The sequence below is a fragment of the Quercus suber genome, unplaced genomic scaffold (genome assembly GCF_002906115.3).
Source record: "Quercus suber isolate HL8 unplaced genomic scaffold, Cork oak 2.0 scaffold_71, whole genome shotgun sequence".
Lineage (NCBI taxonomy): Eukaryota > Viridiplantae > Streptophyta > Magnoliopsida > Fagales > Fagaceae > Quercus > Quercus suber.
In genome coordinates this window covers 1,541,161-1,613,249 of record NW_027069536.1, presented here as the reverse complement: position 1 = coordinate 1,613,249, position 72,089 = coordinate 1,541,161, and the positions used below count along the sequence as shown (strand labels likewise).

Genomic DNA, 72,089 nt, shown 5'->3' with positions numbered 1-72,089 from the left:
TTAACTTGGGTAATTGGCTAATTAACTGGAGTTAATCTATAACTCAACAAGTTTTTCTAATCCTAATAAAGAACCTATATAAAGGCCCATTAAAGATGACTTTCGATAAGATTGTAAAGGTAGAAACCCTAAGGTATTCATAGAGAAAACTCTAGTCTCTATATATTGAACCTATGAGTTTAGAAACACAAGAGAAATAGATTTTGTTGACTGTTGATGTTAAAGGTTTAGTACCAAACATCATCTCTAGCACCAAATTGAAAATCATGAGGTGTTCCAAGTGAGGCTACAACACAAAAGACCTACTTCTTTGAAGTTGTTGTAGTGTTAGACATAGATTGGGTATTTGTTATCAAAGAGTTCACAAGATAAAAGAGTACAACTACATTGGAGTTGTATGTGGCCATTTGAGTAAGTTTTTACTGTAGGTAGTTATACAAAGATCAAGTATATACTCTTGTATTGTAAAACTTCCATTTACTTTAGTGAATTCTTTGGTATGGTGGTATGTTACAAACCATTTTGTAAGGTTTTTCCCATCAAGGTTTTCCCTTCAAAACCATATTTCCTATATCAAAATTTATTTTCAGCTATATTTATTTTTTGTGATATGGTTGTGCTCATCACCAACTAAATTAAAATTTGTTACATAATTAATTAATCAAGTTGGTAATTTGGTTTAAAATTAATCAATTATTGGTGTCTAAATTTCCCAACAATTAACAAGTCACCTTAAATTAAATTTGCTAAGTTTAAAATTAATCAACTCGTTATTTATACAAAGTTTTGTAAACACTTACAAAAAAACCTTTCACCTTATAAAATTTTTAATTAAAAAAAATACTAGCATGGTAAACAATTCTATTTATACTAACTTTTGTAAAAGCTTTAAATAATAAAATTATATATCAACGTTTTGATCTTGGATATAAAAGGTATATAACTAAAACTTGGCCAAAAAATATGAAAAATAACATACGTAAATAGAATTATTTAATGTCATTTATTATTTGGAGAAATATATGCTAGAGATCAAATTGGCTACTACCATCAACAAATTAATTCTTTTTCATATAATATATGAATTATCAACACAATTCAAACTTGAACTTGGCACATATGAAGATATAATCAATACAAGAAAAAGTTATTTTGCAACAAAAAGACAATATTGTGGCAAACAACATAAATTTGTGTATATATTACTTTTTGTTGCAATATGGACTTAAAAATACTAATATAATCTATCAATATTTTATTTGTTGCAATAACTTGTAATAATTTTTTTTGCAATAGATTAATCCCTCCCTTATTAAAATTTCCCAAATTTTCATTACACGTACACTATTACAAAAATTCCCTATTTCCCTTCAAATTTTCATTGCACATACACACATACACTTCAGATGGTTCTCTAATGGTGGATTGGGTAAAGTACACTATGGGTTAAAGCGATCAAAAACTCATCGCCAATTTTGAGCTCTCCTCTCACAAGAAGAAGATTTTCAAGGGTAGACAACCACATTGGTGTCGCCATTGCCGCACTCACCGCCAACGGTTGTGTTCTCTCTTACGAGTCTCCTCTTCTTGTTGGTCATTCAACTCACTGATAAGGCTTAACAATAAATTGTAGCAACATACAAAGAGAGACGAAGAAGCCTCCTAGGATCTAAGAGACACCACAAACACACTTTGCAGATCACCATAGTTGTTGTCGCACGATCACTATGATATCCTTCTCTTTTTTTATTTTTTATTTGATTTTCATTTTTTTTAATGGAGAGAGAGAGAGAGAGAGAGAGAGAGCGAGCTTGGAATTATAAGTCCATGCACCTTTGTCCAAAAAAAAAATGTGAGTTTTAGGTAGGGGTGTCCACGGTTCGGGTTTGTGTCCAACCTAGAACTGACCCAATGACATCAGGTTTCTAGCAAGAAAACTCGCTATCGACCGTAAAAACCAACAAGTCAAGTCGGATCAGACTCGGTTGGTCAGTAGTTGGGTTGGTTGTAGCCGATGAAGTGCTGCTGGAGGTTCCTGAGCAAAAAAACACTAGCTCTTCACCAGATTTGTGCAAAACCCATTGGATCTAATAAAAAAACACTAGATCTTTGCTAGATTTAAGCAAAACCCATTAGAACTTTGCTGGATTTGAGCAAAACCCACAGGATTTTCACCAAATTTAAGTAAAACCTACTAGATTTTTGCTAGATTTGAGCCATATTTGAGCAAAACCCACTAAATTGTAGTCGAATCTAAGCAAAAACGATGAGATCTTTACCAAAAATCACAAGATCTTCAAAGGATCTGAGTGAAAACCATTATGTTTTTGTCGAATTTGGGTAGATCTACCCTGTTTCAAGGACTAAGGTGGTTGGATCGGGTGGCTTGGTTTTTGGAGAAGGAGACCTGCCACCTGACTCGCTGACTTTGGTTGTGGAACTTAGCAACCCGCCGCCGACTGCCTCTCTCCTTGGGTCGGTCCGGTTTCGGTTTAAGTGGCTCTAGGTCAAACGGGTTCATTGGGTCACAGTTGGGGATGGAAAACCCTAGTTTTGGGTGAGTAGTTAGAGAGTTATATATATTTGTTGGTAGACTTGCTTGTTACCTAGGAGCTTATGGAGCCGGATCAGTAGATCAACTTCTTCTTCTACAAAGTTTCCTCTTTATATTTGGCTTTAGGTAGTTTAACTACCTCAGTCTACAGCTGTTTCAACATCTATTTTACCCTATATGTGAAACAAACTTTTGTAAAAAAGAAAAGGGAAAGAAAGAAAGAAACATACAAACCATCTATTGTGGCACATATTAAGTTATACACAGTTGTACATATTCTAACTAAAATCGTGTTTTTAAAAGAACTATTTTAATTGTATGTCAGGTATACATAACGTGTAATTATCATAAGGGCATCCACAACAGTGGAGCTAAAAATTTAGTTATTTAGCTCCACTAAAAGTTATTTTATCTATTTTATCTACACACATGCTGTAGCAGTGAATCTATTTTAGCTTTCAACACAATAAAATAATATAAATATCACAATAAAATAATATATCCACTACAATAAAATAATATATCCCACTACCCAAAAAACATCCACAGCACCAACCATAACCACCTCTACCATCACCCACAACCACACCCACAACCACCAGTAGCAGTAGTCCACAGCAGGAAAAAAAAAAAAAAAACCACCAACCTAAATCTCCAATCTTTTTCCTCAACCCAAACCAAACAAAATCACTAATCATAAACAAAATAAAAAATCACCAATCATAGAGCTGGGCTTCGGTGAGGAGGACAGGGTCGATGTGGGTCTAATCGAAAAGAGAAGTGGGTCTGATCGGTGGAAGAGAAGTGGGTCTGAGGCGGATCGGCAGCGTGGGTTTGACATGTGCGATGGCGAAAGAGGCAGCGCTATCGAGGAAGGAGAGGAATCCGAAATTCGCTGGCTCTTGATTGTCAAGGAAGAGATCCTTTTGAACTCTAAACACACTATTTGCACACATGATCGCAAAGTCGAGCATCAACATTGAGATGAGGAACGATCTGACGGTGGTGAGGAAAATGACGACGACAGTTAAGAGCGGGAGACCAATCTCGTAATTGGAGAACCTGTGGCCGAGAATGACGAGAGGCTGATTGTAAAGTCTAGGTAGCGAGGAGAGAGAGAGATAGGCTGAGAGGGGAGAGAGAAAGTGAGATGATTTTGAGAGAGTTTGAGGGAATAATATTTTAATTGGGGCCGGGAGTAAAATAATATTTTTTTTTGTTTAGCTCTCATGAACAGTGCACATCTATCTATAGATATGCACTGTAGCAATGAAGCTAAAAATAAATAAATTTAGCTCCATTGGTAGAGAATGCTTTTTGATGTTTGACGAGCTAAAAAATACCAACATACCAATATAGCACCATTATTATGAGTACTCTAAGAGAATATCGCACTACATAAAACCTACTTTCTTTTGTTTCCCTTTAAATTATTGAAAACACAAAAAAAAAAAAAAAAGGATGAGAGAAGTAAAGGAAAGAACGTAATTATCCCAACAAAAAAGAAAACGGTAATCTCTTCTCCGTCTCTCTTACTCGCTACCTGCTCTGAGAGGAACTTGCGGTGCCACCTTCCTTCTCCGTACTTTTCAATGCATTGACTTAGAAGAATATCTTCCTCCTTAGTCCATGCACCTTTTCTCACACCAAAAGAGCCCATGTGGATTCAATGCTAAAAGTTCAAAAAAGCATATATGTGAGTATATACACTTACTACAAATAAAACGATCTATTGCGGTAGGCCAAAAAGCGATGTTGAAGCCCCAAAAACCGCCGCTAAAGGTACATTTGACCTTTAGCGGCGGGTGCTATTGCAGTGGTTCTTCCTGCCATCGTTGTGGTGCCGCTATAGATATACCTTTTAGCGGCGGTTTTGGTTTATTGCAGTGGGCATAAAACCGCCGTCATACAATGTTCAAATTTATGTCAATTGACTTTTAGTGGCGGCTTATGTACGCCGCTATAGGCAATTAATTAAAACGGACTAATTGCACTTTTAGCAGCGGGTGGAAGCGCCGCTATATGTACATACCTTTAGTAGCATGCTATAAGTGCCGCTATAGGGTTTTATTTAATTATAAAATGTGCACCTATTCGGTGCTTTTTGACTGCCGCTATAGGTTTATTTATTTATTTATTTATTTTTTTCAGTGGGCTTTAAAACCACTGTTTGCATCAAATATGTTGTTCAAACCTGTTACAAATATATTGTTCAGACCTGTTTAAAACCTGTAATAGTTTTAGCTCTACTAACACAATACCACAAATGTAATTAATTAACAACACTACAAATGTCTCCAAATTAACGTAATATTAACATAGAAATATATTATCAAATACATAACATTGTCTATAACCACTATCATAAGATTAACAAAAAAAGATGTGGTCTTTTGAATAAAACAACCGCTCAAATTAAGCTAATACTATAATCAAAGTTCCAAAGTGCTTAAAAATATCCTTCAACACTTGCAAAAAATGCAGTTGTTCTTCCGTAGTTCTTTGTACACAAAAAAGTCTTCGAACACCAAGATAAAACTTATAAGCTGCTTGGTTGATAGGATGCGGCTAACAATTTTTGGAGAGTTGGAGATTGTTGAGCCGAAGGAACATCCTACATACAAAGTATGATCACTCAATAAGTGCGCATAAATGGAATAGAATGACAAGAAAATATTACCAAGGCAAAAAATGGGAACAAGTTAAACGAAGACATTTATACGCACTCACAACAATAACAAAGTGCTTACATAGAGAAAAACATTGACTAAGTCTTTGTTAATATACTTGATTGCATTGGAAAAAAATTTGTTGCATTTGTTGGAGCATGCGAGCCATTCTTTGCTCCATTTCTTCGAATTGACTAAGTCTTTCCTTTATTTCGTCAAAACTTGCAAGTTTATCCTCCATAGTAGCCAAGGAAGCCTTCAGTTGTGCTACTTTGTTGTCCCTTGCTTGACTTGAGTGTATTTCAATGTCCGTGAGAGCACTCTTGCTACTTTGACCACTTGGGCTTGGACCAAATCCTACCCCACGAATACTACCTTTGCGCTCCTTACCCATCACTTTGGCAAACACATCATCTGTTGACATGCAATACTACCACTCATGTCAGATGACTACAATTGATTCGAAGGATCATCCAACAATTGCTTCATTTTGTCCTGATATTTGGGTTTGAATAAAATAAAAGAGGTTAGAAATCATATAGTTAAAATGACCCCACAACATATATATACACACACACGCACACACATATATATATATATATATATATAGGATGAGACAAGCAAGCACCAATATGTACCAGTAACCCTCAAGAGAAAATTGACAATCTACAGGCAACTCACCACATGAAATTTGATAAAGAAATAATTGCAAAGTCACATCTAGCAAGGGTTTTTTTTTTTCCTATAAATTACAAAAAGATCATGTTGAACCATGGGATTAGAATTTAGGATCCAGAACTCGAAGGAGTAATCTTGAACGCGTTACCAACATTATGAAAGTAACTCCTTGTGTAAGATCTAGAGAAATTAATAGATAGATAGACCTGACCTTTAGATAATTTTCTGTCACAGAGAATTCTGGCAACAACATACACCACTCTTCCACTCAAATGGCAAAATTAAAATAGAGCAACACCAAAAATACTACTAATAAAAAAAAAAATCCACGCATTTAAATGACTCGTAAATAGACTTATTTGTTAAATGACAATATAGAATATGATGACAAAGCCCTTACCCCTCCATTAATTAAAATTACTTTATTTCTTTTACATAAGTATTTATTAAAAATTACTTAATTAACAAAAAAAAAAAAAAAAAAAAACCATCCGCCTCCTGTGGTGGCGGTGCCGGTTTAAGATTGGGTAGCTCAAGCCCTGGGTTTTTGTCGGATGAAATAGCAGAAAGAGGTGGTTGTGGCTGTGGTTGTGGATTGGGTGGTGGTGGTGAGTCAGTGAGGAGATTTTCGAAGGGTCGAGAGAGAGAGAGTGTGTGTGTGTGTGTGAGAGAGACTGTGTGTGTGGGAGACTAGCTATAAATGAAAAGGGACAAAAAAAAAAACGGAGGAAAATTTAGGTCCACGTGGGGGAAATGTAAGGGTCTATTGTGGCGGGTCATTGACACGCCACTATATCTAAGTTTGGGGCCGCTAAAACAAGTCTATTACGGCGGGTCATTGGTCTGCTGCTAAAGTATACTGCAATATACTAGAGCTATTGCGGCGGGCCCAAAATGCGCCGCAATAGCTCTCATGTACGGCGGCAGGCCCAAAATACGCTGCAATAAGCGCCTTATAGCTGTAGTTATCGCACCTGCCGCAATAGGTCATTTTTTTTGTAGTGACTGCGTTTGGGAGAGATGCAACTCATTTATATTTTTACACATGAGCTTGCCCAGTTCCTAGCTAGTTCGTACTTTTGATATTAAAAGGGTGACGTGGATTTCCTACATTCACAGCTCTCATCAAGTGTTTCAGACTCGGCCACGAAATGGCTTATAGCTTAATTTATTAGTAGCGATGGTGTTCGTACAGGATTTCTTCCTCATTACTCATTAGTCCATGCACCGTTTCTCACACCAAAAGAGCCCATGTGGATAATGCATAACAAATGATGCTTACCGATAACAGAAACATGAATCTCGTACAATAATAATGCATGGTGTACGTTTACTGTTGAGATAATTACTGACTAGGCTTTATATATATAACCGACAAAGTTCCTTCTGGTAAAAGAAGCCAAAAAGTAGACATAAATAAATATTATATTACTTAAAGTCATCCTATCAACCAATTAAAATTCAAAAATTACAGAACGTTAAATCAAATCGATATTTCCTAGAGCTAAATTTGTTTGGAGAAAAAAACGATAGTCATCCCATTTTCCCCAAGAAATATGCCCCAATTAATACAGCTACAAGAATCTCGTACAATAATGTTCATTTGAATGAAAGTCATATTTTATTTATTTATTTATTTTTGATGAGAAAAAGAGAGAGGGGGGGGGGGGGGGGGGGGGGGGGGTCGGGCCCAAAATGCGCCGCAATAGCTCTCATGTACGGCGGCAGGCCCAAAATGCGCTGCAATAGGCGCCTTATAGCGGTAGTTATCGCACCTGCCGCAATAGGTCATTTTTTTTTGTAGTGACTGCGTTTGGGAGAGATGCAACTCATTTATATTTACACATGAGCTTGCCCAGTTCCTAGCTAGTTCGTACTTCTGATATTAAAAGGGTGACGTGGATTTCCTACATTCACAGCTCTCATCAAGTGTTTCAGACTCGGCCACGAAATGGCTTATAGCTTAATTTATTAGTAGCGATGGTGTTCGTACAGGATTTCTTCCCCATTAGTCCATGCACCGTTTCTCACACCAAAAGAGCCCATGTGGATAATGCATAACAAATGATGCTTACCGATAACAGAAACATGAATCTCGTACAATAATAATGCATGGTGTACGTTTACTGTTGAGATAATTCCTGACTAGGCTTTATATATATAACCGACAAAGTTCCTTCTGGTAAAAGAAGCCAAAAAGTAGACATAAATAAATATTATATTACTTAAAGTCATCCTATCAACCAATTAAAATTCAAAAATTACAGAACGTTAAATCAAATCGATATTTCCTAGAGCTAAATTTGTTTGGAGAAAGAAACGATAGTCGTCCCATTTTCCCCAAGAAATATGCCCCAATTAATACAGCTACAAGAATCTCGTACAATAATGTTCATTTGAATGAAAGTCATATTTTATTTATTTATTTATTTATTTTTGATGAGAAAAAGAGAGGGCGGGGGGAGGCGGGAGCGACCATTTGTAACTCACCCCTTTAGCCATGACTATAGGTGCACCCTCGTTAGAAAATTTTGGATTGAGTCATAATTATTGTGGCTGGGGTGTCACAAACTTTGCCCTAGCACTCCAAGAGAGCTAGCAATAAGGTGCAATGCATGGGTGCTCCCACCTCCCATCCCCGATACCCGCCAAGGTTCGAATGAGGGATCATTGCGCATGCGCACGAGACCCTTACCGCTAGGCCACCCCTCTTGGGGCATATTTTAATTTGTTGAATGGACCCATTCGGCCTTTTTCATGGGCATTCTACAATGCCTGTGAGATTGGGGTGGTGGTCTCTAGTTAGTGACGGCAGAGGAAATTGCTGTGGTGGGAATAACAAGGTTTTTTTTTTTTTTTTTTTTAATTTTATTTTGAGATGGGGGGGGGAGGCGGGAGCGACCATTTGTAACTCACCCCTTTAGACATGACTATAGGTGCACCCCCGTTAGGAAATGTTGGATTGAGTCATAATTATTGTGGCTGGGGTGTCACAAACTTTGCCCTAGCACTCCAAGAGAGCTAGCAATAAGATGCAATGCATGGGTGCTCCCACCTCCCATCCCCAGTACCCGCCAAGGTTCGAACGAGGGATCATTGCGCATGCGCACGGGACCCTTACCGCTAGGCCACCCCTCTTGGGGCATATTTTAATTTGTTGAATGGACCCATTCGGCCTTTTTCATGGGCATTCTACAATGCCTGTGAGATTGGGGTGGTGGTCTCTAGTTAGTAGGTGGTGGTCTCTAGTTAGTGACAGCAGAGGAAATTGCTGTGGTGGGAATAACAAGGTTTTTTTTTTTTTTTTTTTTATTTAATATTTTATTTTGAGAAAGTGAAACAAAAACTTAAATTTAGGAATTAATAGACACATGCTAGATTTTGATTTGTGGTACATAGAGTAGTATAAAGAAAGTGGTATAGAAGATTTTGATTCTTTTATTAAAACGAAGACTAAGAGATTAGGAAAAGGGAGAGAGCTTGTCACCATCTCTATCAATCGCTTGAGCCACCAAATTAGGGAGATTAGAGTTGAGAAAAAAAAACAATAATTGTCACATTTTCACCAAGAAATATGCCACAATGATGCTTACAGCTACAAGAATCTCATACAATAATGTATGGTGTTCGTTTATTGTTGTGATATATATTTTTTTTCTTCTAAATATCCTCTTTATTAAAACGGACACTAAAAGAATAGGAGAAGGGAGAGAGCTTGTTACCATCTCTATCATTATTTTCTTTACTTGATTAATTCCACCAAAAGTCCATTATTTTATATCCTTATAAAATTGCTTGTTAGTTAGCTGCTGGTTTGTTTAACAATTTTTTCTTGATTACCCGTGATTAAAAAAGAACACAAAAAAAAAAAAAAAAACCAAAAAACACAAAATAAAAAAGAACATAAAATGATCAAATTGCCATTACTTTTTCCTTGTTAGGTGCTGAGTCCTAGGGCTAGCCATTATTTTCTATTCAATTGTTTTCCCTAAATTCTTATTCTATCTCCCCCTTCCAATCCCCTTTTGAACCTGTCCTGCATCAGCATTCTAATTAATCTGAACCCATTATACCAATAACGCTCAACACAGCAAGATTTTGAACCTAAATTTTAAGGGTTCACTATGTAAACCCTGATTCACCATAGTATTATTAAGTGTCATATTGCAGGTAATATGGCTTGGTTATCAACTGATATTTGGAAGTTTTATATCAAACTAAGTCATATTTCTATACCATCTTTAAGTTCCAAAAATAAATTGTTATGCCTTTTTCCCCGGATTATAGAGTACAAGAGTACGGGCTTAAATGTGTGTGTGTGTATATATATTTGTATTCTTTTTTTTCTTTTTTTTTTCTTTTGTCACCTGTGCTAGAGGTTGACATGCCAAGGGAGTAAAAATTGAGTGTAGTTCTTGATAGAGTTGATTTTATAGGAGTTAAGTACCTATTAATAAATTTTAAGAGTACAGGTTCAATTTGAAACTAAAAAATCTATAAGTTTTAATTTGTAACAATCATAAAGATAAGGGTTTAATTTTAAACTTTTGAATCTATATATGGTTTAATTTGAAACTGATAGAATTTGGATTGGCAAATATCCGTGACATTGCAATTTGAATTCTTGGTCCGAAAATTGTCTTGAAGCTGCTCAATTTGAAACTAAAAAAATCCATAAGTTATAATTTGTAACAATCATAAACATCAGGGTTTAATTTTAAACTTTTGAATCTATATATGGTTTATTTGAAACAGATAGAATTTGGATTGGCAAATATCTGTGATATTGCAATTTGAATTCTTGGTCTGAAAATTGTCTTGAAGCTGCTCCATGGTCTTCCATTGGAAGAATCTCACTCAAGCAAAAAGTAATTCTGTTCAACCAAGCTACATATAATTTAAGCATACAAATCCCAAAACTCATTTAAGAAAAAAATAATATCAGGGTTTAATTTTAATTTTTAATGTATATTATATTTTTTTAATGTATCAATTTGTAAGATAAAAATTAAACCCTGATGTTTATGATTGTTACATTAAAAAATATAATATACATTAGGCACACATTAACCATCTATTTAAAAAATATATAAAAAATTAAACAAAACTGTCAAAATAGTAAATTATTTTTTTATTTTTTCATAAAAAAAACTTTCTAAAATGGATTACTAATGTATATTATATTTATTAATATATCAATTTAAAGATAACATGCGGCATTTGAAAATGACAGAGACAACAAGACAAGTAATAATCACCATATCCTTATGTTTATTTCTATACATTGTAGGCCATTTGAAAATGACAGAGACAGCAAGTAAGACAACTAGACGAGTAATAATCACTAGTCAAACTCAACATTATTGTTTTGGCATGTTGATGGTCGGGCTACCACCATGACCAAAGGCAAGACATTGCGTACAATACTCTTTTTTCCCCTTGGACGCATGTAAAACACAATACAACAATTTAAGCACTCATCCTTCTAATTGCAAGTTAGAATAAAAATTATAAGGAAAAAATTTAGTTACAAAATTAATTGTAACTTAAAATTACAATTTTACTTAATATTATTAATATTACTACATATTTTGAAAATCTAACTGTTGGATTGCATGTTCTTTACGTTCTAAATACACATGTCAAATTTTGTACAAATCGAATATTATTTACTACATAATCTATAAGATTATATTTTATAAATAATTTTAAATTACAAAAACTTATAATTTAAACAATCTATTGTTGATATAGCTATTGATTTTCAATTTTCTAGAAATTTTACAAACATGGAGGATATAAGAAGAAAATATAATCCAATGGTGAATTTGTCAAATTCACCTCCAATAAAAAGATATTGAGTAAGGTTGTAACCTTAGGCTATAACCAATTTTGTAACTAAATTTTGTCCAAATCCTAATCCTCGAAATTAACTGAATGGTACACGTGCCTTTGCACTGCTACTAGCCTTTCAGTGCACCGAATTTATCTAGTGACACAAAGGCAAGACAATCCAAGATGGCAAAGACAATTGAAACACGATTCAATAAGCTAATACCATGACCAAAGGCAAGACATTGCGTGCAATACTTTTTTTCCCCTTTGGACGCATGTAAAAAAGCTATACAACAATTCAAGCACTCATAACTAATTGCAAGAAAGAATAAAAATCCTAATCCCGGCATTTACTCAATGGTACCTGTGCCCCTGCACTACTACTAGCCTTTCAGTGCAGCGAATTTATCCAGAGACACACACTTTACCATGCACATACTTTGTTACAACATGCACATTTTATTTATTTCTTTATTGATAAGAAACTTGTAAATTTTATTAAAATGAAGATAACATCACTACATTATGAGCCACAGTAGACTCAACTATAGAGTGTGTTTTTTCTATCCAAGTTACATAATCAACAATATGCCTAGTATATTGCGCTAATAAATGTGCACAACGATTACTCTGTCAACGAACATGTGAAACCTGTGCCCGTGGAAAGTCTTGCAATTTGTGTCGAATACCATCACTTATGTTTCCTATCACTAAAGGTGGATCATTGCATCTAGTCACAACATCACAAATAACCTTGGAGTTGCATTCAAATAGGACATCTTGAACCCCAACATTCCAAGCAAATAGTAAGCTCTCCTCCAATGCCTTAGCTTTAGCCTCCAGTGGCCCCAATGGTAATGGAAGGGGGTATTTTGGTAATTTATACGTTTCAGGGGTATTTTGGTCATTTTCTTAGGTTTAGGGTATATTTCAACAATTTTAGAGGATTTTACGAGTACGTTGGTCATTTTCAAGTTTTATGGGCAATTTGGTAATTTTGATTATTGGATAATTAGGTAGGTTGGGGTTTACCCATAATAATTTGATTGAGCTGGGTTTGGATTAGATTTAATTAGTTATATGGGTAATAATGGATAGATGGGTAATATCCAAACCCTACCCAATTATCTCCAACCCATTAAGAATTGGGTATTACCCATAATATTTGGATTGAGTAGGGTTGGATACCTATTACCCAATGGGTATGGCCATCCCTACTCCTAGGTTGTGGCTTTATTACATTCACGTTCACTACATCTCGTGTCCTTTCTTATGAAGCCCAAGTTAGCATGCAAAAATTGTTGGGTCCATAGGACTAGGTTGGTAAACCATGATCAAATGTAATATTTTATAGGAGTTTAAGTGTGTCTTTAGTGTGTTTGAAATCAATTTTAAGTCTATTGGAAGTCATAGGTTCAAGTCCAAGAAGAATTAACTATTTGGAATCTCAACACCATCTTGATCTCATCTTGACCTATCAAGAATTACTAATCTTGACCCATCAAGATAGACTTTTGACCTGTCGAGAATTGTGACAAAATTTAATTTTCCAAGCCCAGCCCACTGTTTGAGCTTCTAGGATTTCGGGCACCTAAAGCATTTTTTTTTTGGGCTGAATGTGCAACTAAAGCTTAGTTATAAACGAAACCGTATAGGAATGATTAAATTGCATGCTTTGGAGAGATGTGCCTTTGCAAGACTATGGTTGTTTCTTGGAATTAGCTTATTGGAGAGATGTGTCTTTACAAGACAATTAGGGTCTGTTTGAAATCTGCTTATTTTGGTGAAACTGAAAACTTTTTACTGAAAGTATTGTAAATAAAGGTAAAAATTAGATAAAATAGAAGGATTCTAGCATTTTGCCATTATTTTTTAAAAAATTTAGTAATATGTCCATGTTTTGAAACTATTTAGGTCCATGCCCCTATTTTGAAACTCGATTTTCTCAAAATCGAGTTTCAATGAAAAACTCGATTTGTAGAAAATTGAGTATGGGAACATAAAAAATAAAAATAAAAATAAAAAAAATCTTGCATGGAACTTGAGTTCATGAAGCTCGACTTCCCATTTAAAACGCCACTATAGAACTCCTTGAACGCAGCTATAGGTATGGGGCAATCAAACTTTAAAAAAAAAAAAAAAAATTGCAGAGAACTCGAGTTCCATTTAAAACGCCACTATAGCACTTCCTGAACGCAGCTATAGGTTTGGGGTGATCAAACTTAATATATATATATATATTCCATGGAACTCAAGTTCATAGAGCTTGAGTTCCATTTAAAACGCTTCTATGGGTCTCCCTGAACGCAGCTATAGGTATGGAACTAGAGTTTCATGCAAATTTTTTATTTTTATTTTTTAAGTTTGATTAGACATAACTCGATTTTAAACCAATTGAAACTCAATTTTATTAAAATCGAGTTTTAAAACATGGGCATAAGCCTAAATAGTTTCAAAACAAAGACATATTGCTAAATTAAAAAAAAAAAAAAAAAAAGGGCAAAATGCTAGAATTCCCGCTAAATAAATAGTTTCAAAACAAAGACATATTGCTAAATTAAAAAAAAAAAAAAAAAAAAGGGCAAAATGCTAGAATTCCCGCTAAAATAGTATAGTGAGATCCATGAATGGTATCAAAAAGTGCAGTGTGACCCATTGATAGTAGTAAAAGTAAGCTGAATAGTAAAATAAGCTAGTTTTTTAAATAGTACTAAAAAGTGCAGTAAGACTCATGAATAGTACAAAAACTAAATTAAATAGTAAAATAAACTAGCAAAATTAAGTCATGCCAAACGCACACTTAATATACATTTGAAAGTAAGTTTTGAGCTCTAGCTGGATCTACACAATAGCGTTTTATTTTTTTTAATGAAAATCCTAGAGAGCTCATGATCTTGCAGTGTGACCCATTGATAGTAGTAAAAATAAGCTGAATAGTAAAATAAGCTAGTTAGTAAAATAAGCTAGTTTTTTAAATATTACCAAAAAGTGCAGTGAGACTTATGAATAGTACAAAAAATAAATTAAATAGTAAAATAAGCTAGCAAAATTAAGTCATGCCAAACGCACACTTAATATACATTTGAAAGTTTTGAGCTCTAGCTGGATCTACACAATAGCGTTTTACTTTTTTTAATGAAAATCCTAGAAAGCTCATGATCTTGTCACATCATTTTACTTTTTTGGTGAATTGAATATATATATATATATATATAGTGGTAAGAACTCAATTTGAGAAATTTAAATTAAAAAAAATTAAAATAGAGAAACAATAAATAGCAAAAAGTTTTTTTTTTTAATGTTTTATTTCATTTTTTTTTATGTTGAATATGTGGGAGGACTTTCGTCTCGGCCCCCAATTAGGTATTGTTCTCTTTGGAAATGGCATTGAGTCTTAATCCTCAAGGGTTTGCTTAATCCCACATCGGGGAGAGATGCTTCCCACTCATGCCTTATAAGCCTTTGGCCTAAGGATGAGTGGATAGATGAAATAATACAGTGGGACTAATGAATAGTATCAAAAAGTGCAATGAGACCTATGAATAGTAACAAAAATAAGCTAAATAGTAGCAAAAATAAGCTGAATAGTAAAATAAGTTGGCAAAAATAATCCATGCTAAATGGACACTCAGTATTAGGGACGAAATTATTATATGTTGATAACCTGTATCCAATACATGTTAAATCAAATATGTTTGTGTTGTTAGTCTTTTGTATTTTGGAAGTTGTAATTGAACATTAAGTTGAATACATAAAGACGTTTCAAGGATCTATTGCCTCGATTGCAAGCTCAACTGCATCTTGACAACTCGAGCCTCAAGTAAGTTTGACACTAGCCTTGATACCTCTGGAATAATTCAGAATTGCAGATTCAATTTTGCTGGAGAACTTTTTATTTTAAGTTGGCCGTAGAAATGAGTTTTTCTAACCCTAATAAAGAGCCTATATACAGGCTTATTAAGCATGACTTTCAAAAAAGTGGTAGAGGTTGAAACCCTTAGGTATTCATAGAGATACTCCTAGTCTCCACCTATTAAATTTGTGAGTTCAAAAACACAAGAGAAAGAGATTTTACCAAGAGATTCAGTGCCAAATATAATCTCTAGTAGACTAGCACCAAATTGAAAATCATAATTTTTTCAAGTAAGGCTATTGCACATATAACCTACTTTATTTAAGTTGTTTTTGTAGTGTTAAACACAAATTGGTTATAAGTGCATTAAAGAGATTCATAAGGTAAAAGAATCCAATTGTGTTGAAGTTATGTGTGGTCACTTAAGTAATTTTCTACTGTAAATAGCAATACTAGAATCATATCTATATTATTGTATTCTTGTAGACAATAATTATGGAGATCAATGTCCTGAATTGGCAAAAATCTTTCGTGATGTTCACTTCAATCCAAAAACAAATATGTGGATACACCCTGAGGATGAAGATACATATGTATGTATATCACTCCATCCCTATAATATTTGTAAACCTATAATATATGTATTACTATTGTGATTGTTTGTTTCTTTTCTTTGAAATGATAGGAAACTATTTTGAAAGTACAAGAGATGCATTGTCAAGATTCTGATGCAATTCCCCTGATCCAAGTGGAGATAGCTTTTTTAAGAAGAAATCTAGCATTGTAAAAGGACTTGGTATGAGACCTTCCTCATCTCTTACGACCACTACCTCATCTAGTTCCTTAGTCGAATATATCCAGCATCTAGAGAGTCAAATAATTGAGCCCAAGGAGGCAAAAGCAAAGCAAGAAGAGTTGCAAAATGATATCTTAAACTTTTTGAAGAGTAAGGATTATGATAACACTATTAACTATGGGGGTAGCTAGTCTTCGAGCTAAAAGACTTATTGGTTAATATTTTATTTTAACAATTGTGCATTACATGGTATGACTACTTTTAATGCATTGCTAGAAAATATTTGTATTACATTACACTTGAAAATGTATCTTTGCTTTCTACAAATTATTATTTAGGAGTTGTGACTTTAATTCATTGGTGTGACTAGTTTTAATGCATTGTTAGAAATATTTCTTATAACATAGTTAATGTTTTTGCTTTACAATTTTAATGTAGTTTTGTTTTTAAATTTGTGCAAATATCTTATTGGTGACTTTCAGGACATTTTCTTTTGGCACTGCTTGAAGATATATAAAGACATCTTCCTTTGGCCCTAATTATATTACATTAATGTCTTTGTATTGTTATAAGACATCTTGTGTTATTGTATGTATTGCAAACAAATGTTTGGATGGATTGAATCTAATACTTGTTTTATTTACTTTTGGATTGTATGGATTATTTGGTTATAAATTTGTTGTTCAAATGTGAGGTTCTAATAATTTAATGACAGGTTAATATCAAAGAAAATAAATGAAAATAGAGAATTAGACTAAAAATAATAAATATTTGATGACGAAATTTTTCGTCACTAATAGTTTGGATACAATGGAATAATAACTTTTGGTGATGAAATGATCCGTCGCTTAATATGGCAAGATTTTTATAAAGAAAAAAAATTGGTGTAGGCAACGAAATGGTATCGTCGCCAAAAGATTTTTATTTTTTTTAAATTAGTCAGACCTTTTGGCGATGAAATTCTTCATTGCCAGGACTTTTGGCTACATGTTATACGTGACAAAACCAGTTTCATCGCCAAATGTCATAGGCAACGAAAATAGGACATTTGGTGACGAAATTGGCCACCAAGTTACTTTAAAGGCGAAAACCACATTTTCGTCCCTACATTTTCACGCGATTGCCATTTTGGTCCCTAACTTTTATTTTTAGCGCTTTTAGTCCCTATTTTGAAAAACGTGTCTCGTTTTTATCCCTGCCATTACATCAGAGATGGAAAATGCACATGTGGCAAACAGAATGCACTGTTGAGACACTAAAAACTGACGTGGCCATTAAAATATTATTAAAAATAATTATTTGGTATTTTTAAATAACACATCAGCATTTTAATTAATAAAAAATTTTAAAAAAAATTAAAAAATCCCAAAAATAAAAAGCTAGGCCAGAAAATAAATAAAAATTTTAAAATAAACATTAATCTAATTAATTTTTTTCTTACTTTTCACTTTTTTTTTTTTTCCTGTAAGAACATACATCCTCAAGCCCAAAAATGAAGAACACACAGGTAAGAAGAGAAATAAAAAACACCCACATCACAATAACCAAAAACCCAAGCTTTAACATTCCAATCCTCAAAATTGTACCTCATTTTCTCTGCTACCAAACAAAAACACATGCAAAAAAAAAGTGTCATTTAAGCTATATAACCACATTAACCTCACAAATACTTAACCTTTTCCATTACCCACATCACAAATAACCAAGAACCCAAGCTCCAAATCCCTATCACCGAAAATTTTCCCCCATTTTCTCAGCCACCAAACAACCCCACCAATTATTTTTTTTTTAAAAAAAAAAGCTCAAAGGCAAGATTTGAGGGTCACCACGAGCTTCGAGTGTCACTCTGGCGCTCCTCGAGCTGCTCCACTGCGGTCTCCCGAACCACCATCGACGACTGCGCATCACACGGCGGCTGCTGGCTTGATAGAGGAACCGCGCGGCTTGGCGGAGGCTTTGGCGCTGCACGAATCGGTGTTGATGATTGGGTTTTCTCTGAGGATTGTTGAGGATTTGTGGTTTGGAATTTATGGATTTTGGTTTGATGATTGGGTTTTGTTTTGTTTTTGATGTTGGATGATTTAGATGTTTTGTTGTTGATTTGGTTGGGTTTTGATTTACTCATTTTGGAGATATATTTGGGATGAAATTCTATGTATTTAGTTGAATTTGTGTTATGAGAAATGTTGGAAAAGAAAATCTTTGAGTTCTATGTTCTTCGTTCTTGTGATCTGGGGTTGTGTTCTTGTAATCTGGGTTTAAGTTCTTATTTATTCAAGCTCAGGGGTGTAATCTGGGTTGTGTTCTTTGAAGTTCTTATAATCTGGGGTTGGGTTCAAGCTCAGGGGTTTGGTTTTTAATTTTTTTGAGATCCGAATCTCAAGGTTGGTTTATTTTATTTTATTTTAAATTTTTGGGTTTTTTTTTTTTTAGATCCGAATCTCAAGTTAATGTTTATTTTAAAATTTTTATTTATTTTCTGGCCTAGCTTTTTATTTTTTGGGTTTTTTTTTTAATTTTTTTAATTTTTTATTAATTAAAATGTTGATGTGTTATTTAAAAATACCAAATAATTATTTTTAATAATATTTTAATGGCCACGTCAGCTTTTAGTGTCTCAACAGTGCATTTCGTTTGCCATGTGTGCATATGTTTATTTTAAAATTTTTATTTATTTTCTGGCCTAGCTTTTTATTTTTTGGGTTTTTTTTTTAATTTTTTTAATTTTTTATTAATTAAAATGTTGATGTGTTATTTAAAAATACCAAATAATTATTTTTAATAATATTTTAATGGCCACGTCAGCTTTTAGTGTCTCAACAGTGCATTTCGTTTGCCATGTGTGCATTTTCCATCTCTGATATAACGGCAGGGACAAAAACGAGACACGTTTTTCAGAATAGGGACTAAAAGCGGTAAAAATAAAAGTTAGGGACCAAAATGGGAATTGCGTGAAAATGTAGGGACGAAAATGTGGTTTTCGCCTACTTTAAAATAAACGTGGACGGAGCATCAACTGAAGATGGCAAAGGCTCAAGCATTGGTATGATCATTAGGGACAGTCATGGCACTGCCATTGGAGCCTTTAGCAAACTCCTTCCTTCAACCTTCACAGTAGAGGTCACAGAGGCTCTTGCTCTACATTAGGAGGTGCTGTTTGCTTCTGAAATGAACATTCCTTGGGATATCTTCGAGTCAAATGCTCTGTCTATCATCTAGGCCTTGAACTCAAGAGACAAAGGAGGAGAAATAAGCCACATCCTTGAGGACATCAAGTTGGCAAAGCTCACCTTTTCCTGGTGCATGTTCTAGCATCTGAAAACGGATGGCGACAGAGTCACTCATAAATTGGCCAAAGAAGCTAGAATCTCTGGTTACTCTAGAGTTTGGAAGGGCATTAACCCTTCTTTTGTCTAGCAATCCTTTCTTTTGTTTAGCAATTCATGTCAAATGATTTAGTGTAATGTTCTATTATGTGCTGCTCTCACTCTGTTGTAATCCAATTTCAATTTGAACGAATATCTTTCAAGTTTCACTTAAAAAAAAGAAGAAGCTCATTTTGTTGTAGTGAGAATAAGATTGTTCTAATTTAAACCTTATGCCTTGTAAAAACAATAAAAAGAAAAAAGAAAAAGGACGTACCATGGTCATAAAACACAACCTTTGGTGCCTAACAAACACCCACTATGATAAAATAAAAAGGATGTAGATGTATTGGGTTTTTTGGTACATAACAAACACCCACTATGGCAAAATAAAAAGGAAAAGGAAAAGGATGTAGATGTAATGGGTTTTCTGAATTATAACGTCTCTTTTATTTAATTTTTTTTCCTTGAATTGTGAGTCTCTTTAATATTGCAATCTAATTAAAGAAATTACATTTTTTAATCCAAATTTTAATCTCAATGTAAGTCTCTCTAATATTGTAGGCTAATTAAAGAAATTAAAATAAATAAATAAATTATAATGAGATGTAAATTTGTGAGGCTTGCATAGAGACAGAACTAAGTGAGAGCCGGGGGGGGATCCCCCCCCCCCTTGATTTTTCAAAAGTTATGCTTAGTAGGTATGTATTCTCAAAGAATTAAAATGTACCCCAAAATATTACTTTTGGCCCCTCTCCAAAAATATTTTCAAATTGACCCAATAGACCCAAAAATAAAAACTATCTACTTTGCCTGATTGCCCCATGAATTAAAAAAAAAAAAAAAAAAAAAAAAAAAAAACCCTCTGATCAAAACAAACCCAATTGTCCCAAGAATAATAAGAATAACCTCTAGATAAACCAAAATTTAAAAAAAAAAAAAAAAAATAGAACATAAATCCAATCTAAACAAACCCAATAACACAAATAACCTTAAGATTAAACAAAATTCCTGTCTAAACCAAAAAGTATACACAATATAATCACAAATTTGATATAACAAAACATAAATCACAAATCCCCAATTTTATCCATTAAAACTTTTCCCCCTCTGTCAAACTCTGTAGCTCTCATTCTTAAATGCTTCCACACACCAATCCTAACCAGCTGCATGGTTTGGTTTGTCTGCTCCTTTGGCTTGCGCATCTCCACCTCTCTAATCTAGTCCACTTTTTACACTCACACACAAGTTGATTTGGCTAAGGTATGGACTCATGGATCTCTCTTCTCTTATCTCTCTCATGTTTTGGTATGGTGTGACTTTAGTTAAGACCTTGGGAATGTGATTGTGAATATTTATTTTACTGATTGTTTGGTTTATCTCTAGACACACGTGTTTTGGTTAAGTGCGAGTTGTGGGTTGTGATCATGTGATTTGGAACCGATATATTATTAACATTATTTTATTGTCTTGTGGGGGCATGGAAGCTTGATGTAGAATGTGCTAGAATACTGAATAGCACCATACATGTTAATAATGATTTGTGACCGTTGATTGGAGTCTAAAGGTTTAGAGAACTACCATTTGGAAATTATTAAAATTAATTTGTTTGATTTGTCAATTAATGATTAAAATGGAGTGAAAAATTAAGACCACTAATTTTACATTAAGGATAAATTATCATAAATTTACAATTCAAGAAATATCTAGTGTTGATGTCCTAAATTTTGAAAATCCTCAAACAAAATTTCAAAAAATCACCACCGATGAAATTGGTATTAGTTTATTGCAACATGATCTTTAATTGCGCCAAAAAATATTAGATTGTAATGTTAATTAAGGTGATAAAATTTGAAAAATTTCTCAAACTTTTTTGGTTTTTACTTCGGCCCCCCTAAGCTTGAATCTTGGTTCTGTCCCTAGGTTTGCAAAATTGATGTGTCAAAATTTTAGAAGGAATTAAAAAATAAAATAATTATAATAAGGTATAAATTTGTGAATCTTGCAAAGTTGATGCATTAACAAAAATTTAAATACTTTGATTATATATATATATATATATATACACGCTATTATTTAAAGGGCGTCTGCTGTTTGGACCAGATTTTTTCCCCAAAATACCCATATTTTCCTAGATTTAAGTAGAGACAGAATTAAAAGACAACAAAGTAAAAATATATCTTTAACTCCCACTAAAACATTGCTTACAAAATAGGATCACTCTCTCACTAACCCACTTATTTAGAAACTGATGATGCCGAAAATCATCAGTAAGTCACACAATGCTCACGTGCTCTAAATAACACCTGCAAAACAAAAACAAAGAAAAACCTAAGAGAGTATCGGTGTGGTACCAGCCGAAGACCCTCCGAATGTTAAGTTAGAGAACTTATCACAACTCTAAAGTGCCAGAGTTGGGAGAATTATGCATACCTTGGTTTGCGAGGGTCTTGAGGTATTTATAGTAGCATGGGGTTGACATTTGTTCCTTGGTTTAGAAGTTATTTCCTTGTGGAAGAGATCTTCTTTAATTCGCATATCTTACGGGATCTTTTCCTTATAGGACTCTCTTGATTAATGTTAAGTGTGGTGTACAAGATATTTTCTTATATGCTTATGCGTGAAGGCCAAGCCATGTCAACCTTGTCAAAGGCTTGCTTATCCCCTTCAGCTTCCCCTCATTAGCTTCATATCCTGTCAGTATATTATAGTCATCTTATTTAGATAGTTGTTGTCTTCAGGGTTAAGCCACCAGCTTTGAGGTGGAACCGTCAACTCTCGCTCTGGTGTTTAGGCTGCAAATCGTTCAAACGAGGCTATCGAGTTCATTAGGCCTATTGCTTCCACCCAACATGGATGACGTTATCAAAACCACAGAATTACCCTTATCATCTGCCCCTTACTCCATAGCCCTGTCGGCTTTAGCCAACAGGTTATGGAGTTCAATTTATAGCTCTCTCCTTTTTATTATTTATTATTTTGTTTATCGAAAAGAGAGGACACTTATGGGCGATTCCTCGAGCAGCCTTTATTAATTGCTTGGACACGTGGCTTAAGCGGATTGGTTTTGTTTCTAGATGAGGGTGTCGTTTCATCTTCTGTGTACTTTTTATCCTCTATATATATCTCAATTCCTTCCCCATTTTCTACCATTTCATCGTTGATCTTCAGAGAAAGAGAGCTTGCTATTCCGAGAGCTTTGCTCCCGTCATCTTACTAACTTCGCTGTCTTCATTCCTTTGCTGAGACCGTCATCTTTTAAAGAACCGTCTACTTGGTAAGTCACCTTTTCCTTTCATTCTATCTCTTATCTTTGTTTTTCTAGTTGATTGTTTACCACTTATAGAGAGGCCATCAACCTAGGTACTTAGAATACCTTCGTCGCTTGTAGGTAAATAGATGTCTAGAGAAGTGACTAGTGAGCAGTCGTTAGTCCGTGAGGGAGTGGGCTACGACGAGGTCTTTCAGATAGGTCATGAGCTGGATGAGGGCCTTTCCTGGTCATCAGAAAGGGAAACATCAGCCCATTCTCCTGATGAGGAAGGGGAAAGTTGTGTTGGAGAGGGGGATGGGAAAGAGGAGATAGATGAGGGAGAGGTTGAAGGTGATGAGGGAGAAGTTGAAGGTGATGAGGGAGAGGAGGATGACAAGGACGAGAGTGACGCTGACAAGAGAACCCTTGAAGTAGGAAGTTTAGGAAGCCCTGAGAGTGGGCATGCCCGTCCGTTTATCCTTCCTCAAATGTGGACCGTCAACGATTTCTTACCAAAGATGATGGTCAATATATTTAAGAATTTGAGGGATTGTTACCAAATCCCTGACCATATCCCGATCGGTCTCCCTAGGAAATTCAAGAAGTGCTACTCAAGGAAGACTGCGGACGTCGGTATGTACAACGCGATGTTCGCAGTGGGACTAAGGTTGCCATTGACGGCATTGCACCGTCAGTTGGCTAACTTTCCTGGATTATCTGTTAGCTAGATTGCTCCAAATGCCTAAAGGATCTTTATAGGGGCTAAGATTTTGTGGGGTCCTCTTAGTGATAGGAATCGTCAGCTTTAGCTAGATGAGTTCTTTTGGTGCTATAGACCCCAGCACATCGTCTCGTCCCAAGAAATATAACATTCTACTGCATGGAAAAAAGCGTCAAGGCTCGTGTCAACCATGCCCAACTCTAACAGGAATTGGAAGAGCAGATGCTTCTTTGTCCAGGGGACGGATTGGGTATACCGTCCAGAAGAGTGGGATACAATGCCCTATGGTTTAGACAATACTTGGGTTATTGTCAAAGATTTAGGTTTAGCACCATCAGCTTTTACTTTTACTTTTTCATTTATTCATCAAGTGTTTTAATGTAGTCGTTTTCTCTTTTTCAGCCAGTGTTTGTCCAATCATAATTGACAAGCAGGAGGCTTTCATTCGTCAGGTTTTTGAAATCCTGTTTGAGCATCGGAAGTGTAGGGATTTGATCGCCCTTGATATGTTGCACATGTATTGTGATAGTCTAATAATAATAAAAACTTATTTAAATCAATAATGTAAATACTAGGGCATCGGGGTGTTTCCCTATATCGATATGAAATTCTTTGTGATCTAAGAAAATATCTATTTCATAATTGATTGTTCTTATACAATTAAAAACTTATGATTCGGTTGAACTGAGACAATTCAAGAATGTATGATAACCTCGATTAATAATGTGGTTAGAAAAGTTTTCAGAAAAACCCATTCACTTTAAAACCTGATTTCTATTTGAAACTATTAGAAATTCATCTAAACAATAAGAAAATCATGATTGAACTTATTGAAAGCATGGAAGAACTAATACATCAAAAGAAATCTAATTAACAATCAAATATGTTGTTGATAAAAATCCTAGAAAGAATCACATTGAATATTCATACCGTATAGAAGAAACATAACCCCTAGCCCTAGCAAAGAGTTTAGGCAGCCATTAGAGAAAGAAAAATACAAGGTTTCCTCTGCCAAAATTCGTTCTCATAGCCTCCCTTCTAAAACCCTAATGTCTAAGTGTCCAAAGAAAATAAAACTTATACTATTTTAATTTCCGTCCAAGTTTACAGCAGTAACTTGTGAGTTAATTTCGGCCTTCAAAAATTGAGAATTTAGAAAAACTCAAAACTGGAAAGTTGTATATATTTAAGTCATGGTTCCAACCCATCTAGCCTTGTATCAATTGGATTTTTGAGGAGAGAGATACATCCAAAATACTGATCAGTGATCAAATCAGATTTTTCCTTTTCAGATTCTGCCTCTTTGATTTCTTTCCTTATTTGAAGCTTCCAATCATGGTAGACGATCCAAGCACTCCAGTTGCACCTCCTTAGACATTTAAGCATGGTCCTTTAGCTCCACTTTAATTCTAGTTTGTCCTCCATTTTCTCACAAATTCCTGTAAACTCATCTTTCTCACATGATTTCCTGAAAGTAGAAAATTTCACACAATGAATAGCATCTTATTCAAGAAATTATGTAAAGATAAATAATAGGGACTAATGCAAATCATGAATTAATTATACAAATTAAGCATAATAATAAGGAGATAACGCTCACAAAAATATATAACAAGTATACATTTTAAGGTATTATCAGGCTCGTAGATTAAACACTTATTCCCGTCGATGTAAGTAAATTATTTTCTTCCGTCATTTTTGTATTCGTTTTTGTCATTGCTTGGTCTAATACTCATCATTTGTCCTTTGCAAAAAATGGAGGCAGCTAGGTAGAAGGCGCAGGTGAGAGCAGCTACTGCGCAAAGGAAGGAAAAGGAGAAGAAATTGAAGGGGAAGGAGGGGGCATCCTCGTCAACCCCTAAGGCCGTCAGTAAGGGGGTGCCCTAAGAGGAAGGCTAACGGGAAGGACGATTGTCCTCCTAAGAAAGCGTCCATCACCCCTGAGGATAAGCTCCCTAAGAAACTGTCGCCTCCTAAGCCGAGCCACGGGACAGGCAAAGGCTTAATGACGACGTCTAGCCCTGTCACTTAGGAACCTGACTGTCATCTTCTCACTCACAAGGACTATGCCTTGGAGATGATTGAGTCAATCATCAGGGTTAAGGACATGGACCCTTGTGCTGAGGAAATGGCAGAGGATCTGGGGGCGTCAGGCCTCTTTTACCTGGCTCGAGTATGTTTCTTCCTCTTTTCTTTCTTTTGTCAGTTATTTATTACTCAATGGTTAATTGTTTTTTTGCTTTGTAGGGGGTGGTCCATATGAAGGTGCTGCAGGATAGGGACATCGCCCAAGAAAGGGTGATTGTGTAACGACCTAAGGAAAAGTACTAACCACATCTGCGCTATACCTCAAAAGGACTAGTCACAATTGAGGCTCCTTGCAGTTGTTAATAAAGCCTAATTCAACCTAGTAAATACCTGATGTAGGACTCATCACACACCCATACACATCACACAATCAATCAAATTAGGGCATCACAATCTCCCCCACTTAAATCCCTAACATCCTCGTTAGGGCTTACTTTGTGGGGTAGTGTCTCTGAGCCCACATAAGGTTACCGGGCTGGCTCTGATACCATATGTAACAACCTAAGGAATAGCGCTAGCCACATCTGCGCTATACCTCAAAAGGACTAGTCACAATTGAGGCTCCTTCAGTTGTTAATAAAGCCCAGTTCAACCTAGTAAATACCCGATGTAGAACTCATCACACACCCACACACATCACATAATCAATCAAATTGGGGCATCATAGATTGCCTGTCTTCGCAAGCATAACAGGATCTTGATCGACAAGCAAAAGCAGTACAAAAAGGCCCTCCACACTCTTAACAAAGAGGTGAAGGAATTGACAGAGAAGCTAAAGGAGGAGAGTACGAAGAGAGAAAAGAAGCAGGAGGAGAAGGTGACAATGGAGAAGGAGTTGGTGGCCCTTCTGGGGCAGGTGGAGATGATTAGGGCTGACGCCATGAGAATTTAAGGCTTAGCAGCCTTTCATTAATTCTTGCATCATCTACCCAGACTTGGATTTATCCAAGATCACCATGGACGACCCCTTGCAGTCAACTCTTGCCGGCGACATTATAATGGAGGAAACCATCGACTCCACTGAGTCGGAGCCTAGTCCAAAAGATGATAGCATCGTCCTTGCTCAGCTTACTGCAAACCCTCTCGTCACCCTTCTGGTCCCGTCCATTGAGCCTCTAAATGTTGAGAATCCTCCTGCTTAGGACGTTCAAGATAAGAATGACGAGAACCCCTAAGACGTCTTGCCTCTTTGACTTAGTTTTTTATTTTTTGAATGATAACCTCATTGTATATTTACCCTAACTTTCAAACAATGTTGAATGCCCCTTTTTTTTTAGGCCCTTTTTTGTAAAGACATTATCTTATGTATGGTATACTTTTTACATCCATCGCTTTTTAGCGTGTGTTGATATTGATATATGTTTGCTCTTTTTTTTTTTTCCATCCGTCACTTTCTATACCAGTCATGACAAAGACCTCGTCCTGTTTTAGGACAAAATAAGACACTTGTCTCCTTTTTTTAATAAATTGAGGAATCAAAATTAATGAGTATTAACAATGAACCCATCTGCTAGTGGGTTCTTGCAATAAACCAGTCCATTTAAAGGTTTAATTCTCACTTATGGGATGAACTCATCCAATTATGGCCTTAATCATAGACTCGTCCCCTTATGGGCTTTATAATATTAACTCATTCTCATAAGATGAACTTGTCCAATTATGGCCTTAATCATAAACCCGCCCCCTTATGGGCTTTGTAATGTTAACTCATTCTCATGAGATGAACTTGTCCGGTCATGAACTTAATCATGGACCCGTCCACTTATGGACTTGATAATATTAACTCATCCTTATGGGATGAGCTTGTCCACTTATGGACTTAATTATGAATTTGCTTACTTATGGACTTAATAATACTAACCCATCCTTATGGGATGAACTCGTCCACTTATGGACTTAATTATGAATCCGTCCACGAGTGGACCATAATATACTCATCCTTGTGGGGTGAACTCGTCCACCTATGGACTTGATTATGGATCCGTCTACTTGTGAACTTGATAATATTAACTCATCCTTGAGGGATGAACTCGTTTACTTATGGACTTAATTATGAATCCATCCACTTGTGGACCAATATTAACTCATCTCTGTGGGATGAACTCATCCACTTATGGACTTAATTATGAATCCGTCCACTTGTGGACCATAATATACTCATCTTTGTGGGATGAATTCGTCCACCTATGGACTTAATTATAAATCCGTCCACCTATGGACTAATGATAACTCATCCTTGTGGGATAAACTCATCCGCCTATGGACTTGATAAACACGTAGAATGAACATGTAGAAACATATAAATACACCAGTCATATTTGAATAAACTCCTCTTATTATGATAAATGCATGTAGAAAAATTGTTCTTTAAAGAAAAAGGCTTGCCCCTTGGGCTTAAAAAGTACTATAGCAAAAATTAACTTAAAATAAATTGGAAAGTGACGAGTGTCGCTTTTCATGCTATCATCTATTGGTAGTATTTTTGGAGATGCTCAGTGTTCCATGGATGGTAAAACTTCTGTCCGTCTAGCGTCTTTAGGTGATAGGTGCCTTTCCTTTGCCATGAGATGATTCTGTAGGGTCCCTTCCAGTTAGGGCCGAGCTTTCCTTGGGTGGGGTCTCTAGCGGCACCCATTACCTTTCTCAACATAAGGTCTCCAACTTTGAAGTCTCTGTGTTTGAATCGGGAATTGTAGTGCTTGGCCATGAGGTCTTGGTATCATGCGAGTCTCTGTTCAGCTATTGCCCTGACTTCATCTAGTGGATCAAGCTATAGACGTATAACCTCGTCATTCTTTCTTTCATCATGATTACCTATTCTGTAGCTCGTGAGTCTGACTTCTGCTGGGATGATTGCCTCGCTTCCATAAGCTAATTGAAATGGTGTTTCCCCAGTAGGTGTCCTTGCTGTCGTCCTATATGCCCATAGTACGCTTGGCAGCTNTTTTTTTTTTTTTTTTCCATCCGTCACTTTCTATACCAGTCGTGACAAAGACCTCGTCATGTTTTAGGACAAAATAAGACACTCGTCTCCTTTTTTTAATAAATTGAGGAATCAAACTTAATGAGTATTAACAATGAACCCATCTGCTAGTGGGTTCTTGCAATAAACCAGTCCATTTAAAGGTTTAATTCTCACTTATGGGATGAACTCATCCAATTATGGCCTTAATCATAGACTCGTCCCCTTATGGGCTTTATAATATTAACTCATTCTCATAAGATGAACTTGTCCAATTATGGCCTTAATCATAAACCCGCCCCCTTATGGGCTTTGTAATGTTAACTCATTCTCATGAGATGAACTTGTCCGGTCATGAACTTAATCATGGACCCGTCCACTTATGGACTTGATAATATTAACTCATCCTTATGGGATGAGCTTGTCCACTTATGGACTTAATTATGAATTTGCTTACTTATGGACTTAATAATACTAACCCATCCTTATGGGATGAACTCGTCCACTTATGGACTTAATTATGAATCCGTCCACGAGTGGACCATAATATACTCATCCTTGTGGGGTGAACTCGTCCACCTATGGACTTGATTATGGATCCGTCTACTTGTGAACTTGATAATATTAACTCATCCTTGAGGGATGAACTCGTTTACTTATGGACTTAATTATGAATCCATCCACTTGTGGACCAATATTAACTCATCTCTGTGGGATGAACTCATCCACTTATGGACTTAATTATGAATCCGTCCACTTGTGGACCATAATATACTCATCTTTGTGGGATGAATTCGTCCACCTATGGACTTAATTATAAATCCGTCCACCTATGGACTAATGATAACTCATCCTTGTGGGATAAACTCATCCGCCTATGGACTTGATAAACACGTAGAATGAACATGTAGAAACATATAAATACACCAGTCATATTTGAATAAACTCCTCTTATTATGATAAATGCATGTAGAAAAATTGTTCTTTAAAGAAAAAGGCTTGCCCCTTGGGCTTAAAAAGTACTATAGCAAAAATTAACTTAAAATAAATTGGAAAGTGACGAGTGTCGCTTTTCATGCTATCATCTATTGGTAGTATTTTTGGAGATGCTCAGTGTTCCATGGATGGTAAACTTCTGTCCGTCTAGCGTCTTTAGGTGATAGGTGCCTTTCCTTTGCCATGAGATGATTCTGTAGGGTCCCTTCCAGTTAGGGCCGAGCTTTCCTTGGGTGGGGTCTCTAGCGGCACCCATTACCTTTCTCAACATAAGGTCTCCAACTTTGAAGTCTCTGTGTTTGAATCGGGAATTGTAGTGCTTGGCCATGAGGTCTTGGTATCGATGCGAGTCTCTGTTCAGCTATTGCCCTGACTTCATCTAGTGGATCAAGCTATAGATGTATAACCTCGTCATTCTTTCTTTCATCATGATTACCTATTCTGTAGCTCGTGAGTCTGACTTCTGCTGGGATGATTGCCTCGCTTCCATAAGCTAATTGAAATGGTGTTTCCCCAGTAGGTGTCCTTGCTGTCGTCCTATATGCCCATAGTACGCTTGGCAGCTTCTCCAGCCATATACCCTTTGCCAGCTTAAGCCGAGTTTTGATGATTTTAAGCAAGGATCGGTTTGTGACCTTAACCTGTTTGTTGGCCTGAGGGTGGGCTGGGAGGAATAGTGGTTTTTGATCCCCAATTGTAGCATAAATTCCTGAATAAGTCACTGTCAAATTGCTTCCCGTTGTCCACGCTACCCTGAATTCACACTTGCTTGGATAGAGCTTTATGTTGTAAGAGCGAAGGGTATTGAAGGTTTCCCACAGGTCGTCCAGATGATTTTCCTCTCTTCGGCTTTTTACTAACATGTTGTCAACATAGACTTTGACATTTCTTATAATATGATGTGCAAACATCTTGTTCATGAGCCTTTGATACGTTGCGCCTGCGTTTTTGAGGCCGAATGGCATCACGTTGTACCAGAAGAGGTCTCAGTTGGTGACGAATGAAGTTTTCTCCTAATCTGCTTCATTTAGCTTGATTTGGTTGGAACCAGAGAAGGCATCCATGAAATTCAGTAATTGGTGTTGAGCTATAGAGTCTACTAAGACGTCAACACGCAAGAAGGGGTAACTATCCTTAGGGCATGCTTTGTTTAGATTCGTGAAGTCCTCGCACATCCTCCACTTTTCGTTGGCTTTCTTGACCATTACTACATTGGCCAGCCAGTTAGGGTAGTAAACTTCTTTGATGAAGTCTGCCTCTTGCAACTTGCAGACTTCTTCTACTATAGCTTAGTCTCGTTCTTGGGCGAACACTCTTTTCTTCTGACGAATAAATGAAAAATCAGGTGACATGTTTAACCTGTGCACCATGACTGAGGGATTGATCCCAAGCATGTCTTCATGACTCCAGGCAAAGACATCCTGATTTTCTTGGAGAAAAGTTGTGAGCACTTAGTGGACCGGGGAGTTGGCAAGGGTGCCGATCTTAGTTGTTAATTCTAGTTGGGAATCATCAAGAAGTATCTCTTCAAGTTTTTCACCAGGCTCTGCCACTGTTCAATGTTCTTCTCTATTTATGGCCTGGAGATGGTCATCCATTTCCAACATAGCTATGTAGCACTCGCACGCAGCCAATTGTTCTCCACGCAATTCTCCTACTCCATAATCAGTAGGGAACTTATTCATTAAATGGTAGGTCAAGGTTACAACCTTCCACGAATTGGGGGTAGTTCGTCCTATAATGGCATTGTAAACGGATGAGTAGTTGACCACAAGGAATGTTACGTCCTTAGTGATCTGTTGGGGGTAGTCGCCAACCGTTACGGACAATGTGACTGCACCAAAGGGGAATAACCTTGTTCCTTTGAAACCAACGTGTGGAGTGTTTGTCAGAACCAATCGCTCCCTGTCAATCCTCATCTGTTGAAATGCAGGGTAGTAAAGGATGTCAGCTGAGCTGCCATTGTCAACCAGGACCCGGTGTGTGTTGTAGTCTCCTACCCGAATGTTAACGACGAGTGCATCATCATGTTGGTGGCAGAGATGTCGAGCATCTTCTTCTGAGAATTCGATGATCGGGTTGTCGATCTGTGCCATCTTGGGGATGAAGCTATTAGCTGGACGTTTTGGACCACCCTGAGGTAAGTCTTACGGGCCTTTTTAGACGAAATAGAGGCCACAACGCCTTCTACGATCATCCTTATATCTCTTATGGGCGGTCTTGGACACTTGTTCTCCTGCCAGGGGACCTGCTCTTGTGGTGAACCCGTTCTTTCTTTACTAACTAACCCCTGCAACTTTCCTTGTCTTATGAGAGCTTCTATTTGTTGTTTCAAATTGTAGTAGTTGGTCGTGTCATGACCGTGGTCACGGTGGAAGCGACAGTACTTGTCTCTAAACCTCTTATTAGGATCTCCCTTTAGCTTACCAGGAAATGGCAAAACTCCTTCGTCTTTGACCGTGCTCTTGTTGTTCTCCAGTCCTAGCCATCTTCCGCCCTCTATCCTGCCGTACGTCTTCCTATCTTTCTCTCTTTTTAGGCTTCTCTTCTCAGGCCAACAACATGTCTTCTGTGTTCATGTACTTAGTTGTCCTGTACAGCACATCTGACATAGTTTTTGGGTCGTTCTTATATAAGGAAAACAAAAACTTACCATTCCGTAGCCCATTTGTGAAAGTAGCCCCGAGTATCTTGTCGTCAGCTTCATTAATCGAGAAGACCTATTCGTTAAAATGAGCTATGTAAGACCTCAACGTCTTGTCCTCCCATTACTTAATGTTCATTAGGCATGCAGTGGACTTCTTATACTTATGCCCTTTGATAAAGTATGAGGCAAACTGGGCGCTTAACTCCTTAAAGGTACTAATGGAGTTGAGCGTTAACCTGCTGAACTAAATCCTTTCAGGTCCCTTCAACGTAGTGGGGAAGGCTCTACACATGATCTCGTCCGCCACCCCTTGAAGGTGCTTCAGGGTCTTGAAGGACTCCAAGTGATCTAAGGGGTCTTTGGATCTGTCATAACTTTCCACTTGTGACATACAAAACTTTGGTGGAAGGGGGAACGAAGTGACGGACACAGTGAATGGCGAATAAGTTCGATGGACCAAGTCATCAAGGTCGCTGGACACCTGTCCTCTAAGGGCGTTCATCATAAAGTCCATTCATTCCTTCATCCCTTCATCATCTGCATCTAGGCAACTATATGAGGTGGAACTGTATCTACGACGGATGGCCAGCTCGTGTCTTTTCATTCTGGTCTGCTTGGGGCCTTGCCACCCTCTGGCCGTTCTTGGTTCCTTCGCTCAGCGCTGATGCCTTCTTGGTCTTCATCCTGTGTGTTAAGGCCTGCGTTCTTTTGGCGTAACTGCTCTTTCAGATCATGGTTTTGCTTGGTGAGGCACTTCACAGTGGCAGCAAGAGTTTGAACCTGTCTCTTGAGCATAGTCGTGCGTGGTTCGTCTCCTTGCGCATTGGTGGTCATCATCGAGCGAGTAAGTACCATGCAACTATTTGTCCGAGAAGCAATAGTATGGCTTTACAAGTTGCAAGGTTCCCACAGACAGCACCAACTGATGATGCTAAAAATCGTCAGTAAGTCACACAGTGCTCACGTGCTCTAAACAACACTTACGAAATAAAAACAAAGAAAACCTTGGGAGAGTACCGATGTGGTATTGGTCGAAGATCCTCCAAAGGTTAAGTTAGAGAACTTTTCACAACCCTAGAGTGCCAAAGCTAGAGGAATTATGCACCTTGGTTTGCGAGGGTCTTGGGGTATTTATAGCAGCATGAGGTTGACATTCGTTCCTTGGTTTAGAAGTTCTTTCCTTGTGGGATAGATCTTCTTTAATTCACATATCTTACGGGATCTTTTTCTTATAGGACTCTCTTGATTAGAGTTAAGCGTGGTGCATAAGATATTTCCTTATATGCTTATGCGTGGAGGCCAAGTCATGTCAGCTTCGTCAAAGGCTCGCTTTTCCCCTCAGCTTCCCCTCATCAGCTTCATATCCCGTCAGTATATTATAATCGTCTCATTTAGATAGTTGTTGTCTTCAAGGTTAAGCCATTAGCTTTGAAGTGGAACCGTCGACTTTCGCTCTGGTGTTTAGACCACGAATCATTCAAATGAGGTTGACGAGTTCATTAGGCCCGTCGCTTCCCCCCAACATGGACAACGTTATCAAAACCACGGGATTACCCTTATCAGAAACAAACTTTACGTTTAAACTTTTCTCTTTGTTTATTTTTTTAATTGGCCAAATTTTTTTTTTAAAACTCATGTTAAAAAGTTTTTTTTTTTTTTAGAAACACACATTGAAAAGTTAGTATTTTTTAGGTAAAATTTAATAATTTGCATTAATTATAATTTTAATATTTGGTACAAACGCATAACACTTATCACATTTTTAAGATTTTTTGTGATTAAAAAATATAGTAATTTCAAATTATAATTAATGCAAATTATTAAATTTTATCCAAAAATAAATAAATGAAGCTCTAAACATAGAGGTTAGTATATATAAAAAGTAATAGATTAAACAAAACTATGCATTAAAGTTGAATTGGGCGAACAACTCAAGAATAAGAAAAAGAACTGCACCTATCAAAAAAAAAGAAAAGAAAAGAAAAAGAACTGCAGAGGAAACGCACGAAGAAGAGAAGATGGAGACGACAGGTGTGATGGGGGTGCGTTCCTTCAGTTGTCGGGTTGATTCAGGCCAATCCTTCTGCTTCTGTATGTTTTCAATACCGCACGAAACTCAACGAAATGGACTCGAGGCTGGAACAACGAACCGTTTCGCGCCTCTAAACGCACCGTTCCATGATATTGGTTTGGTTGGAAGAGTTTTATATGTCGGCGTATGTATTTATATTTCTGTTTTTGTCACAAATGATTCGCCTTTAAATTAAATTTAACACAAGCACTTCAAAATTCAGCCAAACACATTAATTATTTTACATTACAAAAAAGGTTTTGGTTTCTTCATAACAACAATCCCAAGTCCCAACCAAGGTTTCTATCTCTCTCTCATCCTTTTCGATGATATTCTTATTGAAATCAAACAGTGTTAGTTATCAGCAACGATCCACAATGTTCATATTTGTTTCACTTTTTAGAATATATATAGTAAGTACACTCGTTTTGCAAAATAAAATGTCACATGTTGTCTTTTTATTTATTTATTTTTGAAGGCGAGTATGCAACGTGAATATATACAATTCAATTTAAAAAATAAGTTTTGGGTATTGGTGACTTCTTCTTTTTCTTTTTTCTTTTTTTGGTTAAACAAGCATGTAATATTAACTAGGGAACAATAAGTCTATTGATTTTTTGTTTGTTTATTTTATTTTATTAGAAGACTAGAATGAATTGCAACAATAAATTGGAACTCTTAACTGGCAGTCTGGCACAGTAAAAATGGTTATTAATTACAGGGAGTTTTCTTGATTTTTCTTTGCTACAATTAGAAATCCCACATTTCCTTTCTTTAGCCGGGTTCAGGTGTCGTTTCAAGTATTAGCAGAATTGTATATACTCTCTCTCAAGTTTGGATTTGGTAGAGTGGCTAGAACGCCTCACACGATAGGATATTGGAGCCTTGGAGGAGTTTTTTTTTTTTTTTTTTTGAAAGTTGCCAAGGAAGCATGAACCATTCTTGAGACCACTTATGAAGGTACCAAGGCAGTAAAGACTGTGAAGTTTCAAAGACTCACTAGTAGTTTTGAAGAAATAAGGATAGAGAAGGATGGGACCTTTGATGAGTTCTATGCTAAACTCAAGGATATTGTGAATTCTGCCTTCAACTTTGGAGAATCTATAGCAGAATCTAAAATTGTTAGGAAAATCCTTAGGGCCTTACCTGAAAGATTCCATGCCAAGATCACTGCCATTAAAAAAGTGAAGGACATTGATCAAATTCCTTTGACTGGGCTTGTAGGGAAACTTCAAACCTAGGAGATGGGATTAGGTTTGATGGGAAAAGGTGGAAAGAGTAGAAAGTTGGCTCTTAAGGGTGAGGAAGAGATTGATGACTTTGAAGATGAAGATGAAAGCGAAGATGAAGATGAGGATCTAACCTTCATAACTAATGAGATTATCAAGCTTCTTCAATATAGGAAAAAGAATAAAGACAAAACTCTTAGGAAATCTAAATCCTCTAGGAAGGGTAAGAGTGAGAAACCCCTTATCCAGTGCCATGAGTGCAAAGGTTTTGGTCATATGAGGATAGAGTGCCCAAACTATCTTATGAAGGAAAAAACTAAGAATTCAAAAGGTAAGGGGTTGGTTGCTATACCTTGAGTGATACTGAGAATGACTCTTCTGATGAGTATGTGGATGAATGTGGTCATTTTATGGTTTTTGCTGCCACAACTGATAAGGTGATTGTGGAGAGTACTAGTGATAGTGAGGATTCTTCTGATGATGTAGTATTCAAGAAGTTGACCCTTCAAGAAGCTTATGATAAGCTATGCACTAAATTTATAAAATCTAAAAAGAGTTCTTATCGTTGTAGAAAAGAGTTTAATGAGGTAAAAACTTAAAAAAAAAAAAAAAAATGATCTATTAGTCAAATTAGATGAGACTACAAGGTTAGTTGAGAATTTTGTTGTGGAGAACACCTCTTTAGAAGAGAACCAAGCTAGTGGAAAATGCTAAAAACAAATTGTTTGGTACAAACTCTTGTTGGCAAAATACTTACCAGAATCTCTTTTCCAGATGCTCAGAGATTATTGTTGTGGATGAGAAGCGGTCTAGATTTGCTTGGCATCTTAGTTATTGCTTTCAAAAGGACTCTGGGAGGCAACCTTTTCCTTCTTGTGATCTGAAATTTGCCATTGCTAAATGCTTAAAGGGCTTGAGTGAAGATCAGTATCAGGTTTATCTTGCATTTTATCTTGAAACTAACTCCATCTGCCATCAGTTACAGCTAAGTATTATTTCTTCACATATTTTGAAATGCTACTTTTCCTTGTCTAAGAGAACCTAAATAGATTTTTTTTTTTCCTTGTGCGATTTGCAGGACTCACGCATTCAAGCAACAAACATAGAGATTAGTAAATGAACTGAAAGTTTCAGCCCAACTGGCTAAAGACAAATTAGAATTTATAGAAGGAAACACAAAATCTCTATTGCAGAACTCAAATGAAATTCATGACTCTTTAAATTCCATTGATACTCGAATTCAACAAGTAGCTCTAACAACAAAGAATGTAGGAGATCATATAGATGTCATTCTCAAGCATTCAAAAGTTTTATATGAGCAATCAAAGGAGCTTGCAGCTTCTCAATCAGAGCTGCAAGAAGGACAAGTGGCAATGAGGAGAAATTTGGTGGATGGGATGACAATGCTTAAAGATTCTTACAATATTTTGGGCCAAGAAATAGATAATTTAAGAAATGAAGCTATCGAAATAGAGAGGGGGATAACTAAAGTTGCAGATGCAATGTCTATAAAGATGGAAAATCTACAAAGCAAAGCAGATGACATTGGGAATATGGCGGTTATTTCCTTAGATAAGCAGCAACAACTTTTGGATGAGCAATCCATGGCACTTGAGGGTCTTCAAATTTTAACTGAATTTCAATCTGAAGCACTAGAAGAGAGCAGGTAAAATAGGAAACTAAATGATAAAGTAAATTAAAACCAAGAATATTAATAAATAATTTTCTAATACTAATGAATTACAGGAGTACTCTGCAACAGTTTGCCGAATATAGCCACAAACAACAGGAAGAGCTTCTTCGGCCGCAAGAACAGCTTCAAAGAGTTCATGACCACCTGATGGAAAATTCAAAGTCTATTTTAGCAGCTCAGGTTAGCATTTTCTTCCGAGCCTTACTAATTTTTTTTTTTCATAAAGTGATTGCTTGGATTAGTGTTCATTTTTTTGACTAAATATCTCTATCTCTGCTTTTAGGAATCTTTTGAATCAAAGCAAGCAAGCATGTTTATTGTTTTAGATAATCTGTTTGCTTTGCACAATGCCATGCTGCTTGAATCGCGAGTAATTAAAGCTTTCTTTGTGTATTGTATATCAAGTTTGATCATCTATATGTTCACTAGCACAAAGCAAACATACAAAGTCAGGCCCAGGCTATATATCAGTATGTCTACTACTTTACCTCCTCCTTTTCGTTCTTTTTAATTTGGAAACCTATATTACCATAAAATTAATTTTTCTTTATAGGGCTTTGCGCTACGTTCATAATAGAAGTTGCAATACTTCGGCTTGCAACAAATGAGAATATTGAATGGAGATCATGGATAATAAATTTGACCAGGTCGCTCTTTGTGCTTCTTGCTTCAATCCAGATTCTACATGCCATATGCACATACAGGTATTCTAAAATGAAGAATAAAATAGTATTTAGGTAAGAGAATGCATTTATAGATTCAAATTTAATTTAGGGCTTTGTAAATCATGCAGAGACTTTGAAGTGCTAAACCATCAGATGCTTCTAACATTAATTGAGAAGATTAATGACTTGGATAGACACAAGTAATTGTCATGGGACATGGATAGTGATGAAAAGTGGTCTACATGGATTGACTCTGACTTACCAGAAGATGTAAACAATTTTGAGGACCCTGACTATATACTTCCAGAGAAAGTTGGAGAAAATTCAATGATGACCACTTCAATTACAAGAAAATATAATCTCCGCAACAGATAGACTTCATTGAGAATTTTCTTAAGTGTTAGTACTAGGTCAACAAACTGTTACGTTATGATGTACTTTCAGCTTAACACTGTATGTATGTATTGGTTTCTTGGTTTTGTAAACTCATTTGTTCAATAGAAAATTTTATGATTCTACTTTATTTTTTTTTTTTTTTAATAAGTAAGAATGATATATATACGAAAGTCTACTCTATGCATGAAGAACATAGAGCAAACCCAAAAAGTACAAGAAGAAGAAAATAGAGAAAAAACACAAAAGAAAACCAAATAACAGAATAATTACAAAAGATAAAGGGAGCAAAGAAAAGAAGGGGGGAAATATAGTGTTTAAAAATTTAGCTAAACTATTTGTTTATTCCTTCTCTTACCTAACATATTTTCGTATTACTATTGTGGGTGGGTGTGGATGGAGTGGGTGCATGGTTTACAATGAGAATGTATGAAATAAAAATTCTTGGCTAAAATGCGAAATTGACCCTCTAACTTTCTTCAAATTTCATTTCAGTCATCTAAGTTTATTTTCGTTTATTTCAATCCTCTAAGTTTCAAATTTATTTAATTAAGGTCTTTCCATTAACTTTTGTTAAAAAATTTTGAAAAAAAAAAATTGGAAAATATTTTTCAATCATTAATTGAATTTTTTTAATTTAAAAAATTTGAAGAAAAATTTATAAAATTGAAAAATTAACCACAACATATAACAAAAGTTGATAGAAAAGCCTTAATTGAATAAATTTGAAAGTTGGAGGACTAAAATGAACAAAAGTAAAATTAAAAGATTGAAATGAAATCTGAAGAAATTTAGAGAGTCAGTTTTGCATATTACCCAAAATTCTTTGAAAAACTTTCATATATGTAAAACTTGAAAATTAATAAGCAATGGATCCATTCTATTAGTAAGGTCCACCTATATTTTTAGATCAATACAGTGCAGTCGCTTGTGCAATCCCAAATGAGTTGCACATTGTACATTCTCTTGCTCCTATTGTATATAAATTTAGAGGTATAAATGGTCAGAAAAAGTTAACTAAGTTACAGTTTGTCTACATTAGTTATATAATTATAAGCATGTTGAATTGGAGACTGATTAAGCCCATTGTACTTGAATATAGAGTAGTTGGGTACCTGTAGTGAACCCAGGGTTCACATAATATTCTGCTCTTCTAGGGAAACTACTCTATTCAGAGCGATCTACTCTCTGTAAGTATGACCATAATTATGTAATCCTCATTTATATTCAGTATTATGTTTTTCTAATTTACATTGTATATCAATTTAGGACAAACTGCCAATGAGCTCTAGCTGAAGTAGCACTTGTTCCTCCCTTAATAAAGAAAGGGATGAAATGTGAGTACGTGGCTTGAAGACACATTGGGTGTGTGTGTGATTTACCATCAAATATATATATATATATATACACATATTTGTTTAGGACAAACCTAAGGTATATCATTCTTTGTTATAATGGGTTCATGCAGTATTTATTTATTTTTTTTGTTGATAATTTACTCGGATGATTATGGGATGATGATGATGATTGTATTAGAGCAATTCAACGCTATTTTATGCATGAAAATTTAGTTTCTAGCACAGAGATGCTATTGGTTTTGGTGGGTTGTAGGAACAGGATGAATTAAAATTTAAATATAAAAAATGCTTACAATTATGCTTTCTTACGATGGTGTGTTCACCAGTAGTCCTTACAAGAGCAGGCCTCCCCTGAAATGGTGGAAACGGTTTGTATCTCTTAAAACAATCACCCTCCCAGTGACACTTGAAACAATCTTCATCCAGGTGTGACAATCCACACAAACACGAAGGTTCTTTGTAATTCTGATTGGCACTCCAGTAGAACTGTGAATTAGTGAAAATAAAGTTGCTAGTCGTTCACTATGCCCACAAAGCCAAGTTGATTTTGTTTCTTCATTTACATCATGAAGTACAACACCAGTATTAGGGACATATCCAATTTCTTCCATAGCATCCATCAGTTGATTCCAAACTTTCTTATACTCGGCAGAATTACGAAATTCAAAACCTCCACCTGCCACGAAAGTGTGAATTCTATTCTTTATTTGTACCCAACTGCACCCTGCCTCTTTCGTCATTCTCCTTCTTTCCATCGTGTCTCTAACTATCTTGACAATATCCCACATTCCTGCATTCGCATAAATGTTTGAAAGCAGCACATAATTTCCAGGATTGTTAGGTTCAAGCTCAAACAACTGCTCTGCAATAGCCTCACCTAGAGAGACATTGCCATGGAGCTGGCATGAATTGAGTAATGATCCCCATAAGCCGCCAATTGGCTTCATAGGCATGAATTTCACTACCTCTAGTGCAACAAGCATAATGCTCTACACTTGGTGACAACCCATAATTCTTCATCATTTTATTGAACAATCTTTGTCCCTCACCAGTAAGCCCTGCATGACTACAACCCGACAGTAAGGCAATAAACGTTACTGCATCTGGTCTAATACCAGACTCAACCAGCTCATTAAAAATCTCCATTGCCTTTTGTAGACACCCATTGACAGCATACCCTGTCAGCATGGTATTCCATGAAGTCAAATCTTTACTCTGCATTCCATCAAACACTCTCCTGGAGTAATCTGTTGCTCCACATTTTGCATACATGTCCACAAGTGAGTTTAGTACTGGGAAATCAGGTTTTCTAGTGGACTTCACAATCTGGGCATGTATCTCTTTACCACTATTAAGCGCAGTCAGTTGGGAACAAATTGGTAAGACTGTTGTAAGAGTAACCCAACTGAATCCAATCCCCTCTCCTTGCATCCTCCTAAAAGTGTCCAGTGATTCAAACACTTGTTTTCGGTGAACAAAACCTGCAATCAAAGAGTTCCAAGAAACAACATTCTGTTGAGGCATTTCTTCGAACACCCTTAGTACCTCATCAAAACACCCACACTTGGTATACAACCTCAAAAGAGCATTATTCACTACTTGATCTGGTTCTTCATTACACTTTATGATCTGGGCATGGACTGTTTTACCAACCCTTAGTTCACATAAATCTGCACAAGCCTTCAAAGCCATCGAAAATGCAAAATTACCAGGTTGAACAAACCTGGACTGTGACTCTAATAGAGTTAACAAACGCTGCACAATTCACAACTGCCAGTGCCCAATTGCTCTACCAGCTATGATATTCCTATGGATACCGGGACTACTTATGACTACGAGATGATAGCAGCAAAATCTTTTAGAGCTAAGGTATATCGAGGCTGAGATTTGTAATGAACACATCCAATACGTGATCAATTCACACTACAGTGGTTTCTGTGTGCCTTTAATCCTAGCACTGTTCCCGATTTCTTTTTAATTCAATGATTTAGTGCTACCTTAGTCTATGATTTATAGAGCCGGGATAAAAGTGTGAACTTTACGTACCAAGCATATATGCCCTTCTAAAAGTGAAAACGTTGTAAACTGGTACGACGTTTTTATAATTTAGTGTTACTTCATTCCCTGGCTATGATTTATACAGATTAGCAGACACCCAGATGACTTCATCTTCATGATGCGCTGTGTGTCATGGAGTTGTTGCGCATTGTGGCACAATTTGGTCAGTACTAGCTGATTACTCGATGTGAAATGGATAATACTCGCTTGTGGGTTGTTGCAAGCAGAACATTGTGTAACATTGAAAGCTGAAAACATTATACATCATTGAGAGCTACAAAAACATTATATATATATATATATATAAGTTTTGACTTTATGTAGTATATGGTCTCATACTCAATGCGTGCTACATGATTGGGTAGAAAATGTTCACTCAGCGTTAGAAAATTTACAAATTAACGGGTTTGCAGCCAAGATCAATGGATTTCTTCATTGCATCCATCACTAACTGCGTCTTTCTACTAATCCCAGGCCATTTACTATCAGGGCGAAACTTGGATTTTCTAATGCCCTCAACTAGTCTTGCTAGCTCTTGAACCATCAAAGCCTCTTGAGGAAGCTGAGAAGTGACACAAACTTCCTCAGGTTCCACACTCCACCCAATATGGAGATCGAGAAACTTAGAGCCCAATGTGAAGTCAAAAGAAGCAGAATGCTCTTGATATGGGATTATGAAGTCCTTGACATGCAACGATCCTTTGGAAGCACAAATGGCCAAGTCCATGGACCAGTGGGAGAGGAAGGAGCAATGAATTGTTGCAACTGTCGTGTCGAGTTGATCCCAATGAAGGGAAGCTGTGCATGACAAGATGACTCCAGCTAAGTTCCGGGTAACATCAGGCAGAGCAGTTACTGTAGTTGGCAATTGGTAGTCCTTAGCCCACAAGATGGCTTCAATGCAGTACCAGGCTAAGTCTCCAAGCGCACCAAGGGCGTCCAAGTCTGGTTTCACCCTTATGTTGCTCTCAAGAAATTCTGGGGTCGTTGGCATAGTTGATTGGCTGTGGATCTAAAACTCAAAGAGGAACATATGCAGAACCAGAAGAAAATATAACTGTGAGTTTCAATTTATATATCTTCATCAACAACAATTCAAAACACACAGCATTATCATCACCAACAACCAGAAGTGGAATTTGGAGCTGGATTTGTTGTGACACAACTCGCAAAGCACTCCTTTGTTTAGAATCAGAATAAAATGGAAACAAAATTGTTCAAACAAATTTCCTTGCAATTCGCTCCTTTTGAAATTTAAATGCTTTTTTTTTAATATATTTATATAATTAAATTTTTTCTACGGAAAAAATTTATTTCACAACTTATTGATGAAACCATTTGTGAATGTTGAATAATCATTTTTATATGCCACTAGATACACCACTTTCATCTTCTATAACTGGTAACTTACTATTTAAGTGAGTTATGAAAAAAAATTCTAAAACAAATTGTCACAAAATTTATTCTTATTGACATATAGTATGCAATACATTCCTTTTGAATAAGATTAAGAATAGTGTTTATTACACATAAGTTAATGCACACACCTTATAAGGTTAAGAGTAATATTTATTACGTTAATATACGTAAACGCACACACCTTTACACGCCGGAGAAAAAGTTACTTTTTATTTTTATTTTTATTGGTAAGTGCGGAGGATTGAACCGGAGCAACAGGTCACTAATGAACTGGGGTACCAACACACCTAGATGGGCGGTGGTGCTGGAGAAAAAGTTACTTGTGCCACAATAAAAGGTTGAGTTTAACTAAACAAAATCCTAATTAATTCAGCTGTAATTGTGCTACCATGTTAAGCACTAAATACCATACTAAAGAAGAAAGGCAAAAGCTCACAAAGTTGTCCAAAGTAATTACAGAACAAGTCTTTCATTTTGGCAGTCCTAGGATGATGCAGTGAGTTTGACTAAACAAGATCATAATAAATTCAGCTGTAATTGTGCTACCATGTTAAGCACTAAATACCATACTAAAGAAGAAAGGCAAAAGCTCACAAAGTTAAGTTGTCCAAAGTAATTAGAGAGCAAGTCTTTCATTTTGGCAGTCCTAGGATGATGCAGCCACATGCTCCCATGCATGAACTGTACACCGTTGGATTCGCATGCTTCCAATATCTGGTCAAGCTCTGCCACATCAAGAGCCGCCGGTTTTTCCAAAAGCAAATGCTTCTTTTTACAGGCAGCCAAGACTGCCCAGTGTACGTGAAGGCTAGTGGGTAGTGGCATATACACTGCATCCACACATGGGTCGTCGAGTACCTGATCATAGCTCCCATAGATTTTCACGTTCTCGGGTAAACCATTTGTGGCCGCAAAGTTCTTAGCCTTTTCGATCGAACGGCTGGCTATGGCGTAGAGGATTGAATTGGGAGCTAAATCTATGGCTCTAGCTACTTTCCTAGCTATCTCCGCGCATCCTATGATACCAAAACGTACTGGGTTTTCAGCCATTTTTTTTTTTTTAAGGTTCTGAAAATTCTGCTTTGGATTATGGGTGTTGGGGTTTGCTCTCTGGTTCTGGAGAGACTCTCTCTTTCTAGTATGTGGATAGGAATGCCACAAGGATGATAAAGGCAACAGAGGCCTTTTACAACCTCTTTTAGATTAAATGGCAAGAATGCCCTCCTATGTTACCAAAGGCCATCCACGTGTGTTTGTACAAGCTAAATCATGATCCTCCATCTCATCATCATCAAATGTGTCACCCCTGTCTTCCATCACTGTTTTGAGAGCCATGGACTTGTTCTTACTAGTCTAAGGTATAAAGATCTCTTAACATTCCTAAAGGTGGGGTTTTCCATGTCATTAAGTTTGGGATATAATTTTTCAATAGTTTCATTCTCACTCATTCTAATATCTTCAATTTAGAAGTGAATGTTTGAAACTTAGAGAGTTTTTAACAACTTTAGTTTCCTCATAAAGTTTCAAGGATAACCCAAGCCCTTCTAAAAATTTCAAACACAGATATTCTTCTAAATTCTTTTTGAGAGATTACCATAAAAATGAAATTAAATCCTTTACCATTGTAGTTACGATCTAAGAGTTGCTACTTGGACCATTGTTCTACGTACATAGGACTTTTAGGTTCAACCCTATTCAACTCATGATGACCATACTTTCACATTTACAGATTTAAAGAATGCTTTCATACTTGTCATTTAATAAGTATAATTAATATTATCAAAGGAAGATGCTATGTTCAAAGATTGTCCCCTATCCATTATAATGGGGGTCAAGAATTACACTTAGGATATTTAGTCTTAATTGCGAGTGTGTTTGGAAACTAATTTAAGTTTTAGCTTAAATAAGTTTTTAACTTATTTTTTATACTATTTATGAGTCTTATTGCATTGTTTATAGACTCATGAATTTTGGGAAAAAACTGCCTATTTTTTGTATGTTCATCAGCTGTTGTACTCATGGGTCTCACATTTTATTATAAAAAAAAATAGCTTAAAAATCTCCCTTAAGCACAATGTTTAGTGAAAGTTTTCCCACTATTCACTCAATACAGCATCGTATAGCAACGGTAACATTCTTCAGTGTGTTATTTTCCCCTTTCCCCTTTAGCTCAGGCCCTGCGAATCTTGGCAAAGAAGATCACTTGAGCTCTTCAATGACCACAGACCGGACTCTCTCCTCTTCAATGCCACAGACTTGGAACTCTTTTCTCTTCAATGCTCTTCAATTTTCTATCTACCTACCAACAACCCAAAAAACTGGTTCAAATCTGTCACTCTTTTCTTTCTTTTTGTACCCCCTAATGGTGAAATAGTGATTGGGAGAGACTGAGAAACCAAGAAATAGATAGATGAAGCCGACACAGTGAGGGAGATGACACAGTTATAGCTTAGAAGGCGTTTTGTGTTGGTGAGTTTTTTTAATTTTTTATATTTATTAATGTGTTTTCCCTTTTGGTTGGGTGTTGATGCTTTTTTTTGGGTTTGTCAAAGATTAGAGATATCTGTAACTCTCCAAGGCTTTTTTTTTAATACAGAATTTGACCATGAATGAATTACATCAAAGTTAAAAAATTGACTAAGTCATGAAATGAAGCAACACTAAAAATCTAACAAATGTCACACGTAATAATAATAATAATAATAATAATAATAATAATAATAATATTTAGCATAAGTGAAAATGTTATGCACATTCATCTTACAAGTTTGATTTTATATATATATACATATAGAGAGAGAGAGAGAGAGAGAGAGAGAGAGATTGTTACATTTAATTTTATTTTGTATACAAGATAAGCTCAAGTTAATCACTAAACTACATTAAATGTTCAAGTTTCGTTCATTTTTATTGTCGAAAAAACACAACCTTATTCACAAGTTACTTGATCAGCTTTTTTTTATTCATATATGGTAAAATCATGACTAAAATTTTCAAACATTTACAAATCTATGCTTATAATTAATAACAAAATTATAGTTGAAATTATATTGTTTGAGTTAATTAGAAAGATTGAATTTCGTTCATAAACTTATAAAAATTAAATTCACCAACCTTATATTGTTAAAAATTATATATAGTTTTTATTACAAAATAGGCTATTAATATTATCAATAAATTACAAATAATAATTTAATATATATTATTGTATATATTAAATTGAGTCTCATGTTCACGAGTTTATTCACAAACATATTACTATACTTGAGTTTTAATTACTCATTCAATAGTCAAACCTAAACTTAGATTGAACTTCTTTTGCTTGCTAAATATATTATTAAAAAAAATAAATAAATAAGTAGCCCGCCAATATTAGTTTATATATGATTGTAGTTCTGAAGATCCACAAGAAGCAAAGAGCTTTGTATCTCATCCACAACTGACACTTCCTAATCTATATATATATATATATATATAATCGAAACCTTTGGAGCTTCCACAATTTTTCACATCACCACTATTTTTTTTTCCTTTTTATTTTAGGTTTTATATCTTATATATTTATTATTTCTCTTCAACATGTAATTATCTTATCGAGTGTTATAATAGTTTAATTTAAGTAAAACTCTATTAGATATATGTTTCAAGAGCTTGAAAATTCTATTTCTACTAAAATTCTATAACAAAAATTTCAACAAATATAAACCCTTTATACTCACTCAAATTTTCACAAAGAAAACACTCAACACAAATTGAAGATTTTGCAAAGAGGGTACGGGACTTCATGAGACCACTTTGTAATGTTGTATCCATGGAGCTGCATAGAGTAAATGCAAAGGTAAGGACATGTTGTCATCTTTCATGCTCTAACTCTCTATGATTACTACTTTATAATATTGTTATTGTTGTGACTTGTGAGTGAGTTTATTAGTATGAAAAATCTACATGTGAAAATTTTAATTGTAAGATTTTGTTTTTACGATTAAAACATTAGATTTAATCGTAATTTTGATATAGTAATTACCAATTTTATCAATCAAAATTTCTCTAACGTTGGTGTAATTTGTATTACTATGTATGTTATATATAGAACCCTCATATGATCTTGGAAAAACCACTCTATAAAAAAAATTGTCATCAATAACAAGAAGAAGAGCTTATTTCTGATTATCAAAACCACAAATTTCCTGTCATCAATAATCGATTTTATATTAATGTTGTGATATAGTCTATAGGTTTTTTTTTTTTTTTTTTAAAGGAGAAGTATAGTCCATGTGAGAATGGTTTAGATGTTTCCTACTTGATTTTGGAATCTTAGATTGATTAGTAGAATAATATGGAGTGAGACAGTACATTATTCATATTAAAAGTGGCAATTCACATTGATTAAAAAAAAAAAAAACAACAACTAAACAAGGCATGTAATAACCTCTATACATATGAGAATAATCGCTATGACAACAAAAACAAAAATTATTAAAATATATATATATATATATATATATTGCATAGGAACGCTACTGTAAGGGCTTGATTTGTAGCCCAAACCTAATATATACAGGGTTATGGGTTAGTGAGCCCAGCACAATACATTTGTAAAGAGTGGATTAAAGAACTAGGCTCAAATGAATCTAACAACGGCTAGGACGGTTTTTGAAAGTCATTCATGCAAGAACAAAGAACGTAAGACTATGTGAATGCCTTGCCGAGGAGGCAAATATTTGTCCAGACCAATGAAATTGATTACAAATATAGTTCGGGTAGCTACAGTATCCTCTCCCCTCCCCCTTTTCTCTTTTTCTTCCCCTTTTCTCTAAAGGGGTCTCTCCCATTATATATCTCCTCCCGGGCGATCCTAGCCACCCATTTGTCAACTGCCCAAGCCATTACTCAAGTACCCGTCCCATTAGACATCCTTTCTGGCTTCCTGTGAGTTGCGGTGATCAAGGAAACACTATTTAGAGGTCTTCTCCACATAAATGTGGTTAGAAAAGTAGTTACTGTGCATTTAATGCGGGGGTGATGCCCACTCCTTAAATATTTTTGGATCTCCTTCCCTTCCGTGGGTTTATGCAACGTGCCTCTGATACTACTGCCTCTATTGAGATCGTTTTTGTCGTGGGGATATGCGGAGGAGCGGTGTTCGTCCAGTCCGAGGAGACATCACTCCTCGGGTAGCCTTCTACTCCCTTTTTACTTATGAACCACTGAACCAGAATGTCCCTCTGCTACTTGTTTCTCTTCGGTTGCCCCAATGTCCTTGGATAAGGCCCAAGACCCAATATACCCCTTTTGGGCCTTGTCCCTACAATAGCCCCTCAAAATTCCAGTTCCCCTCTCCCCCCCCCCCCTCTCTCTCTCTCATCTGAAGAGAAAAAGTGGAGTTTTGATCTTCAAGAGGAAAGACCACTTACTTTTCCCCCCCCCCCTCTCTCTCTCTCATCTGAAGAGAAAAAGTGGAGTTTTGATCTTCAAGAGGAAAGACCACTTACTTTTTTGGCTTACACGTGTGGGAGTGCTACCTTTCGCGCATCATAACTGCCTTTAATGCTTTGGCGTCCTTACGTCATCATTTATTGCTCCAGGCGACGCCTTGTTCCCCCCATCCAACAGTGAGGCGCACATCCGACGATGGAGATTTTTCCTAGAATTCTGAGCGAGGTTACTCCCGCCCCTTTTCTCCCTTTATATAAAGCCTTGAGGGGACTTGTACTCCTCTTTACTTTGCAAATCCTCAAATTCTCTAGAGAACTCCAGTGCTCCAACATGCAAAATAATCTTAATCCTTAAGCTTCCATAGCTTTTTCCTTAAGAACTCCTCTAAGGGTCATTTCTATAGGAATTGGACTAGCGCATTTGCTTTCGTAAGTCTCTATCTTTCTAGATTCTCTTTGCCTTCTCGGTAAATCTCCTCGGTCTCATTAGCGGTTATTTCCTTACTCGTAAATTCCAGTCGACTCTTTACAGAGCTGTCCAAATAGGTAGATTTGAGAGCTCAGTAGATTCCCTGACCAAGATAGAAGCCTTTAAACAGAGATTCCACATACCTTAGGAAGTCGGTCTGTGATATTGCTCTCTGGAGCAAATCGCTACACACGGAGAGGCAGGGGAGGTCATCATCCCCATAATAGCCTTCCTAGGAGGGATGACCCTTCCCATGGGTAGGATAACCTAGGACTACCTTATTAACCATAGGCTATGTCTGCATCAGTGTGCACCCAATATGTTTAGGATCTTAGGCTGCGTTGATGCTCTCAATGAACATCTCAGATTAGGGCTCACATGGCACGACGAAGTCCACATGTACGAGTGTCATTCCTAAGCAAACGGTGGGTTTTACCTCAAGTCCAAGTCACCCATTGTCAGGCTCATTTCGTGCTTACCCAAATCCAACAAGGGGATGGAAGATGACTATCTCATCGATTCAGGGGCGTGGCACGATGGTCTCCATTGTTCGACCCAAGAGAGGGAGCCAGGTGGGGACCTTAGAGTTAGGTTCCTTAATAAAAAAAACTTAGATTTTCTAACCCTTTATATGTCTTTTATTTTACTTTCTTTTGACAATGTGCCCTAATCATCTAACTGTGTTTGATTTCCCGACTGTTTCTACAGATAGAAGGCAGGTCACTCCTCAGCTCAGTCTCACCAGCGTTGCAGCCCTCAACTATTTGCTCCGGTCAGAGATTTTCGTAAGCGAGGACCAGCAACTGCGGGCTGTCCACTTGATCCTTAATTTTGATCCCATTTCAAAGACCTTTCAAGAGGTCAGTCACGCCATCTGAGCTAGTAATCCTCGGATAAATCGTATTGACATGTCAAAGCCGAATTTTTTGGCTCCGCACAACCTTCCCCCTGTCATATTACTAGCCATAGTTTTAAAAACCAGACTGGACTGGCTGGTTCAACCGGAAACTGGACCTTAATCCGATCCGGTTATAATTAAAACCTAAAAGTTAAGGAAAAACCAGAAAAAAGGGAAAAACTGCCGGTTTAATCGGAAAACCGAAAACTGGTACGGTAAAACTGGTTTTAAGCTGCTTTGTTTATTAACACTGTTTTTGACAAAAAAATAAAAAAGATAAGAGAATTTGTTTTAGATTTAAGAAGAGGAGAGATTTTGACTTTGAAGATGCTGTTAAGTCTAAAACTGTGAAGCCTAAAATGCCCACATTGATACCAAAAATATCAGATTTACTATTTATGAGTTGACACAATTGAGGAAGAACCGAGGAACTGAGGAAGCCCAAACCAAAGAGATGCAGGTACAATCTGTCCACTTCAGTTTAAGAGCTTTTCTTGCTGCTCTTGTAGACTGGCACATGCATTGATGCGCATATATCGATGAGAGAGAGACAGTATTGAAGGCAAAGAGATGAAGGGCCCGTTTGGTCACCCTTTTCAAAACCCCTAATCCTCCTACCTGGTCAGCTCGGGGCCCACCTGGTATTTAGTACTTTGCTCAGCTTTTTTTACCACTTAAAACACAAGTACCAAACACATATTTTATATTTTTTGAGCACTGAAAAATATTGTTTAAACTTTGATACCAAACACATTTTTTTGTTTTATTTACACTAAAAATACGTTTTTCAATGGCAGGGGAGGTCATCATCCCCATAATAGCCTTCCTAGGAGGGATGACCCTTCCCATGGGTAGGATAACCTAGGACTACCTTATTAACCATAGGCTATGTCTGCATCAGTGTGCACCCAATATGTTTAGGATCTTAGGCTGCGTTGATGCTCTCAATGAACATCTCAGATTAGGGCTCACATGGCACGACGAAGTCCACATGTACGAGTGTCATTCCTAAGCAAACGGTGGGTTTTACCTCAAGTCCAAGTCACCCATTGTCAGGCTCATTTCGTGCTTACCCAAATCCAACAAGGGGATGGAAGATGACTATCTCATCGATTCAGGGGCGTGGCACGATGGTCTCCATTGTTCGACCCAAGAGAGGGAGCCAGGTGGGGACCTTAGAGTTAGGTTCCTTAATAAAAAAAACTTAGATTTTCTAACCCTTTATATGTCTTTTATTTTACTTTCTTTTGACAATGTGCCCTAATCATCTAACTGTGTTTGATTTCCCGACTGTTTCTACAGATAGAAGGCAGGTCACTCCTCAGCTCAGTCTCACCAGCGTTGCAGCCCTCAACTATTTGCTCCGGTCAGAGATTTTCGTAAGCGAGGACCAGCAACTGCGGGCTGTCCACTTGATCCTTAATTTTGATCCCATTTCAAAGACCTTTCAAGAGGTCAGTCACGCCATCTGAGCTAGTAATCCTCGGATAAATCGTATTGACATGTCAAAGCCGAATTTTTTGGCTCCGCACAACCTTCCCCCTGTCATATTACTAGCCATAGTTTTAAAAACCAGACTGGACTGGCTGGTTCAACCGGAAACTGGACCTTAATCCGATCCGGTTATAATTAAAACCTAAAAGTTAAGGAAAAACCAGAAAAAAGGGAAAAACTGCCGGTTTAATCGGAAAACCGAAAACTGGTACGGTAAAACTGGTTTTAAGCTGCTTTGTTTATTAACACTGTTTTTGACAAAAAAATAAAAAAGATAAGAGAATTTGTTTTAGATTTAAGAAGAGGAGAGATTTTGACTTTGAAGATGCTGTTAAGTCTAAAACTGTGAAGCCTAAAATGCCCACATTGATGCCAAAAATATCAGATATACTATTTATGAGTTGACACAATTGAGGAAGAACCGAGGAACTGAGGAAGCCCAAACCAAAGAGATGCAGGTACAATCTGTCCACTTCAGTTTAAGAGCTTTTCTTGCTGCTCTTGTAGACTGGCACATGCATTGATGCGCATATATCGATGAGAGAGAGACAGTATTGAAGGCAAAGAGATGAAGGGCCCGTTTGGTCACCCTTTTCAAAACACAATGTTCAGTGTTTAAACACTGAACACTAGTGTCCAAAATTTAAAAACCATGTTTGGTGAGTACGTGCTATTCAGTGATGTTTGAAAAGCATTGTTCAAAAAACCCATGTTGAACACTGGTTTTTGGAATCATCTCCGAGCTCATTTTAAACAACAAAAATACAGTTCAGTGGCACTTCGGTAATTAAAATTGAACACAGCTCGGGGCCCACCTGGTCAGCTTTTCTTCACGTTTGTCTCCTACCTGGTCAGCTCGGGGCCTACCTGGTATTTACTACTTTGCTCAGCTTTTTTTACCACTTAAAACACAAGTACCAAACACATATTTTATATTTTTTGAGCACTGAAAAATATTGTTTAAACTTTGATACCAAACACATTTTTTTGTTTTATTTGTTTTATTTACACTAAAAATACGTTTTTTAACAACACTTTTAAACTATAATTTTCACATCTTTTTAAACAACAACTTTTAAAAACTAGGACCAAACGGGCCGAAATATTAGAGAAAAGTAAAAGAAGAAACTAGTTCAGAGGTTTTAATTAACCAAGGTGTGAATGTAAGATTTCAAAATATGTGGTAGATGGAGTATCAACGTGTAAACGTGGGAGTAGGATATGTGGTGGAAAAAAATATCAAGTGGGCATGATATTGTCACTCGCAGGTGACTTTTCGTTATTTGAAAAATGAAAGAATATCTAGAATAATTTTTGTAGGGGGCTTGAGTTTCATTGTCTAATATATAAATTAAGAGAGATATTATGTTCATAATATTTTTACAATATTTTCATAATAAATTATAGATGATTAGTTATTATTGATTTAAATTTGAATTTAACACTAAAATTATATTTTTTTTCTCTAACAATAACAGCTAGTATCGCTAGGATTTGTTATAAAAAAGTTGTAAAAATATTGTGAACATATCATTTTTTATAAATTAAAGTTAAGGTTTAATGTTTTACTGTTATTTAATTAAATTTTTTAGTTAAAATATTATTGATAAAATTATTTATTTATTTATTTATATTTTATAATTATTAATTGTTATTTAATTAAATTTTTTAGTTAAAATATTATTGATAAAATTATTTATTTATTTATTTATATTTTATAATTATTAATTAATTATTTATGACATTATTGGTTGGACCATCGGTCCGAACTCGGTCCGACCATAAAACCGAAAACCACTCTCCATTTCGATTCTTTAACTGTACCGGTTTTTAAAACCATGTTACCAGCCCATCAAGTCCCTCTTAAACTCGTTATACCATTACAGCAAGTCCCTCCCGAGGCAGCAGCCGTAGCAAAAGAGGGAGTTGCCTCCTCACGGTTGTCATTGGACGAGGAGATAGACCAATTTCGCTTCGAAGGGGAAGGAGTACCAGAGAGACCTGTAAAGCTCTCGGATTCCAAGACTGAGTCCGACCAACTTTCCTCCGCTCCCCCAGCAAAGTTAGTCGTTACTCTAGTTGATTCGAGCTTTAAGGAAGAAGGGATGGAACAGCAGAAAAAGAGATCCAACCTAAGGGATCTGATGGCAAACAGGAACAAGGGGGTTAATCCGGTGAAAACTCCCAAGGCCCAAGTTCCTGCCAAGCCCTCTCTTCCTCCTCCTCCCCCTCCTGCTACCAACCCCAGCTTGTGCGTTAATCTAGATCCGAAGAAGAAGAGGCCACTTTAAGAACTGGAGAAGGGGGAGGTGCCCCCTTAAAGGGGAGCGAAATAGCAAAAGACCAAAGACCTCAGAGATAAGAGGCCTAAATCTATAGACAGTAGAGATGATGCTGAGGTGTGCTGCCAACAGCGCATATGGGCCCTTGTGATAGAGATGGATGGCGTGCCCATCCCTTATGATTCTACCATAAGGGAATCCAGCAGGGGGCATGCCACCTATTTGGCCCAAGCCTTAGAGCAGCCCCTCCTCCTACCTAGGGACATGGATGCCCTCAAGCGAACACGGCAGCCTGATCTGTTCATATCTTTAAAGAAAGACCTTGTTGTGGTAAGTAAGCTTCTAGCAATGCCATAATTTGCAAACGTATATTTCTTTTGCTCATGTATTTTAACTACTTTGCCATTTTCATGCAGGTTACTCAACAGGTCTATGTGGTTGAAGAGTGGGGACGAAGTGCCCATCATAAACTTAAGGCTGAGTCCCACTCTCGGCGCGAGGTCGAAAAGGCGCTCGGGATAGAAAAGGAGGATAAGGCTCGGCTGGCCGAGAAACTGAAAGAGTCAGAGCATGAGCATTCTAGCACTCTGGCAAGGCTGAAGATTGTGGAAGCTCAGGTCGAGGACCAACAAAAGTTGTTGTATACAACAGAGATCAACTTGGCCACCCAAAAATAGCTCGTTGTGGACCTCAGGGCCGAGCTGTAGAGGGTTAGAGATGTAGCAAAGGAGGCAGCCTGGGTGGCCAAGGAAAATACTAAAGTAGCAGTGACCGCGACCTATGAGCATAGGGTTAAGGAGACAGAAAAGAGGTTGGCCGAGGAGGTGGCCGAAGTGTGCAGGAACTATTGCATTATGTCCTGGGTAAAGGCACTCAATAGTGCAGGGGCCTCTGCTGACTCCGACCTGAGAAAGGTTGAGAATGTATAATTCCCCAAACACATTCGAGAAGTTCCAACTGATCTCCCTCCGACCATGTACTTCCCTTTTCACTTCCTGAGCAGGCCCTTGATGCCCAAGCCCTTACTGTGGGTACTGAGGTTCCCTTAGTAGAGGTTAGGAAGGATAAGGAGGTCCTTCCCTCGACCAGAGATGCCTCTTCTGAAGACAACATCCCCATTAAGGACATGGTCTCCTAAGCCAAGGCAGCCAAGTCCAAGTCTGATGCTGGTGACGCTAAGCTTAAGGCTGCTGGCTCCAAGAAAGGACCTCCCCTATGCAAAAGTAGCTTTTTATTTCATTTTGTTGTATATATTTTGCGGTAGTATCGTCATCATTTTTTTTTTTGGCTGTAGTTCACACCACCATATGTAATGATACTACTTTTGATCAATGAATGGAATTCTCTTTCAATTTCTCGTGTTTTTGCCCTTCATATTATCGGGATCACTGTTGTCTCAAACAAATTTGTCTTGTGACCAGTCTAACCATGGCGAATATTAACAGTACTTGTACTTGGATAAGCAATTCAAGAGTTTGCACTTGGATAAATAACTCATGAGTTTTAACTTGGACAAATAACTAAAACATTTTAACTTGCCCAGAGCCACCAATTTGAGGATTTGGCCATGACTTAGTGAGAAACGAATAGGTATCATGGATTGTCTAAATATAGAGGATAGGTTCCAAAATGTGCCAACTCCCCCACAACATGATTGCAGTTCAAACACATAGAAAATTTAAAATTGAGTGTTAACCTTCCCACATCAGCTGGTTCGAGGACTTCAAGCCTGATTGGGTTCTAGTTTAAACCTTATAAACATTGAAATTGAGTGTTAACCTTCCCAGATCAGCTGGTCCGAGGACTTTAGGCCTGATTGGGTTCTAGTTTAAACACTCATAAACATTGAACTCGAGTGTTAACCTTCCCAGATCAGCTGGTCTGAGGACTTTAGGCCTGACTGGGTTCTAGTTTAAACATTTATAAACATTGAACTTGAGTGATAAACATTGAAATCGAGTGTTAACCTTCCCAGATCAGCTGGTCCGAGGACTTCAGGCTTGACTGGGTTCTAATTTAAACACTTATAAACATTGAACTCGAGTGTTAACCTTCCCAGATTAACTGGTCTGAGGACTTCAGGTCTAATTGGGTTCTAGTTTAAACACTCATAAACATTGAACTAGTGTGTTAACCTTCCCAGATCAGTTGGTCCGAGGACTTCAGGCCTGATTGGGTTCTAGTTTAAACACTTATAAATATTGAAATCGAGTGTTAACCTTCCCAGATCAGCTGGTCCGAGAACTTCAGGCCTGATTGGGTTCTAGTTTAAACACTCATAATAGTTTGAAAAACGAGAAACAAAATGCCTTTGATAAGCGGACAAATCAATAGAAGAAACTTTCATTAATAATAATACCTTTTCAAGTTGTTTACATTCCATGGGCGTGGTATTATGTGCCCATCCAAATCTTCCAGAAAATACGCTCCTATACTAGCTACCGAGATGACACGATAGGGTCCTTTCCTTCCCAATTGGGTCATAGCTTTTCCCATGCTGGGTTCTTCGCAATGCCAAGGACCATTCTCAACACCAGGTCACCTAATGCTATTAGTTTCAGCTTCACGTTGGCATCATAGCCTTGTTTAAGTTTGTGTTGGTAGAATGCCAATTGAACCATTGCGTTTTCCCTCTTTTTTTCAATCAAGTCCAAAGTCCTTTCCAGAAGTTCATTGTTGGTGGTTTGACTGAAGGAGCTGGTCCTTAACGTTGGGAAATTGGTTTCCAAGGGGATAACTGCTTCGGCTCCATAGGTTATTAAGAAGGGGGTTTCCCCTGTGGATCTGCGAGGCATGGTTCAGTATGTCCAGAGGACATGTGGCAGCTCCTCTACCCATTTCCCTTTCGCGTCATCCAACCTCTTCTTGAGTCCGCTCACTATAACTTTGTTAACGGCTTCGGCTTGTCCGTTGCCTTGGGGATAGACTAGGGTAGAATATATGTTCGTAATTCCTAACCCACAGCAATATCTCCTAAAAGATTTGCTATCAAATTGAAAGCCATTATCCGAGACGAGGGTGTGAGGGACCTCGAATCGGGTGAAAATATTTTTCCAGACGAACTTTTTAGCATCCACATCTCTGATGTTCGCTAGAGGTTCGGCTTCTACCCACTTAGTGAAATAGTCCGTGCCGACCAATAGGTACCTCTTGTTCCAAGCTGCTTTTAGTAAAGGGCCCACAATATCTAAGCCCCATTGAGCGAATGGCCAAGGGCTAGACAAAGGGTTAAGGATTCCGCCCGGTTGGTGTATGCTTGGCTCGAACCGTTGGCACTAATCGTACTTTTTTACATATTCTTGTGCTTCCCTTTGCATATTTGGCCACCAATAACCTTGAGTGATGGCTCTATGCACCAAGGATCTACCTTTAGTGTGGCTCTTGCAAATCCCTTTTCGTAACTCCTCAAAAAGTAATTTTGTTGCCTCGGGGTGCACGTATAGCAAGTACGGCCTAGAAAAGGAGTGTTTGTACAAATTTTGGTCTTCGGATAGCTAGAACCAAGGACCTTTTCTTCGTATGTTGTCTGCTTCAGACTTCTCCTCGAGCAGAGTGTCCTCTTTTAGGAACGACTCTATGGGGTCCATCCAGCTTGGCTGCACCATAACTTGATGAACATGCGCCAACTCCCCGTTCAGTCTTGTAGGTTTGCAAAGGCCTTCTACGAGGATTACCCAAGGCAAGCTCTACACTGAGGAGGTTGCAAGTGTGGCCAGGGAATTAGTGTGGGTGTTTCCACACCTTGGAATGTGAAACAGGTCAAAGGATTCGAAACCTTACTGTAGGTGTTTAACTTGGCTTAAGTACCCTCGCATCCTCTCGTCCCTTGCTTTGAATTCCCCTTTTACTTGGCCGACAACCAATTTGGAGTCCAAGAATATCTTTATTTCCCTTCAGCTCATTCTTCGAACCATGGACATTCCCATCAGAAGAGCCTCATACTCTGCTTCGTTATTAGTAGCCAAAAATCCCAATCTCAACGATTTCTCAATGGTGATCCTTTTGGGCAATACTAATACTAACCCCACTCCAGAACCTTTTGGGTTTGATAAGCCGTCAACATACACTTCCCAGGGTAGGGTGCCCCACTGGGAGATCATGCCAACCGATTTTTCATCTATGGACTGTATTTCTGTTCTTTCTTCTAACGGGGATTCAGTAAACTCGGCTACCAAATCCACGAGGACTTGTCCTTTGACAGAGGTGCAAGGCATGTATTTGATGATGAAAGCCCTTAGGATCGTGGCCCTGTTTAGCAATCTTCCTTGTGTAGTCAATGCTTCGGAGCAGGAGTGGAAGTTGGGTTAGGACAATGACTATGTGTGCTTGAAAGTAATGGAGGAGTTTCCGTGTGGCGTGTACCACTGCCAGAATAGCCTTTTCCAACGGTAGATAGTAGATCTTGACCTCATGTAACGACCTGCTCATGTAATAAACTGGCCTTTATATACCGTCGTCAACTCGTATTAGGACCAGGCTCACGGCATGAAGAGCCATAGCGATATAAGCGAACAAAACTTCATCAGCTTCAGGGCTGGACATGATAAGAGGCCGAAAGAGATATTCCTTAAGCTGTTGGAAGGCCAAGGCACACTCCTCGGTCCACTCGAACCCCTTCCATTTGTTCATGAGTAGGAAGAAAGGTCAGCACCTATTAGCCGACTGAGAGATAAACTGATTCAAAGTAGTAGTCATTCTAGCTAATTTTTGGACCTCCTTGGGATTCCGAGGTGGTTATAGGGTATTGATTGCCTTAATTTAGTCGGGGTTAACCTCGATTCCCCTATGGGTTACCATGTAACCCAGAAATTTGCCAGATCCCACACCAAAGGTACACTTGGAAGAGTTGAGGCGTAACTTGTGTTTTCTCAGAACTTTGAATATCTCTCCGAGGTCTCCCAAGTGCTCAAACGCTACCTTACTTTTTACCACCATGTCATCTATATAGACCTCAATGATCTTGCCCAATTGCGGCTCAAACGTCCTAGTCATCATTCTTTGATAGGTAGAACTTGCATTCTTTAAACTGAATGGCATCACTTTGTAATGGTAATTTCCTATGGGCGTGGCGAAAGCCGTCTTCTCTTTATCACTCAGGGCTAGTGGTATTTGATGGTACCCCTAAAAGGCGTCTAAGAAACTCATCCGAGGATGGCCCACAATTGCATTCACCAGCTGGTCTATCTTAGGTATAGGGAAAGGTTCTTTTGGGCAAGCTTTATTCAAATCTGTGAAGTCTACACACACTCGCTACTTCCCAGTCTTTTTCTTCACCACCACGGTATTGGCCAACCACTCGGGGTAAAAAACTTCCTTGATAGCCCCTGCCTGCTTTAATTTCTTCACCTCTTCTTTGACAGCATCAGAGTGTTCCCTGGATGAGCACCGAGAAGGTTGTCTTTTAGGAGTGATGGACGAATTAACGTTCAAATGATGACAGATGAAGTTCGGGTCTACCCCTAAGGCTTCATAAGCACTCCATGCGAAGACATCTACGTTTCTTCTAAGAAACTCTATCAGTTCTCCCTTCTCCGGAGGGGGTAGCTGGGTACCAATTTGAAATAATTTCTCCGGATCATCACCGATAACAACCTTCACTAAATCTTCACATCTCACCTCCTCAGCTGCCCCTTCGATGGATAACGCTGTGCTTGTTAATTACTATAAGCCTTCTCCGTTACGGGCTGAGGGCTCGGCCCCAGGCTGATGCCAAATAGTGGCCACCAGGCATTGTCTGGCCCCCGGTTGGCTCCCAACAATCTCCCCAATCTATCCCTTGGACGAGTATTTCACTTTTTGGTGCAAGGTAGAGGAAACAGCCCCTAAAGCATGAAGCTAGGGTCTGCTGATAATGGCAATGTAGGGGGAATATGCGTAGCCTGTCTGTATGGGTAGCCTGATCTGACCCTTTAGGATGACAACTTTCCCATCAAAACTCACCAAGGGCGAGCTGTAAGGCGTTAAGTCCTCTAGCCTCAAGTTCAGCCCCTTATATAGATCGGGGTACATTATCTTAGCACCACTGCCTTAGTCCACCATCATCCTCTTCACATCATATCCCCCAATCCTGAGGGTAACCACCAACGCGTCATCATGGGGTTGGATGGTTCCGACCTTATCCTCGTCTAAGAAGCCCAAAACCAGTTGGGCTTGCAGTCTAGCTTTCTTTGGTTCCCGCTTAGCGTCCTCGGCAGATAGCTGAGCCACAAACATCATTCGCGAGGGGCCGGAGCAAGTTCTCCCTAGAGCAGCAAAGATAACGTTTATCGTCTCTAAGGAAGGTCTTGAAGAATCGTCCCTTCGAGACTCCGAATTCGTTTGGCCCTTTTGACTACTAGGACGATGCAAGAATTGCCTTAACTTTCCTTCTCAGACAAGTTGGTCTAGGTGGTCCCATAGGCTCCTATAATCTTTTGTTGTATGTCCATGATCTTGATAGTATTGGCAATAGAGATTGCGATTGCGTCTTTTGGGGTTCCCTACCATATTACTTGGCCACTTAAAGAATGGCTCGTTCCTAATCTTCTCCAGAACTTGATACACTGGCTCTCAAAACACAACATTGACTAGTTGAGGGTGAGTGGACCCTGGCTGCCTACCAAAGTCCCTCCTTGACTGGTTGTTATTGTATTGGTCCAACCTGAAATCCCTCATCCCCTGAGGGATAACCTTCTCCTTCCCTTTCCCTTGCTGCTGGTCTTCCTCGACCCTTTTATACTTATTGATCTGATCCATAAGTTGGTGTACGCTGGTGACAGGTTTGCCAGTCAGAGATTTCCTCAATTCATGCTCAGCCGAGAGGCCAAGCTTGAAGATATTGATGGCCACCTCATCAAAGTCACCATCTATTTTGTCGAACATCTCCTAGTATCTATCCGAATATGCTTTCAAAGTCTCTTCCTCTCGCATGCTTAAAGAGAGTAGGGAAGCCAAAGGCCGAGGAGGTCTACTACAAGTGACAAAACGGGAAGCAAACGCCTAGGTGAGCCCCTTAAAGGAACTTATGGAGTTTGTCAAACCATCTTATGGCGACAGGTCCTAGGCTTGATAAGGAGACCTTGCACATCAAGGCTTCATCTCTAGAATGGACAACCATTCTCTAGTTGAAGTGGCTCACATGCTTCATAGGGTCTGTCTTACCGTTGTACATGGTGAAGGTGGGCTGAGTGAACCGTCAAGGAAGCCTAGCCCCCTTGATTGTGCGCGTAAAGGGTGACTTGGAGATCTAGTCCAAGGCCCTGTTTACAGCATCATTTCCTACGCCTTTATGGGGCGGGTTTCTGACCCTTCGTTCATGGTGGTGTTCCTCTTCGTAGGAGAAAGACTCACTGGGCGGGTTTGGGACCTTCGCTTGTAACTGATGTCCCTCCTATCATCGGAAGAAGCGTCGAAGTTGGAGGGAGCTCATCTTCATGGTGCATGGCACAGTTCCTTCTTTAGTCGGTTGATTTCCAACTGCATGGCTTTGTTATTCTTTGCACGGGAGACATGGCTCCCTTCTCGAGGTTGGCTCCTATCAGTATGTATGGTATGCACGCTTCCTTCGCGATCGCCTTTCCATTCAAGGTTGATAAAGGGGTCACCACGCTTGGATTCCAAAGACTCTGCTTGGTGTGGACCTGAACTTGCCATCGTTCACCGCTGTACTCATTATCGCACAAGTCCATCCCACAGACGGCGTCAATTGTAAGGGCTCAATTTATAGCCCAAACCCAATATATACGAGGTTGTGGGTTAGTGAGTCCAACACAATAAATTTGTAGAGTGCGGATGAAAGAACTAGGCTCAAATGAATCTAACAATGGCTAGGACAATTTTTGAAAGTCATTCATGCAAGAACAAAGAACGTAAGACTATGTGATTGCCTTGCTAAGGAGGCAAATATTTGTCTAGACCAATGAAATTGATTTCAAATGTAGTTCGGGTAGTTATAGTATCCTCTCCCCTCCCCCTTTTCTCTCTTTCTTCCCCTTTCTCTACAGGGGTTTCTCTCATTATATATCTTAGGGGTGTCCACGGGTCGGTTTAAGTCGGGTTTGTGCCCAACTCGAACTCGAGCCGATAGACTCGGGTGGGAGAAATCATAACCTGCAACTGACCCGTATGGAGCTTCGGATCGGCCGGATTGGGTCTTATCAGTTTCGGGTGCATCTCGGTCGGTTTTGGGTTCGCTACAGGGGTCGAAATATGGTCGGATTTTGGATAAAATCTTGCCGAACTCGACAGATTTGGCCGGATTTTGGCTAAAATCTTGTCGGATCTTGACAGATTTGGCCAATATTCCTTCATGTCCTTTGAAATCTGGCCGAGATGTTGCAATATTTGTCGAGATCCAATCGAGATCTCTTTATATTGACGCAGTTTTCAGTTTAGGCTTACCAGTTTTCGGCCGAAACATGAGATCTGCGACTAGAAGAGAGAAAGGCATCGGGCAGGTCGAGTGCTTCGGTTTCTCAGACAGGCAAACCGAGACTCGAACGGATGGCATCGGGTCTTTGCGCCAGCAACCCGCAGCCAATCGAACCACTGCTCAGGTCGGGCGGTTATCGGGTCGGAGAGCGTCAGGCCGGTTGGATTCTTCGGGTCCGGGTGAGTGTTGGACAGCCCTAATATATCTCCTCCCTGGCGATCTTGGCCACCCATTTGTCAGTTGCCCAAGCCATTACTCGAGTACCCGTCCCATCAGACATCCTTTCTGGCTCCCTGTGAGTTGCGGTGATCAAGGAAATACTGTTCAAGGGTCTTCTCCACATAAATGCGACCAGAAAAGTAACTGCTGTGCATTTAATGCGGGGGTGACGCCTGCTCCTTAAATATTCTTGGATCTTCATCCCTTCCGTGGGTTTATGCAACGTGTCTCTGATACTGCTGCCTCTATTGAGGTCGTTTTTGTTGCGGGGATATGCGAAGGAGCGGTGTTTGTCCAGTCCGAGGAGACATCACTCCTCGGGCAGCCTTCTACTCCCTTCTTACTCATGAACCGTTGAGCTGGAATGTCCCTCTGTTACTTGTTTCTCTTGGGACGCCCCAACGTCCTCAGATAAGGCCCAAGACCCAATATACCCCTTTTGCCCTTGTCCCTACAGCTACCAATTATTAAAAATAAAAATAAATAAAAATTATATCCATAATAAAAGGACATGAAATATCATTACTATCCCAAAAGATAAGCATCAACTACTTTGTTGATGCATGTGAGAGTTAAAAGACAAAGTTTTTTCTTTTTTATTTATTTAAAATATGCATTATACATTGTTGATACCTATATGAGAAACTATTCAAATTCTATTATAATTTATTTGTTCATATCTTATCAATTTTTTTTTTGGGATAAATAATAAAACGAAAGCAGTCACCACCCACCATTACAATCTTTTTTTTTTTTTAATTCAAAATATGCATCTTACTTGGTTGATACCTATACAAATACAATACCTATGAGAAACTATTTTAAATTATAAAATAATTTTTCTATTAACTTTTAATTAATAGTTTTTTCATACAAGACTCTATTTGTTTTTTTTTTTTTTTAAATATATGTGATTTTAAATTTAACTATCTTTGTATCACATGGGTTAGCGACTAGCATTTCTAATAGAGAAATTCAAAATTTAAATATCTCTGCTTTTATTGTAATTATTGAATTATCAAAAACTAAAAATAAAATAAACATTCACTAGGATGTCCACTAAGGGCTGGGCCTGTGAAACCCAAGATCCGGAGGCAAGGGCTAAAACGGTTCTAAGCGGGCTAAATGGCCCAAAACGTTAATTAGCTCAAGCCGGTTTTAATAAAGCCTAAATCCGGACCAGAGAGAGGTCTAGTTTTTTGTTGTTGAACATGGCAGGTCTAGTTGGGTTTTTAACATTGTCCTACTATACAAGTCATAGTACTATTTCTAGGGCCAACAATTCCAGCTTTATGTTATTCAGGGTAAAAAAAAAAAAAAAAAAACCAGCTTTATTTTTACGACCACAAATTTTATCCTATGCTAACGTTTTTTATTTTTTATTTTTTATTTATCGTATCTATTAAAAGAAACTCCATCGGAGTTGGTCTGTAATATCACAAATTTGTGAGGGTGAAGGATCATCATTTCATAACATGGTGGGCTCCAACAGAAGAAATGGATTTCATTAACATCTATCTAGTAGCTTGAAATAATGTTTTTTTTTTTTTATTTTTTATTAATTAATTGTGGGGGGAGAAAAACCCAGCCCAGCTTATTCGGCCCAAGGCCCTAAAAGAGGAACATTCTTCATCCGAGGAGATGAAGCCTTCAGTCGGAAGCCCACGCCAATGGGGGATGCCTGGAGACGAACACGTATACCATCCGAGGAGATGCTCATACGTCCGAGCAGTCATGAGTCCTCGGATCCGAAGAGGTTTGATCAAACGCGAGTATGGGAGGTTCAAGTGATCTATTTGACAAGTGTAAGGAGGGAGAGGAACCTCGAACACACATGAAGATAACAGCAACAGGGGAATATTTATAATAGTTGGTGGATGACCTGTTACATTCCTTAAAAAAGAAATACAAGATTGATCAAAATCATTCAAGTGGGTTGGGGCTCTATCTCCATCAAAACTATTAATTTGGCATTCTTCTATCAATAGAATCTTGAATATATATAGACTGTTATCCAATCCTTTGGGCTTAAGCCCGTTTGACCTCATGAGTTATAACATTCCTTGGTGGGCGGTTTTGGAAGCTATTGAATGCATGTTTAAACCAAAGCCCATCATGTCATGAAGATAGATAGAATTAGCTACAATCAGCAAAACCAAATCTCTCTCTCTCTCTCTCTCTCTCTCTCTCTCTGTGTGTGAAGTTTAGTATTTTACACTTAAATTCCACGTGTCATGTCTAAAATGTAAAAGCCAACGTATATATTGCACGTTACCTTTTAACCAATAAAAAAAATGCCATGCATTGACAAATTTTATATATTCTCGCATTCTATTTTATATTGCTTATTCTTCCATTATATATATTTGATAATCGTCATCTTTATTACCTCGCTATATAAAACGGTTGTGTGAAGGTGTAAAATTGACTCATCATCTGGTACTTATTATGAATGATTATAGGACTGGATTAATGATTTCTTTCATTTTTTTTTCTTTTTTTGACAGCAATGGTTTTACCTTTTCAACCTAACCATAAGAAGGTTGTGTCATGAACCTGATATTTTCAAGTAGGTCGGATTCTTGGAAGTAGCTTATTAACACTTATTTTATTTATAATTTGATAGTTATAATAAAGAAGAGATAATTTAAAGTTTTGTATTTTAAATATCATGAAAATACTAAGAAGTGTCAACTGGTTAAATTTCAGTCTTTGGACGCTATTTAACGCTTTTTAAGTCAAAGTAACTGTTAGTGTTTTCAAGAAGAATTAAAGAGTAAACAATTAATAACCAATAGAACTTGAACAATTGTTTGACAATAAAAAGTGGAAGACTTTGGTACCATATATGTCAACATTTAATTAAACCCAAATATGAAATTTGACAACACCCTAACATTTCCCATCACCCTGAGGTGGGGCTTAGACAATATAAATGCCATAGCTACAACTATACATATTACCATAGGATATGTATAGCCTTGAAAACATCCAAAGCTTCTTATTTGTAGACCTTTCACACGGCTTATGAAAAGGATTTAAGCTTGTCAAAGGCCCATGTTATTCTCTTCAATGTTGTCCTCGTCCTAAATTTAAAACCATAAGTGGTGGCGACATTTCAACTATAGAGTAGTACCATCAATGGGTATGTTAGGTACGACTCTACAAATTAAAAAACGTGACAGGCCTTGAGTCGATAAGTCAATCTTAAGGACAAAATTCACACTCAGTTTAATGGCTACCATAAGAGAAATTTCTAAAAGAGCTTATAAAGGATACCGTGTATGGCTTGGTTTTGAGGTAATTAACTCTAGCTAGCTAGTGATTTCCTGTACTCTGAACCTTATTATGTGCTTTGGTCCCGTAATTATTTTGTCTGGGGTTAAAATGGACCACCTCTATCTGTTCTATATATAATATATTGGTCCCCATTATGTTAGAAAGTTCATATAGAAAATATACTAGCAGTAACACTTCCTTTTCTTCTTTTTCGATTTCTATCTATTTCAATTTTGTGCATTTTGATTACAAAAGAGGACCACTAATGACAGCAAAAACTTTAAGAAAAAAGACCATAAGCCAAAACAATTACAGTACTGGAAGACTACGTGGAAATGCCTGTTGCCAGGCTAAAGGCATACAAAATACAGTGAAAAAAGCTTCCAGTTGAAGTCAAATAAAAAAAAAACTATTGATGTGAACTTCACATCACATTATGAAGTGAGAAATTAATCTAAAAGGGCTATTAATGCCTTTAAGGAGACTGTTGAACTGTGAACGAAGCATGACCGAAGAGAAGGTGCTTGCTGTTTAGTACTTATTCAAGCTCTCTCAGAAGAACTGGCCCCAGTGAGCTGGAGTACTTACTACTTTACATAACGATTAAAATAACTAAAATTCCTATGTTTATAGGATTTAAACGCTTTATGTTATGCTATAAAAAGAATTGTTTTAAGGTTCAAAAAGTGGGGAGGCAAAATCACACAGATTATGTGGTTCGTGTTAATATTAAGGGCAGACTTGGTATTAGTATGCCCTTATAAGGGCAGACTTGGATCGATGGTGTTTGAGTAAATTTCATATTCGAATCCTGCTAAAAGTAAAAACATCAAACAGGAGCTTAGTTCAAAAGTAATAAATAATTAAAAAGATTCCATCCATTGAATATTCACCAAGAAAAATTCATTTATTGTAGTAGACAATATAATGGAGGTAATTAAATTTTGCTCTCCCAAATCCTTCTCCTTCGTGTTAAAGATGAACCCAAAATAAAAAAATAAAAAAATAATATAAAATATAAAGGGGTGAAAATGTACCACTTTTGATTTTATGAAATAACAATGTTATAGACAATGAATTTTCATTTTCTTTCACAAATTTGATTTGGCTAATTGTGATTAATATAACATAATTTCATAATGGATTACTACTAACATCATTTTTATTGTACAACAAGCACACCCAATCAACTCAATAATTATGAAATTTGTTGTGTATTTAGACTCTTTTTTTTATTATTTATTTTTTTTTATTAATAGAAAAAAGTTTGACTACAAACTTAGTTGTACCTTAAGGCTACAACTTCACTCAATATCTTTTTATTGAATTTAAATTTTGACAAATCCACCATTAGATTATATTTGCTTCTTATAGCTTGCAAACTTTTCAGATGATTAAAGATCAATAACTATATCATCAATTAATTATTTAAATTTTAAGTTTTTATAGTCTAAAAGTATGCATAAAAAAGAGTTATATTGATCATATAGTAAATAACATCCAAATTACACAAAATTTAACATGCGTATTAAGAGCATAAAGAACATGTAATCTAGCGGTTAAATTTTCAAAATATATAGTAATGTTAATTTTTTTAAAGGAATTTTTAGCCTTGGCTATAACTAAGTTTGTACCCAAACTTTGTCCTTATTAATATACTCTTCTTCTTTTATATTCATTTTTTTATGCTTCCTTACCAAAAAATAGCCTTCTACCTTTCAAATGTAGTGATTTGATGTCCAACCCATAAGAGTTTAGTTAGAAACTAAATTATGACCCCACACATATGAATGGAGAAAATTAAGAACAATCACAATTGCACACTATTTACATTATTTAATGCATTTTAATTGCACCCTCGATTCTTTTAGTGTTGCAAATAGCTGCACAAAAATTAAGAAATTGAATTGGACTCTTGGCATCAAATTAGACTTCAATTAAAATCTAATTAGGAATCTAGTTGAATTTTCTCTTAGTTTTGGCTTTAAGAGATTCAAATGTCATTATTGTGGTCTTCTTGGCTTCTATGTCAGTTGTTAATACATCATTCATTTTGGTACAAAAATTTAAAAAAAAAAATTAAATGAAACATGTGGCGCAAAATTAGCTATCCAATTTGGAATCTTTTTTTTTTTTTCCAATTTTGGTTATATATATGATTATAAAAATCCAATTAGGGTTTCATAGATTTCCCAATTAAATATGAACATGTACTTGTATTTAATTTAATTGTAGTTAGAAAAGTTAAAAAAGTTTGCTTCATTAATCAATACAATCATGTGTTTGATTTTAATTGGAGATCCTAATGTACCACATTTGAATAACCTAACTTTTGCCCATTTAACCAACTCCTTGGACTTTACTTCTAACTTATGAGTCAAAACCAACTCTTCATTCAAAAGATTTGGAATTGATGTTTCTAAGATTTTACAAAAGCCCAAGTAACCATAATAATTAGAAGCAATCCAAACTTAAAGTGTTAAAGCTCCCACTTTAATGATATAATTCTTTTTAAATAATCAATTCTTGACCAATTATCTTGCTAACATTTTAAATTGAGTAATACTAGAGATATAAACTTTTTTACAAAATTTGTTACAAATTACTGATGTGGTGAGTGGTTATTAGTAAATAAAGAAGTGATGTTAATGGTAAACCTAAATGAAAACTAATAAGAAGTTTGACACATTAACAGTTTGTAAAAATGTTGTAAAATAATTTGTACTTGTAGCATTATTCTTTTAAATTTATAAAGCACGGCAAATAGCAATTATGGAAAACCTAGAGATATCAACCATACTTTCTAAGGGAATTAATGTTTCAATATTTAATTAATCTAGTATATTTTTAAATTGAGATTTCAAGCAATATATATTTTAAATTTTCTTCTTTTTCATAGGTTTTCTTTTTTCTTTTTTCTTTTTTTATGATTACCAATATTATATTGATATTTTGAAGATTTAATTTATTTCTTAATATGCCACAAAACTATTTCTATTTATTTGAATGAAATTTTCACCCGATCTCTTTGAGATTCAAAACCATGCAAAAGTTTAGTTACCTAAATAACAGTAAGTATAAAGTCACACAATAATGCCAAACTGCCCAAAAGATGGTGAAAATACAAAAGTGTTGACGAAATAAAAAGTATTGCACTGGATCAAATAGATGCGGATTGCGGTGTTGGACCATTGGGCATGGCAATTTGATTGAATTTTGGGGCCACATTGTCATTGGGAGGTATAATAATACAAATACAAAATGATAGTGCCTGTACTGGGTGGGTGCGTGTATGTATATGTCATAGAATGAGTGTGTACAGTAGGAGTAAAAGACATTAGACATACACACAGCCCGCTTTAAATGCGGGGCAGACAATACAGTCAGCGACTTTGGCGAAGGACAATGTCAGCCTCTCTCTCTCTTTCTTCAGGGTCCATGCAGGCCCCTTAACAAGGCATGATGTGATAGCTCAGTCACACATCCCACACTAACCCCCATACAATTACACAACCCCACTTGTCTCTCTCTCAACCACTCGGTCAAGTAAAGTTAATACCTTAAAAGTTAAAACAAACCATCTTCCCACTATATTCAGTCAACACACTCATTTTCACACTCATGTTTCTCATTTCATTGTTGCTCTCGTTTATCGGAACTAGGAATGGTCAAAAGATAGCCAAGTCCGTTTAGGAAATATTTTTAAAAAATTTTCTATGAAAATGAAAAAAATAAAATAATTTTTTATATTTTCTTTTTAAATGATATTAAAATTTTCTTAAAATAATTTATTAAGAAATAACTTATTAACTTTAAATTAATTATTAACAGTTGACAAAAAATACAATTTATTTGAGTATCAGTAATTTTTGATACCTTATTTGTATAAAATTTAGGATAAAGTTTAGTCACAAAATTGGTTGTAGATTAAGGCTACGAACTCACTCAATAAAATAAATACTACAACATATTTTGAAAATTTAACCGTTGAATTGCATATTTTTTACGCCCTTAATACATATGTTAAATTTTGTGTCAATCAAATATCATTTACTATATGATCTATAAGTTTATATTTTGTGCATAATTTTAAATAACAAAAACTTGTAATTTAAAAAATTTATTGATGACATATCTATTGATCTTTAATTTTCTTGAAATTTTGCAAGCATGGAGGATATAAGAAGAAGATGTAATCCAATGGTGGATTTGTTAAAGTTCACCTCCAATAAAAAGATATTAAGTAAATTTGTAGTCTAAGATTACAATTAATTTTGTAACTAAACTTTGTTGTAAAATTTATTAAAATATATAATTTTTAATAATATTTATGTTAAAATATATATTCTCCTGTACGAGTTCTGCCACAAAATACGATAAACAACGCATGCATGCATGAATGTATGTCTTTTTTATCATCATATGGTGATGATGGCCTCATAATAGGTCCTCGATCTTGGTCTCACTTTAGTTGTCAGGAAACGACAAAAGAAAAGGAAGAAAAAGTAAGAAGCTTTGGAAAAAATGCCTTTTCCTTTTCTTTCTCCTCCTTCGTTACAGTCTCTTTCTACTTTTTTTTTTTTTATAATTCTTTTTACTTTTTCCAGGTTCATCAATCATAAAGCAATCGATTACAAAATCATTTCCTCACCTTTCACATCATACCTTCTTTTCTGCTCTGCCAAAAAAGTCCTGTATCCTTCTGCCCCCTTCGCATTTATTACTCACTTTTCGAGGTATAGGCCATCTAGGGTCACCACCCATAACCACACCACAACCACAACAACTCTCTCTCTCTCTCTCTCTCTCTCATATATTCATGTTCATTGTGTTTTGTCAACTTCAGACCGTACAACTTTGTTCCTTGTGTAAAAATAAATTATGAAATTTGATCAGTCTTATCGCATGACTTTCTTTACCATTGGAGTTTAAAATAAGAGAATAGTTTCTGTTCAGTAACTAGTTGCCGCTAGATATTATAAACATGTATTTAAGAGTAGATACGTGTTCGTATCGCAATATTTTCAATTACATTGACCACCATACACAAGCTCAATTTTAAAATAATTAACTCTCATTTGCATGTAATAGTGCATTTGTTTATGTTTTCTTATGTACGGGAGCATGTAAATCACTTATTTTTTGAAGTATTTTTTTTATTTTGACCTCTATGTTTTGATTTTGATATTATTTGAGGTTAGCTCTAGTAGATATTTGAATTTGTTAAGAAAAAAATGTCAGTTTGAAGGAAAACTTGTGACTTATTAAAAAAAGTGAATTCACATCCCTTGACCATTAAATAAAGTATATTTATTCTTAACTTAAGGAATAAATATTTTATTATTTGGTTTTATTTTATTTACAAAGAATAAATATTCATTATATGAATGACTACTTTTTTAAATGAGGGATTTCTTTATCCAAAGGACTAGATTATCTATTTCTTGATCTAGTTGATAAGTTTTTAAAATAAAATTCCTAAAACCCTTCTAGTTGCAAAGGAAAAAAAAAATTTAAATCTTTCTCTCTCTCTCTAGATCTGTGTTTTTGCAGGAATATCCATGAGATATGGTTTTTATGGTCGAGCTTGAAGAAGATTCAAACAAGTATGGTTTTTGTCGTAGTAGCTTTTACAAAACCAACGGCAGGCGCTTTTTGATTTCATTGAGGTTGACAATTGGGGTTTTTCTCTCTATAATGGTTACTTCCTGTACTATTCATTCTACTTATCCCTTGAGGTATAATAAAATAACTTTAATTGAAACCTTAACCTAGTTAGCAGAAAAAGTTGATGTTCATATCAGCATTTGGTGACTTTTTGGTTATATATATTTCTTTATTGTATCTTATTTTATTTATAGATTTATTAAATTTGATCAAAGGATATAATATTAATTAAAAAATTCTTCAGTTTTATATATAGTAAAATGTTAATTAAATCAATAAAAAGTGTAAAAATAATTTTATAAAATATGGGTGATTTAGGAAATCTGTCTTGATTATGATATTATTCCACCTTGATTTAGGGTTATATTTTGATATTACTTTTCAGTTAAATAAATGAATAATAATTGTTATTTCATTCCAACTTCTTGTATTAATTAATAACGATTTCTATTCTTGTGCAAAAATCAATACAATGTACTAAAAGTACCCATAAAAGAGAAAGAGAGTGTGTCATTTAGTCTAAAGATTCAACTGAATCTAAAAATTAAATGGTTGTTATCAGGTAAAAAACACCTTCTTTTTTTTTTGAAAAACGTGAACATGTTTTTCTTAACACTGATTCACTAAAGTTGT

The 72,089-nt window shown here is 36.7% G+C and overlaps 3 protein-coding genes and 2 pseudogenes across 3 annotated transcripts; 1 reads left to right on the top strand and 4 right to left on the bottom strand.

Moving 5' to 3' along the window:
• LOC111996110 (transcription factor MYB114-like) overlaps window positions 1–4,214 on the bottom strand; it is a 5,641-nt pseudogene extending 1,427 nt beyond the window's left edge.
• Window positions 4,215–31,326: 27,112 nt separating this feature from the next.
• Window positions 31,327–32,438, bottom strand: LOC136067423 (uncharacterized). Its single transcript, XM_065773256.1, has 3 exons — window positions 32,424–32,438; window positions 32,019–32,339; window positions 31,327–31,905 (listed from the first exon to the last, which is right to left on the bottom strand). The coding sequence occupies exons 1-3, from the start codon at window positions 32,436–32,438 to the stop codon at window positions 31,327–31,329; spliced, it is 915 nt and encodes a 304-aa protein (XP_065629328.1).
• A 711-nt stretch (window positions 32,439–33,149) lies between these two features.
• On the top strand, window positions 33,150–38,450 carry LOC111996111 (protein GAMETE EXPRESSED 1-like; annotated as a pseudogene).
• A 1,617-nt stretch (window positions 38,451–40,067) lies between these two features.
• LOC111996112 (pentatricopeptide repeat-containing protein At3g14330-like) lies at window positions 40,068–41,590 on the bottom strand (the record flags this gene model as incomplete). Its single annotated transcript, XM_065773255.1, is given in 3 exon segments — window positions 40,068–40,170; window positions 40,172–40,801; window positions 40,803–41,590. Coding segments are annotated over 3 exon segments (1,443 nt in total), but the record flags the coding sequence as incomplete, so codon positions are not given.
• Window positions 41,591–42,098: 508 nt separating this feature from the next.
• On the bottom strand, window positions 42,099–44,463 carry LOC111998547 (uncharacterized oxidoreductase At4g09670). Its single transcript, XM_024030637.2, has 2 exons — window positions 43,898–44,463; window positions 42,099–42,896 (listed from the first exon to the last, which is right to left on the bottom strand). The coding sequence occupies exons 1-2, from the start codon at window positions 44,351–44,353 to the stop codon at window positions 42,276–42,278; spliced, it is 1,077 nt and encodes a 358-aa protein (XP_023886405.1). The 5' UTR covers window positions 44,354–44,463; the 3' UTR covers window positions 42,099–42,275.
• Between the last annotated feature and the right edge of the window lie 27,626 nt (window positions 44,464–72,089).

What these genes read in the sequence shown, in the direction of transcription:
- LOC136067423 (XM_065773256.1), bottom strand. An exon ending in CGGGTTCACCACAAGAGCAG is followed by an intron (nt 31,906 to 32,018) that starts GTCCCCTGGCAG and finishes GACTTACCTCAG; the next exon opens with GGTGGTCCAAAACGTCCAGC.
- LOC111998547 (XM_024030637.2), bottom strand. Translation starts at nt 44,353, where the DNA reads ATGGCTGAAAACCCAGTACGTTTTGGTATCATAGGATGCGCGGAGATA. An exon ending in ACTTTGGACAACTTAACTTT is followed by an intron (nt 42,897 to 43,897) that starts GTGAGCTTTTGC and finishes TTTGAGTTTTAG; the next exon opens with ATCCACAGCCAATCAACTAT.